At 43.4% G+C, this 72,089-nt stretch overlaps 2 protein-coding genes and 1 long non-coding RNA gene across 3 annotated transcripts in view; 2 read left to right on the forward strand and 1 right to left on the reverse strand.

Moving 5' to 3' along the window:
• Positions 1-32,345: 32,345 nt before the first annotated feature.
• Positions 32,346-38,264, reverse strand: LOC311137269. The gene is made up of 2 exons (XR_014613928.1): positions 38,175-38,264; positions 32,346-32,989 (listed from the first exon to the last, which is right to left on the reverse strand). It is a non-coding gene; the product is annotated as an uncharacterized lncRNA (long non-coding RNA).
• LOC311136836 (caveolin-2-like) lies at positions 37,638-48,672 on the forward strand. Its single transcript, XM_084171125.1, has 3 exons — positions 37,638-37,884; positions 38,202-38,389; positions 46,914-48,672. The coding sequence occupies exons 1-3, from the start codon at positions 37,735-37,737 to the stop codon at positions 47,062-47,064; spliced, it is 489 nt and encodes a 162-aa protein (XP_084027251.1). The 5' UTR covers positions 37,638-37,734; the 3' UTR covers positions 47,065-48,672.
• Positions 48,673-59,198: 10,526 nt separating this feature from the next.
• Positions 59,199-72,089, forward strand: part of LOC311137623 (caveolin-1-like) — a 15,396-nt gene continuing 2,505 nt past the window's right edge. The window contains exons 1-2 of the mRNA XM_084172127.1: positions 59,199-59,426; positions 60,396-60,566. Of these exons, the coding sequence (XP_084028253.1) occupies positions 59,391-59,426; positions 60,396-60,566 (207 nt within the window). The 5' untranslated portion in view covers positions 59,199-59,390. The remainder of the gene's footprint in view (positions 59,427-60,395; positions 60,567-72,089) is intronic.

Genomic DNA, 72,089 nt, shown 5'->3' on the forward strand with positions numbered 1-72,089 from the left:
TTAACCTTCTTCCGTCACTAGGGTCTCCGGATCAGCCAGAGTCCCTCTCAATCTATCGACATCGGTCTGCGAAGAGTGTCCTATCAGCCTACCCATAGGGAAGCTCTGAGTTACTGCTGCAAGGATACACAAGCACAGACACACACAAAAGACAACAATGCTACCCAATGGTGGGGCCATCTTCCTCTCCTGGGGTTGGAACACTCCTATAGTGGGAAACATGGATCTAAGTATCTGTCTCTGCCACTTTTTACCATCATTGAGGTAGCCAACACCACCTGGTATGGGCCCCTCCACATAGGGTCTTTCCAACTCTTTCTTCCGTAGACTTTGACCATCACACAGTCTCCAGGGCGCAGAAAATACTCAGATTATCCTACTCCGTTGGCCAGAGTTATCTTCACCCATGAAAATAAAATCTTAAGAACATTGTTAGGTTAGGTGAGACACAGTATGCTACTTATGTCCTTTCATCCGTCAGGAGAAGCCTTGAGATTATGAAGCGCACCTCCTTCCAGCTTGTTGTAGTCCACTCATTTCATAGACAGACCCCCTCTACACCCTGCCTCCTATCACAAAAACAAAAAAGATTTAACCTAACCCATAACACATTATTACTACTGCTCATATCCTTAATACAATTTGCATATTTTACCACAAAAACATTAAAAACATTAAAACCCCTGTAAGCCCAAAAACCATTAAAACCATTAAACCCCCTGTAAAACCCCTGTAAGCCCCCCAAAAAATACATTAAAATCGTTAACAACTTCCCCCCCCCTTTGGACACATGCATCACATCGTGATTCATGTGTTCAAAACACAAAACAACAACAATATTGCTTGTTAAACCAAAAATAATAACTGAACTTAAAATGATGATATCTTAACCCAATTACATTCCATAACATTATTCAAGGATATCTCTCCTTCAAGACTAACTCTCTCACTTCATCATTGTCCTGTTTGAAATGATATATAGGATTAATGCCAAATTATATACTTCTTCACAATTCCTTATTATAACCAACCCCCAATTCAGCATGCCTCTAGGATTTACAGTGCGGGTGATCAAGCCACACTATAAAGCCAGGACAGATTGCAAAGGTCATTGAAATCATTCAATGAATTGTTCCATCCAATGGTATACTACTCATTAACAACCGTCAAAACATTTCATAAATGTTGTACCCCAAGTGTACAGTAAGTACAGCTCTTTTCAAAATAAATCACACGTATTTACTTATCCCTCAGTAAATAAAAGCCCAAATTACATGTGTTTGCCCCTTTAAGACATATCACTTCTACCCCGTGAAAAGAAACCCCAAAATAAAAAAAATATTTGAACACCATCTAGTAAAACAATAAACAACCAAAAAATTGCCTTATTTATAGTCTATGAAAATATTTCAAAGAAAATAGAAAATCACTCCCCCCCCCTTTTTCCTGGAAGAAAAAGTACACATTTAGTTAGTTTCCATTTTGATACCTCTTAATCAGTCCACACAATCGAAATTCGAAATTCTCACTCTCTATTCCCACATCTCCTGATGCCCCCTTTCAGACAACCCCCAAGAACATCACTTGTGACTGCTCCCTTCCCCGGTGAATTCCACAATCCAGTGCACATAAAACGAAATAAAATCCCATAAGATTTAAACCCCTAGGCTTTTCCCTAGCCGCACTGCTACCACTCAATCACCCCCAACATGCTTCGTGACGTCGAAAACTCAAAAATGTTATCTCTTGCCTCGTTGGTTGTACTTTCCCACATGCCCTGTGGCCCCCCTTCTACCAAAATAGTTTACTAATGTGATGGTTTCGCCTATTAGTGTCCTCGTACTTCGACGCCCCTAACACTTTACTACAATCCACAACACTCAAATTCAACCCCTCCAGCGATTGTTTAAATGCAGCATGATACACCATTTGACTATTTGTAATCCTCATTCATGCTGTCACCCATACATACTGTCAATTTACATTTCACCTTTCAGCATCCATTATCTTTGACCCTCGGACGGATTCTTTAACCCCACTGAATGTAATTATTTTCCCTGTCACAAATACAGTCAATTCTTCAGTGTAAGGAATCAGTGATATTTGATCCCAAGTATCTATTAAAATGTTGTTTGAGACGTGGGTCTCCTACATCTCCCTCATCATTCATACTGTATGGGATTTCCATCAATCCCAGAAAAAAAGACTGCTAATCAAGACACATGTTATATACCTATAACATAAAACCCATAACCACTTTCCAGTATTCTAATGATTTCGACCTGCTGCATTGATTTTAGTAAAAACATAAATTGTTGTGCAATCAATCCAGAACCTACAAAAAGTTAGTCCTGTCCCCTAGTCCAAAATAAATGCTCCTCTAGCTACCCTGATTTGGCCTTTCGCTCTCCCTCCATATTATATAGTCCCCTATTCAGTTTTCCCGCTCTTTTATTGCTCCGCCCACTTCCTTTGTCTCTGTGAGCAGCTAAACTCGACTTTCATTAAGTTCAGAGTACTACAATCAATCAATCCTTATCTTGCAAAAACACTCATGTTTAGTTTAAACTCTGTTCAACCCCGTCTCTTTTCACTGTGTTTGAAGACAGAAACAAAAGGCCCAAGCCAGTTTCAGTCTTTGATATGATAAGACAACCATGTATCTAAGTAAGAGCAAGCAATCTGACCCTAGGTCAGATTCCCTCTTTACCACCACACACACAATGAAATGACCCAATTACATTCCTGGCCCAGTAACAAATAATTCTAACTCTATGTTCGTGATTAACCCAGTTTTATCTGATAATCCATTAAAAAATACACATCACTGCCAATGTTTGTCTATGGAGATTGAATTGCTGTGTGCTTGATTTTATACACCTGTCAGCAACGGGTGTGGCTGAAATAGCCGATTCCACTAATTTGAAGGGGTGTCCACATACTTTTGTATATATAGTGTATCTCTAGCTTAAACTGACAGATTTTTATGGGGATTTTTTTATTATGCTAAATAGATTTCCATAGACTACACTATGGATGCAAGGACTGACCATCCATGACAACAAAATTATAGTTTTAACCATGTTTTTAGGCTATACAGTGGTTGTTTACATTTACTTTGTTTAAAAACATTGTAATAAAACAAGCTTATATTTTGGGTTCTGATGTGGTATGACAATTTAACTAAGCTCATGATGAAAAATGTGTTATATTCTTCAAGAATCAATGGGTACATATCATTAATTTATAAGTCAAATAATGTATGTAGAAACTAAGGATTGCCTCTTTAATTTTCAGTGACTTTCATATAGCAGAACTATGTTGCATTTGAACATGATCCCTTAACCTGCCACCAAAACATTTATTCTGTCAACTGTCCTGCGAATGTACCACAAAATCGTTCCCTTGTCCCGCATTTGGACTTTTTGGATGTGGTCATCCTAATTCCACCGGTGGAAACATTGCTACTGCAACATGTTAACACCATATTTTCATATGTGAGGAGAATAACATTATTTCACCCCCACCTGTGAAAATCCAATTCCACATGTGAAAGGGAGATTTTCACATGTGAAACTGCAAATCCAATTTTCACATGTGAAAGTTTTTAACATGTGAAACTGCAATTCACCTGTGAGGTGAAAACATGTTATTCTCCTCACATGTGAAAAGGGGGTGTTAACATGTGAACTGTTGATTTAATACATGTGAAAATATGGTTTTACACGTGAAACTGCAAATTTGACATGTTTTCTTGTAAGGGTGGCCACAATTATTTATCTCACTGTAAAAGCTGTGTGTGTATCCTCTCTCAGGTTACGTTGCCGTGGGAGATGGCTGGGCGGGCGTGGCCCAGGTGTGTTTTGACTCTTTGAACAGCGGTGGTGTAAGGGTAATATCCACAGCCTCAATGAAGAGATTTCACTCGACAGGTTTACATCTTTCTGTGACTAGGAGAAACAGACTACGTTCTCTCTTAAAAAATTAATAATGGAGTGGAATTGAAGCAGAATCTTTGTCAATGCTATAATCACACAGAGTATGTATATTCTACACTTCAATGTAGCACACACTGATTCATAAGAGGCCCTGTTATGCTTTAGTTGAGGTCCTTTTCTCTATCGAAAGGCCTTATTTTAACTAGAGCCAGTCTGTGCCATAAAGCCACACTCATTATTACTGGAAATAATGTTTAATGCGTCAGTCCCAGAGAGTTAGAGAGAGAACAGAAAATGTCCATCTGACGTGCCATGGTGCCAGACTAGGAGCTAGGAGCTATCCCACCACGTCAGGCCAGCTCTGCTGCCAACCATGCAAAGAACTACTGGAAAACTGCAGAGACTATTAACATACTGTATGTAAACACACACACACAAACATACACTCAAACAACCACACAAACATGTCATGAAAATACACAAGCAAGGCCTCCCTGGTATCTGTACCCCGCTATGTAAACCACCATCCACAAACATACATGCATACATGAACATAAACAAGCTTACACACAGAACGAACACAAATAAACATACCCTTAAATACACACACACATACATATACAAACACCCACACAGACACACATGATAGTCCATGAACATAAGCAAACATACACTCAAGCACACACACACTCAAGCACACACACGCTCAAGCACACACACAAAGAGAGACACACACACACACACAGAGAGAGAGAGAGACACACACACACCTCAGGCAGATAAAAACTGTCACCGAAAGTTCAAGTGCAGTGGTCCTGGAATGCACTCTCTCCTCCGTAGAGGGAATGTAAACTAGGAGAGGTATGTGACAAAAGCCCTAGGTGTTTCTCATAATCACGCTAGGGATCACTCTGCTCTATGCTCAGGTGAAGGTCATGACAGAGTGGAACGATAGGGTTTGCATCACAAATGGCACCCTATTCCCTATTTTGTGCACTATTTTTGACCAGAGCCCTATAAATTGTACACTATATTGGGAATAGGGTGCCATTTGAGACAAACCATGGGAGAGGCGGTCCTCTCCTCTGGGGTCCGTCTCAATCCAACAGGATGTCCCCCATCCACAGTGAGTGCGCTGATATCATTGTTCCCCCTTCCCCCTGTCCCGTAATTTGTTACTCATTAAACCAGAGGAAGCCCTCAACACCGTTCCAGCGGTTCCACATTAGGACACTGGTCCTCTGGGGACCACTGGAAGTCCTGGAATGCGGTGGCTTGGTGAATTCATTGAGCGTTCACAGAAAGGAGCAACCAAATATAATGCAAGCCACAGGAAGGTCAGCGATGATGCTTGTTGTGGAGCCTTACAGCGATCGTCATCCCAGGCATTCATCTGTTGGTCACATTAGCAATACAAAGGAATGGAATAATATGCATGGAAAAACAATAGCTGTGATGTTGTTAGTAGCAGGTGTATGTCCACTTAGGTCTATGAAAAACAATGACCACATACCTTGTCATTTAGGCCCATAACTTCGTACTATGCCAGTGGGACAGCGTTTGTGGTTAGACCCTGTTTGTCCATTTGGTTGGTCACAGGACATTTTTAAACATACAAATACACATTTGGGCACAAAACTGCTTTTTTCACTTCAAAGAGATATTTATTCCCTTGTCGAAACACTTTTATCATGATGACACTAGTGCATGGAGACTGTAGGGTGCATATTTGAACATGCAAATATGTGAACATGCAGTCTTACAGGTTTCAGTTGTTCTCTAAAAGATATTGTGTATTACAGTATGTCACCAAAGGGAACCAACACATGTATTTCTCCCAGGAAGAGGTGTCATACTACTGTATAGTAAGGGCCCAGGGCCTTGAGAGGTATGCTACAGTAGCGCTGTCAGGTATTGATGAGGTGTTAATACCTGGGGTTATGCCTAAATGGGGACCAATGTGGCTAATTGGCTAAACAGCAAAACTTTTCCCTGAAAATTTACATTGTTATCTGGAGGTAGAGTTGCCAGTTAAATACTGTAATTTTGCTTTACAGCAGGGATGCTGTAAAATGTTTTACAGTAAGAAAATAAGTGCTGTATTATACAATTGTAATGACTGAATGAATGAATGGATCAATTAATGAATTACAGTTTGTTTTAATCACTTTGGTGCAATTCTTACAGAACTCTAATCAGATCATTAAAAATAAATCTTGAAATACATGTCTCACATTGCAATACATGTTCATGTAAAACATTTTCCTTTCACAATGTAATGCTCACATTACTTTTGATATGATTCTCTTCTATTTTGTTAAAATAAATGTTACTATTACTTAATCCGATTGCTCTTAATTGATTATCACTTAAACTTTTGGTAAACCTATAGATTTGACATGTAAACTGGTTTGTCTACTACAGATTTAGAGAACTACATAATGAAAATGTGTTCACACTGCTTTACTAAAATTACATTGGCCAATACAGTACTGTAATACCATTAGAATGGCTCTGGAGTTAGAATGGCGCCGGAGGGGGTGGCTGCCATTTTACGGGCTCCTGACCAATTGTGCTATTTTGTGTATTGTGTTTTTGAGCTATTTTTAACTTTTCTTGTACATAATGTTTCCACCATAGATTCATTTGACCGAAAAGAGCTTCTGGGCATCAGAACAGCAATAATTACTCACCTCGAACTGGGCGAGGATTTTTTCTGTAACGGGTCGGATGCGAAGGATATACTGCTCTTCCCGGACCAGGCTCAAATTCCCGTTATTCATATGAAGCGGAGACACTGTTTCAGAGGTCGAAGAACCGGATGCCTGGCGAAACTGCATCGACGAGTGGATAATCCACCTTTACCCTCTGTTCTACTGGTGAACATGCAATCACTGGAGAATAAACTGGATGAGTCTCTTTGTCAACAACAGCTGGTGCGCAATCTCTAATATTAAGGAAATCTCAAGGTTTTGCTCGCCTTTTTATTTATTTTATTTTATTTAACCAGGTAAGCCAGTTGAGAACAAGTTCTCATTTACAACTGCGACCTGGCCAAGATAAAGCAAAGCAGTGCGATAAAAACAACAACAACACAGAGTTACATATGGAATAAACAAAACGTACAGTCAATAACACAATAGAAAATCTATATACAGTGTGTGCAAATGTAGTAAGTTATGGAGGTAAGGCAATAAATAGGCCATAGTGCAAAATAATTACAATTTAGTATTAACACTGGAGTGATAGATGTGCAGAAGATGATGTGCAAATAGAGATACTGGGGTGCAAATTAGCAAAATAAATAACAATGTAAATAACAATATGGGGATGAGGTAGTTGGGTGGGCTAATTACAGATGGGCTGTGTACAGGTGCAGTGATCGGTAAGCTGCTCTGACAACTGATGCTTAAAGTTAGTGAGGGAGATAAGTGTCTCCAGCTTCAGAGATTTTTGCAGTTCCTTCCAGTCATTTGCAGCAGAGAACTGGAAGGAATGGCGGCCAAAGGATGTGTTGGCTTTGGGGATGACCAGTGAGATATACCTGCTGGAATGCATACTACGGGTGGGTGTTGCTATGGTGACCAAAGATCTAAGATAAGGCAGGGATTTGCCTAGAAGTGATTTATAGATGACCTGGAGCCAGTGGGTTTGGCGCCGAATATGTAGTGAGGGCCAGCCAACGAGAGCGTACAGGTTACAATTGTGGGTAGTATATGGGGCTTTGGTGACAAAACGGATGGCACTGTGATAGACTACATCCAATTTGCTGAGTAGAGTGTTGGAGGCTATTTTGTAAATGACATCGCCAAAGTCAAGGATCGGTAGGATAGTCCATTTTACGAGGTTATGTTTGGCAGCATGAGTGAAGGAGGCTTTGTTGCGAAATAGGAGTCTGGAAGGAGAGTTTACGGTCTATCCAGACACCTAGGTATTTGTAGTTGTCCACATATTCTAAGTCAGTCCCGCCGAGAGTAGTGATTCTAATCGGGCGGGAGGGTACAAGCAGCGTTCGATTGAAGAGCATGTATTTAGTTTTACTAGCGTTTAAGAGCAGTTGGAGGCCACGGAAGGAGTGTTGTACGGCATTGAAGCTCGTTTGGAGGTTTGTTAACACAGTGTCCAATGAAGGGCCAGATGTATACAAAATGGTGTTGTCTGCGTAGAGGTGGATCTGAGAGTCACCAACAGCAAGAGCGACATCATTGATATACACAGAGAATAGAGTCGGCCTGAGAATTGAACCCTGTGGCACCCCCATAGAGACTGCCAGAGGTCCAGACAACAGGCCCTCCGATTTGACACATTGAACTCTATCTGAGAAGTAGTTGGTGAACCAGGCGAGGCAGTCATTTGAGAAACCAAGGCTATTTAGTCTGCTATTTAGTTTGGGCTGAGGCTAAACAGATAAACAGGATGGGGTACCGTGTAAAGGAACAGTCCAGCAGGCATTAGCTGTGTAGCTGAGTGATCATAAGGTCCAGTGAACAGCACTAAGTAAGTCCGGGAGCAGATCGTAGGCTGCTAAAGCACAGGCGAGCAGGAGGCACGGCTGTTGATTGCGCATGCTAGCGGGCCGGTGCTAGCAGATTGATCTTCGTGGTCATCACAACGGGAAGCCTGTTGAAACCACCTCAGACGATTACGTCGGCACACCTGTATTTGGGGAGTTTCTCCCATTCTTCTCTGCAGATCCTCTCAAGCTCTGTCAGGTTGGATGGGGAGCGTTGCTGCACAGCTATTTTCAGGTCTCTCCAGAGATGTTCAATCGGGTTTAAGTCTGGGCTCTGGCTGGGCCACTCAAGGACATTCAGAGACTTGTCCCGAAGACACTCCTGCGTTGTCTTTGCTGTGTGTTTAGGGTCGTTGTCCTGTTAGAAGGTGAACCTTCGGCCCAGTCTGAGGTCCTGAGTGCTCTGGTGCAGGTTTTCATTAAGGATCTCTCTGTACTTTGCTCCGTTCATCTTTCCCTCGATCCCAGTCCCTGCCACTGAAAAACATCCCCACAGCATGATGCTGGCACCACCATGCTTCAACGTAGAGATGGTGCCAGGTTTCCTCCAAACGTGACGTTTGGCATTCAGGCCAAAGAGTTCAATCTTGGTTTCATCAGACCAGAGAATCTTGTTTCTCATGGTCTGAGAGTCCTTTAGGTGCCTTTTGACAAACTCTGTCGCAGAAATGTTTGACTCAAAAGTAGTCAACTCAAAAATATCTCTCAAGAAACTGGAGCTTGTGGATCCGGAAATTAGACTTTATTATCGCGTAACAAAGCCGAGCTGCTCCATGGAACAACTACCTCTCCTTGACTTAAAGATCTCCTTTTATACACATACAAACACCATACAGACATTCAGGATTCCCAAATGGACAATCCGTTGGTCCTCCTTTAACATTACAAGATTTCCCATATTCATTAACATACTGTCCTGGAGCTCCCTGAACTGGGTGTAGTTCTTTGGCTGAACTAGTAACAATGGTCTGTACAGTCATTTGTTTTACTGTGGTTTGAATCAAAGTGATTTTAACAGAGGTAGTATACAACAAAACACAATTCCCATCACTACGAATGATATACCTATCATTATTGCCATTTTTGTAAGCATTGCACCCCACTTTCCCAAAGTTAAGTCCATCCAGTCCCAAACATGAGCATCATGCCCAGCATTGTCCTTAACCTCTTTTCGTAGTCCTTTGAGCTTAGTCATTGCTTCAGTGAATGAACCATCCGGGGCAGTGTTATTGGGGATAAAAGTACAACATTAATCTCCAAACATAACACAAACTCCACCTTTCTCCGCTAATAGCCAGTTTAAAGCCTGCCTATTCTGCCATGTCATTCTACTAGTAGCCTGTAGTTGCTCTCCTAATGCTGATAATGCAGAATGTGTAATTAATAAACCTTTGTTTGTTGATTATAATAAATATAATTGATCCATTCTACGTTTTTGTTGGGTGAAATCCAGACAAATATTGATTCAAATCTTGATTTAATTCCATCCCTCGCCTTATATTCATTTGGAATTCCTCTGGGTTGACCTATTGCATCTAAATGTACATTGGGGTCATGTTAATATGCTATTTTTACCCTTTTATTACTATTCTGTGCATCCCTATTTGTTGTTTTGTCTACCTCCCACTCTGATATAACCACCTCCTGAAGCATTTGTTCTCTAGCACATACTCCCTTCCATCCTTTAGGCAAAGTAGCTCTAATCTTTTGTTCTCCACATACCCAAAATAAATCTGCCACTGCCACCGATTGATCCTCATAAGGAGAAATCAATGGCATTGCCAGTGTTTGCCTCTCACATTCCCCAGGGTCACCAGGCCCTCCATTAGTAACTATTACTCCAGTACTTGATCCTGCTGCCTGGTAAACTGCTCTGTGGGGGGTATCTGCATTCCAGGACATGTTATCACTACTTAGGTGCCATGTGATCTCACACTTCCCCTTACATTTGCCCAAATCATGCTCCCCATCCGTTTTGTTGTAGCATTCATAATCTTGATTATAATCTATACAGTATTTTTCCGGTGCTTCCATATTTCTGGGTTCTATTCTGATATCTAATTTTTTACACCCCTTCCCCCATCCTGGTTGATTATAGAATCTGTAATGATAGGGATTTCCCAAAAATGATAAACACTCTGCAGGACAGTAGGACCTTTCTCCACTTTTAAGATGACAGTAGCTTCATTTAAAGTTACCACAGTCCTTGTAACTGTGTGGATTTGGTATTACTATCAATTATTTTAATGGAGAAGGAGCACATACTAAAAAATTTGTTTTTCTATTAATTGTTTTAGCTGAATATTGTGCCCATTTGTACCAATCATTTTGCATGGCTCCCTCCCATAGCCTTCCTAATGTTGTTGGTGCTTTCATTATTTTTGGTATTACTGTTGGGGCTGAGGTAGATTGTCTATTTTCCTGATTTCCCCAATTAGTTAAAGAATCCCATACAATTTGAAAAAAACCCAGTTGTTCCTATTTTTTCTAATCCTGTCTTTGTTGGTTCAACTGCTATAGTAATTAGTGGTCCTTGGGTAGTGGTCATAGTTACATTAACTATGTCAGGTTATTTTTCCTGTCTAGATTGATGTTTGGAAATAGGATCAATGTCCATTGTTGTTATACTATTCCCTTCTGACCCTTTAGTGCTAACTATTTCCAATATGTACTTTGCATTATTTTCTTGAGTCAATTCCTTTAAGGTAATTTCCCAACTAGTGTCTCCTTTGTTAATTTCTATTTGGCAGCCATATTCATCCCAGATTGCTTCTCCTCTTGTTTGATGATTGCCCACCCACAAAGTGATTTTTCTGGCAGAGGTTTTATCCTTCGTATTGAAAAGGATTTTTGAGTTTCCGTAGCTGTCAGTACTTGGGCTGGAATAGAAATACTGGTTTGAGCTATTTCCAAAGGTACCTGCTTTAGTATTCTATTTCTTATTTTAGCTTCAGGAACCAATTTATTAAGTACTGATGAAATCATGAGATGTTTGGCTTGTTTTATATACATTATTTTTCCATGTCCATTCCCTTTTAGCTCAACTTCTACACAATGATCTTTTAGGCATTTTATTTTAAACATTGCATATCCTTCAATCTGACATTTCCCCAATCTAGGCCATCCTGTGTACGATACTTGTTCTTTATTCAAAACATCAATTCTTCCTGGCTCAGTAAGGCTGTCTCTAGAATATTGTATAGTTGTAGGCAGACTCACCACCATCTCTCCTAGATTAACTGCTATTACCGTTAGAGCAATTTCACAGTTCTTAAGATGTCGGGGACATTGAGAGGGCAGAGAAGTCAATTGTGGGAAAGTCACTTTCCTCATTGACAGGGGAGTCTCTTTCTCAATGGTGGGGAAGTCACCTCTCTCAATGGTAGAAAATTCATTTTCCTCTCCATCACCTGTTGTTCCCCCATTACCTGGGTCTTTGCTTGTGCTTGGGGTATCTGCCAGGGCAGGTATCCTATCAGCAGTATTCCCCAAATCATCAGGCCCCACCTCCCTACTCTCCGGATTTTCAGGAGGGAGTGCCTGCTGTCCTTCGACGTTGGCACTTGGACTCGTGCTTGCTTCTTCTTCTTGGACTCCATCTGGTGCCTCGACATCCTCCGCTTCCTCATGGCTCGCTGACGGCAGACCGGTTCTCTTCGGGACCCTGGTGCAGTGATTCAAATGGTACCACGTCGTGCTTCCTTCCACCTGTATTGCTGTGGGCGTCGCTCGGATCACCTTGTATGGTCCTTCTCTCCTGGGCTCGTTCCACTTTCTGCGAAACACTCGGATGTAGACTCGGTATCCTGGAATCACTGGCCCTGGCTCCTCTGGTCCGGGTTCCGGTTCTCGCCTTTTTTCCTGGAGATAGATCACTTTATGTATAGCAGTTAGTTGTCTTAAATATGCTTTTAAGCTCCATCTCTAATTGTTCCAACGAGGGTCCTTTGTAGGGCCCTCTTAGAACTGGCACTGGCATGGGTCGACCCATAAGCATTTCATGTGGGGTTAGATGCGTATTTCTGTTAGTTTGCATGCGATAACTCATCAAAGCTAGTGGTAGTGCATCCACCCAAATAAGCTTTGCACTGGCACAGATTTTATTCAGTTTAGCCTTGAGGGTCGCATTAATCCTCTCAACAATCCCCTGAGATTGCGTATGATACACACACCCTAGTCTTTGCTTGATCCTTAACTGCTGTAGTACTTGCTTCACTGTTTTCTGAATAAATGCTGATCCATTGTCTGAACTGATTTATGTTGGTATTCCAAATCTGGGTATTACTTCTCTGGTTAGAAATTTGATTACTGTCCCTGATCCTAGATCTTCTGATGGTACCGCTTCTACCCATCTACTGAATCTATCTATGATCACTAGCATGTACCTTTTGCCATTCACCTTTTTTATCATATCTACATAGTCCATGACTAAATGTCGAAATGGTCCTTCAGGAACTGGTATGTGCCCTATAGGCGTTGTTATTCCTTTCCTTACATTGTTTTGTGCACACACCTTACATCTTGCTAATGCCTCATCTATTGTTGCCTGTAGGGATGGAGACCAGTATCCTTGTTTTTTAATCTTCCTTATTATCTCCCACCTTGCGCAATGGTCAAAACCATGCGCATCAGTTATCAGTAGGTTGAGCAACACACTAGGTTCTACTATGGTTCCTTCATGAGATCTCCATAATCCCTTCACATCTTTGGTGGCCCCTTTTGGTGCCACAAGGTCCTGCTCTTTCCTGCATCCTTATTATATCATCTGGCTGTGGTATAGATTCAATAATGACCATTGGTGCTGTTAACACTGGGACGGTGCATCTAGATGCCTTCCTTGCAGCTTCATCAGCTGCATTGTTTCCTTTGGTTATAAATCATTTTCCTTTCCTATGCGCCTGACATTTCACTATCGCCAATTTAGTGGGATACATTAACGCTGTCATTAATTCCACAATCTGCTCGTGGTGTTGTATGGGTGTACCATCGCTTTTCCTGAACTCTCGCTGCTTCCAGACTGCCCCAAATAAATGACACACACCATGTGCATTTGCTGAATCAGTTTAGACATTAACTGTTTTCCGTTTTCCCAGAATGCAAGCTGCAGTGAGTGCTTTTAGTTCAGCTAACTGGGCTGAGCATGGCTGTGGACAATATTCTGCTATTACCTCTTTAAAATCTTCTCCTTGCTTTTGTACTACTGCATAGCCTGCATGATTTCCCACATGATCCTTATAACAGGATCCATCCACAAAAAAATATTCTATGTACTCTTCCCCCACACTGGACAACGGGGTTGACTCCAAGTCTGGTCTTAATCGAGTAAATGTCAATGAGTCTGCTATACAGTCATGTGCTTGTCCCTCAAACTCCAAAGGGATTCTTTCAGCTGGATTTACTGTAGTGCATCGTTTAATGGAAACATCTGGATAGGTCAGTAGAGTCATGTATTCTAAAGTTCTAGCATTGGTAAGAACAAACTTCCCTTTTTCTATCAGTTCCACTATTTTATGGGGTGTATGTATTGTTACAGGGTATCCCATAGTAATTGTGGACGCTTTGTCATATGCATATTGTAATGCAGCTAAACCTTGATAACAGGGTGGATATCCCTGAGCAACGGAATCTAGTTTAGAACTATAATAAGCAATGGGTTGTTTCCGTCTTCCACTGCATGTCTCTTGCATAAGTACTGCCGTCGCATACCTATCACATCTGTTTGCCACATACAACAAGAATGGTTTTGTGTAATATGGGGCTGCTAGGAGCTGACTGCATTTCCTTCTTCATTGTTTCAAATGCAGCCAATGCATCACTGTTCCATTCCAGGCTTGCTCTAAGGTCTAGTTGTCCTGCTTCTTTCATGATTTCTCGCAGAGGAGCAGTTTTAACCGCATACTCCTCTATCCAGTCTGAGCTGAATCCAGTCATCCCTAGGAACGTCATCATCTGAGCAACTGTTTGAGGGAGCGGTGCCTTGCTGATTCCTTCCAGTTGTCCTGGGGCTATTGCCTTTGTCCCATGCGCAATTGTTCTTCCTAGATATTCGACTTGAGATTGGCAGTACTGAAGTTTCGTTTTTGACACCTTGTGTCCTCCTTCTGCCAATCGCTTTAAAACCTTCATAGAATCAGCATGACATTGTTCTAAGGAGGGAGCACAGATCAACAGATCATCCACATACTGGATCAATGTTCCATCAAGTATTAGATCTTCTAGGTCTGTTCTTAACACCTGATTAAACACATGCAGAGAATGCTTAAATCCCTGTGGCGTCCGACTATATGTGTACTGTTTACCTTTGTAGGTAAATGCAAACAAGTGTCTGCACTCTTCTGCCAGGGGCACACTACAAAATGCTCCACATAGGTCAATCACTGTGAAGTACTTGGCTTCTGGGGGAACATTGGTGAGTAGCGTATGAGGGTTTGGAACATCAGCAGGCCAATCTTGTACTATGTCATTTATGGCCCTTAAGTAATGTACCAGTCTCCACTTTTTCCCATCTGCTTTAAGGTCCGGCAACAAAGGTGTGTTACAACAACTTTGTATTTCTATAAGTACTCCTGCTTTTATCAGTCCTTTGATTGTGGCGTTGATACCCTCTTCTGCTTCAGGTTTCATATGGTATTGAGCCCTCCAAGGGGGCTTGACATCTGGCTTTGTTTTGACAAACACAGGACTTGCTGATTTTACCAATCCAACATCTGTATCATATTGTGACCATACCTCGTGAGGTATGTTTTTCTACATTTCCTGTCTGTGCTGGTTTTTTAATTATGTTGCTTCCCCTAGCTGTGCTAGCTGTTGGGATGTAACTTCCACTTCCCTTGGGTCCCCAGTCATTACTGCGGTATGGTGTATCTTGATGAAAGCTTTATCTTTTGAGTGATAAATCAATGGGTTATCTGTCTTGTTCCATTGAATTGTTTTTGCTCGCTTCATCATGGGGCCCAAATCCTTTGCCTCCATTTCCTTGTTCACCAGCAAGGTAAAGTGTGGGGCAGCTTCAGAAACATTGTACCATTTTGCCACAAAGTCTGAACCACCCATGTCCGTCACCTCCATTGCTGCTCCTTGTTTTCCTATAATGATGTACTGAGACATTATTGGTACCGATTTCCCATTTGTATTTAACAACCACAGTTGTTCTAAGAGATCATCACGATGAGGATCATATTGCATGGTGCAATGATATTCTGACTTTCCTCTTTCTGCCTCTGGTATCTGAGCCTGAATAAACCTACTCCATTTCCTGACTACCCTATCTACTTCTGTCTCAATATTCCCTAACCAATAAACATTTGCTGTATCCTGTTTCATTACCATTTGCAAGTTTAACCCTGCCTTGTCTATAATTACCCCTTCGGAGGAACATCGAATTTGTATACCCATTTTGCATAGGGCATCTCTTCCCAATAGATTGACAGGGGTGTGTTCCGATACAAGTATAGGAAGGGTTGCGGATTTGTCATCCGCTACCAGGCGAACTGGAGCTGTCATTGGAATTAACTGCGTTTGTCCCGAGAATCCTACAGTTTTGGCATATTTGCCAGACATGGGGAGGTGAGAGGCATAATTTGGACTTACACAGGTGTAAGTGGCTCCAGTGTCGACCATCATGGGTGTGCCTCTGTTCTCTATTTGAACCTGCAGCATAGGTTCTTGATCAGCTTGTGTAGTTAGTACTGGAAACTGACCCTCCCCTGTAGGATTCTCTGGGCACCCCTAGTACCCCTGATTAGGCCCTGCCCATGGGTTCAACGGACCTTTGTTGCTGATTTTGTTGCTAGCCGTCAGTTTGCTTCCAATTATTTTGATTTCTGTTCCCCTGCTGTTGCCAGCAAATTCCAGGTGGCCCTTCTGTTCCCCGATTTCCTCCTTTTTGATTGTTTTGCTGATATTTTTGCTGTTTATTGTTATTGTTCCATCGTCGGGGTTGTTGTGCATACACATTCACTACTGGTGATGTGGGTTGTACTTGGGCCTGTGGCGCGGGAGGCAGATATGGCCCTCCTGGAGTGACTGCAGCCACCATTCCTGTTTCAGTCATAGGTGCTGTTACCGGGGCCTGGATTTTCTTCTTCCCTCTGTTTGTCAGTTCTTCCAATTGGAGTTGAGTCAACTTCCTCTGAATGTCTCTCCCCTGCTCTGTGAGTCTCTGTTCATCCTTTCTGTGTTTTTCTACTGCATGTATCACATGGTCACAGAATTCATTGTGTGTCTTTGAGGTTAGTCCCACCACATCCTCCAGCCTGCTTCTCACTGGTTGGGGCATGGCCTCTATTATTGAGTTTCGGAATAGAGTTGTCATCAGTGGGTCCCCCTCTGGATCTCGTTCTGTCTCCAGTCTCCATCGTTTCATCTGTTCATGTAGATAGGCAGCTGGATTCTCAGTTTCTCCCAGTGTCCCCCCTTTCAGTGACTTGGGGTCAATTCTTGCCGGATATTCCAGTCTCAGTGCTCGCCAGACTTCAGGGCGGTGTGAATCAAAGTCCATCCCATCTCCTTGTGGGTCACTCACTTCTCTCCTCAGGTCACTGTTCCCCAGTATATCCTCCATTTTTGCCTTTCCAACCACCCTTGCCAACAGTGCCTTCAGATCCCCCATAGCCAGCAGTTTCCCCATGGTTTGTTCCTCAAAAATCCTTACCAATTTTCCTGCCCCATCATGCAAATCTGGCAGACGGGCAACCAATCCTTCCAGGTCCTGTGATCCCCATGGAACATAGTGAGCCTGTGTACCTTTTATTAGAATTGGATATTGTCCCTTGTATTTTTCAGGTCTTCTCAATGTTCTCCTATTCCGCAATCTTTCTTCCCTTACGCCTTGGTTGCAATCTCCCCATATTTCAGCTGCTGCTCCTTCTTCCTCCTCTAGCTCTGCCTGTCCGCTGTCTTACCACTACAATACATAAGTACATTTACATTGACATTTACATTTTAGTCATTTATCCAGAGTGAATAGTAATGCACGCTCAAGTTTTCTTTTTTTTTGGTCTTATTTACTGTTTGTTTCACAAATTTGGCATCTTCAAAGTGGTAGGCATGTTGTGTAAATCAAATGATACAAACCCCCAAAAACTAAATTTTAATTTGAGGTTGTAAGGCAACAAAATAGGAAAAATGCCAAGGGTGGTGAATACTTTGGCAAGCCACTGTATCTGTCAGTGCTGAACATCTCTCTCGTCCAGTGTGATGCAGAGTTTGGCGAAGTCGATCTATCCCACTTCTCGGAGCAGGTGACTTGTTCAACTTCACCACAGAGACTGGGTAGAGGTGGTTAGGCGGAAGAGCCCGAGGGAGTCACGACCTGGACGGTCCTTTCCTGACTTGGAGGATCTGCTCCGCCTGTCAAACAGCTTTGCACAGCTGGAGGTGGACTGTCCACCCCCAGGAGCCCGCTCTGGTCCTGGAGACCCCGATGCCAGGCAAGTGATTGCCAACATCAAACAACAGAGTGACAGCATCAGCCCCTCTACATTTACATGTACGTCATTTAGCAGACGCTCTTATCCAGAGCGACTTACAAATAGGTGCATTCACCTTATATCCAGTGGGATAACCACTTTACAAGTGGGGGGGTAGAAGGATTACTTTATCCTATCCCAGGTATTCCTTAAAGAGGTGGGGTTTCAAATGTCTCCGGAAGGTGGTGAGTGACTCCGCTGTCCTGGCGTCGTGAGGGAGCTTGTTCCACCATTGGGGTGCCAGAGCAGCGAACAGTTTTGACTGGGCTGAGCGGGAACTATGCTTCCGCAGAGGTAGGGGAGCCAGCAGGCCAGAGGTGGATGAACACAATGCCCTCGTTTGGGTGTAGGGACTGATCAGAGCCTGAAGGTACGGAGGTGCCGTTCCCCTCACAGCTCCGTAGGCAAGCACCATGGTCTTGTAGCAGATGCGAGCTTCAACTGGAAACCAGTGGAGTGTGCGGAGGAGCGGGGTGACGTGAGAGAACTTGGGAAGGTTGAACACCAGACGGGCTGCGGCATTCTGGATGAGTTGTAGGGGTTTAATGGCACAGGCAGGGAGCCCAGCCAACAGCGAGTTGCAGTAATCCAGACGGGAGATGACAAGTGCCTGGATTAGGACCTGTGCCGCTTCCTGTGTAAGGCAGGGTCGTACTCTCCGAATGTTGTAGAGCATGAACCTACAGGATCGGGTCACCGCCTTGATGTTAGCGGAGAACGACAGGGTGTTGTCCAGGGTCACGCCAAGGCTCTTCGCACTCTGGGAGGAGGACACAACGGAGTTGTCAACCGTGATGGCGAGATCATGGAACAGGCAGTCCTTCCCCGGGAGGAAGAGCAGCTCCGTCTTGCCAAGGTTCAGCTTGAGGTGGTGATCCGTCATCCATACTGATATGTCTGCCAGACATGCAGAGATGCGATTCGCCACCTGTTTATCAGAAGGGGGAAAGGAGAAGATTAGTTGTGTGTCGTCAGCATAGCAATGATAGGAGAGGCCATGTGAGGATATGACAGAGCCAAGTGACTTGGTGTATAGCGAGAATAGGAGAGGGCCTAGAACTGAGCCCTGGGGGACACCAGTGGTTAGAGCACGTGGTGCGGAGACAGCTTCTCGCCACGCCACTTGGTAGGAGCGACCGGTCAGGTAGGACGCAATCCAAGAGTGAGCCGCGCCGGAGCTGCCCAGCTCGGAGAGGGTGGAGAGGAGGATCTGATGGTTCACAGTATCAAAGGCAGCAGACAGGTCTAGAAGGACAAGAGCAGAGGAGAGAGAGTTAGCTTTAGCAGTGCGGAGAGCCTCCGTGACACAGAGAAGAGCAGTCTCAGTTGAATGACCAGTCTTGAAACCTGACTGGTTTGGATCAAGAAGGTCATTCTGAGAGAGATAGCAAGAGAGTTGGCTAAAGACAGCTACCCTTGTCCACCCGTCTGGTCCGCCTTCAGCTGGCAGCCAGACTGTGCCCCCTTTCCCCAAAAGGTGACTGCCTCACCGCCAGACTTCCGTGACTTCGGACCACCGAGCCAAAGGAGGAAATGCACCTGGAAATCCACAACCTCCCCCTCCCAAGATAGCCATTGTTGGGTGTTACATTGTAAGGAATGTGGTGGTTGATGGCGGTAAAGACATTCTGCTTCCCTGGTGCCAGAGTGCGTGACATCACTCGGGAGCTTATGGTCATTCTAGACCAAAACCCAGAACTGCACACGGTGGTTGTGCATGCTGGTACAAATGACATCAAGCTGTGGCAATGGGCTCAGTTGAGACAGGACTTAGAATACCTGAGAGACAGACTATTGTCTACGTACAAGCAGATTGTTTTTTCTGGCCCTATCCCAACACACTGTCATGGAATTGATCGCTTCTCCCAGCTATTTGCACAGGACACTCCAGTTCCTAAAAAGGGATAGCCTGCACCCGAACAGGAGAGGAGCTTGGATGCTTAGTGCTAACATTGAAAAGGTACTAAAAAGGTGATGGGATATCAGTCCTTGCCCGAAAGAGGTAACCCTCATTGAGTCTTGTATTAATCCAGGTTCTCGTTCGAGGCATAGACCAAATGGCACAGTTCTAAGCAATCTAGTATCTATACCTGTTACGGATACAGGTATCCTGTGTGTGTTTTTGTGTTTTTCCTCTCCTTCTGCCCTAATCACGGGTGTCCTTTGTGTTCCTGATTGGCGGTCGTTGGGGTGTCCCACCTGTCCGACATCCATTTGTCTGCTGATTGCTGAGGTGGACCAATCAGTGGACATTCCTCAGTATTGCACCACCTGTTTCTGGTTTTTCACTCACACCTCCCATTGTTTTAAAAGCCAGTCAGTTTCGTATGTGAGTGTGGATACTGTGGTGTCCTGTTTTTTTGTGTACTCACTCATTTGCTGGTTACTCTGTATGGTAACTATGTTGTGTGCTTCTGGGAAAAGGGGGATTTAGCAAGTTGCCCTTGGGCATACATTACCCGTAGGAAGAACATTGTCTAAAAACACTAGTTAGACCTGAGCGGACCACCCACTGTAATTTTTGTATGGTTAGCAGTAGCTTAGCGGTTCTTGAGGCAGGCAAGATCACTTTAGGTGTCACGCCCTGGCTCTGGGGACTCTTGTATGTTGAGCCAGGGTGTGAGTTTTCATTCGTTTATGTTCTAGTTGTTGTAGATCTATGTTGGCCAGGGTGGCTCCCAATCAGAGACGGCTGTAGCTCGTTGTCTCTGATTGGGAGTCATACTTAGGTAGCCGTTGGCATTCATTATTTGTGGTTTCTTGTTCCGTGTTGGTTCGTGTATGTAACCAGGGACGTTACGTTTTCGTTTTGTTGTTTTGATCGTGTGATCATTCTTATAATAAAATGTTCGCATTCAACGCTGCGCCTTGGTCCTCCTCAATTAATGACGATCGTGACAGAAGAAACCACCAAGATGTGACCAAGCAGCGTGTCCAGGAGCCATCGCCAGGGAGATCCCTAACAGATCTCCTTCGCCTCCTCGACTGGGTCAAGCCGAGTGAGGAAGAGAAGGGCTTGACATTGTGGCAGAAGGGCGAAAGGCTGGCGAGGGACATAGAGACCTGGTCCACGGGTAGGAGAAACGCCCAGAAAATCTTTAGGGGGGGGCTAACGCCGTGGACGACGGGCCAGCAGGAGACCGCGGCAGAGCGGCCCAGCGGATTGGCAGAGGAGGCCGCCAGGTTACGGGGGCCACTGGTCGAAGAGGGGGTGGAAGATGTAGAGGCACGGCGAGAGGTACTGGCGTGTGTTGCCAGTCCGGTCCGGCCTGTTCCTGATCCCCACGTAGATCCCCAGTGGTGTGTGTTCCCAGTACGGTCCGGCCTGTTCCTGCCACTCGCACCAAGTCTACGGTGCGCATCGCCAGCTCGGCCCGGCCCATTCCTGCTCCCCGCACCAAGTCAGTGGTGCGTTTCGTCAGCCCTGTCCGGCCCGTTCCTGCTCTCCGCACCAAGTCTGTGGTGCGCGTCGCCAGCCCAGTCCGGCCCATTCCTGCTCCCCGCACCAAGTCTGTGGTGCGTTTCGTCAGCCCTGTCCGGCCCGTTCCTGCTCTCCGCACCAAGTCTGTGGTGCGCGTCGCCAGCCCAGTCCGGCCCATTCCTGCTTCCCGCACCAAGTCAGTGGTGCGTTTTGTCAGCCCTGTCCGGCCCGTTCCTGCTCCCCGCACCAAGTCAGTGGTGCGCGTCGTCAGCCCGGCACGGCCCGTTCCTGCTCCCCGCACCAAGTCAGTGGTGCGCTTCGTCAGCCCGGTCCGGCCCGCTCCTGCTCCCCGCACCAAGTCAGTGGTGCGTTTCGTCAGCCCGGCTCGGCCCGCTCCTGCTCCCCACACCAAGCCAGTGGTGTGCGTCGTCAGTCCGGCACGGCCCGTGCCTGTTCCACCGGTGGCGGGTCCGGCACCGGTCAGGTGCTGCGTCACGCCGGAGCTAGAGCAATCCGCTCCACCAGTGTTCAGTTCAGCTCTGGTCAGCAGGGCCAGACCGGACCAGGGGTACTTTGGGGGGTTAGAGAAGGAGTGGGGGTCATGTCCGGAGCCGGATCCGCCGCCGAGGCGGAGTGCCCACCCGGTCCCTCCCCTGTTGTATTTGGTTGGCGCGGTCGGAGTCCGCGCCTTTAGGGGGGGGTACTGTCACGCCCTGGCTCTGGGGACTCTTGTATGTTGAGCCAGGGTGTGAGTTTTCATTTGTTTATGTTCTAGTTGTTGTAGATCTATGTTGGCCAGGGTGGCTCCCAATCAGAGACGGCTGTAGCTCGTTGTCTCTGATTGGGAGTCATACTTAGGTAGCCGTTGGCATTCATTATTTGTGGTTTCTTGTTCCGTGTTGGTTCGTGTATGTAACCAGGGATGTTACGTTTTCGTTTTGATGTTTTGATCGTGTGATCATTCTTATAATAAAATGTTCGCATTCAACGCTGCGCCTTGGTCCTCCTCAATTAATGACGATCGTGACATTAGGGTTTTTTGACATTATTGTTTCATTCCTTGGGTCCTGCTCAGCCCTTTTTCCCAAACCTTTACCGTGTGTTCAAAATAAACATTTTATGTTTGACGGTAGCTTATGGTTGTCAGTGTATTTTTTGTTCTCACTGTTTCCATGTCACAATTCTAATTTGCATGAATTATGTTACGGGTCTCTTTTCCGTCCACCCTAGACTTTTAAAGCCACGGGGTTCGTAACAATACCATTTCAAGCCAACCCCATGGCTATTTCATATAGAAGGTTACCTACTGATCAAAGCATGTGTGTGTTAGAGACTCCGTATGATCTGAAATCCTCCAGCTGTGGCCTTGGACTGGTTCATGTAAATGTCAGAAGTTTGATTTCGAAAATGGATCTTATTGTAATTCTGGCTTCTCAAACTAACACAGACATTTTGATAATTACTGAGACTTGGTTGAAAAAGTATGTGCCAGACTCTGATGTGTCTCTGAATGGATATAATGTCTATAGATCTGACAGAGCTGGCAGAGGTGGGGGTGTGACCATATTGATAAAGAACAACTTGAATGTTGCTCTGTGTATTACCACCTCTGTCCCCAAGCAATTTGAATGTCTTGTCCTTTGTAATAATGCCCAACTAATGTTAGTGGGAGTTTATCACCCTTGCTCTTAGCAAATTGTCTGACTTGCTGTGTAACTATGCTAAATCTGAATTATTAATACTGGGTGATCTTAACCTGGATTGGTTGATGCCATTATCAGTTAGAACGATTGATATTTGTACTGAGCTAAATATAACTCAACTGATAACTGAACCAACCCGCACTAACTTAAAACACCCTGAAAACTCGACTCTTTTTGATATCATTCTGACAAACACCCCTCATACAGTGAGGGAAAAAAGTATTTGATCCCCTGCTGATTTTGTACGTTTGCCCACTCACAAAGAAATTATCAGTCTATAATTTTAATGGTAGGTTTATTTGAACAGTGAGAGACAGAATAAGAACAAAAAAATCCAGAAAAACGCATGTCAAAAATGTTAGAAATTGATTTGCATTTTAATGAGGGAAATAACTATTTGACACCCTCTCAATCAGAAAGATTTCTGGCTCCCAGGTGTCTTTTATACAGGAAACGAGCTGAGATTAGGAGCACACTCTTAAAGGGAGTGCTCCTAATCTCAGCTTGTTACCTGTATAAAAGACACCTGTCCACAGAAGCAATCAATCAATCAGATTCCAAACTCTACACCATGACCAAGACCAAAGAGCTCTCCAAGGATGTCAGGGACAATATTGTAGACCTACATAAGGCTGGAATGGGTTACAAGACCATCACCAAGCAGCTTGGTGAGAAGGTGACAACAGTTGGTGCGATTATTCGCAAATGGAAGAAACACAAAATAACTGTCAATCTCCCTCGGCCTGGGGCTGCATGCAAGATCTCACCTCGTGGAGTTGCAATGATCATGAGAACGGTGAGGAATCAGCCCAGAACTACACAGGAGGATCTTGTCAATGATCTCAAGGCAGCTGGGACCATAGTCACCAAGAAAACAATTGGTAACACACTACGCCGTGAAGGACTGAAATCCTGCAGCACCCACAAGGTCCCCCTGCTCAAGAAAGCACATATACAGGCCTGTCTGAAGCTTGTCAATGAACATCTGAATGATTCAGAGGAGTACTGGGTGAAAGTGTTGTGGGCAGATGAGACCAAAATCGAGCTCTTTGGCATCAACTCAACTTGCCGTGTTTGGAGGAGGAATGCTGCCTATGACCCAAAGAACACCATCCCCACCGTCAAACATGGAGGTGAAAACATTATGCTTTGGGGGTGTTTTTCTGCTAAGGGGACAGGACAACTTCACCGCATCAAAGGGACGATGTCAAAAGCGTGCTGTAGGTGCAGTGGTGGAATCAAACGCAGGACGCAGACGGATAATCCAACAGACTTTAGTAATGCCAAAACACGGCAAACGGACAAACTTGTCCGAAGGCGAAATACGCACGAAGGCGAAACGAAACAACAGCGCACAAAACAGGTGCGTAATAACTCCAGCGCAGTGGAGAGAAGCTCAACCGAGCGAAATACACGACTGACAAAAATCAATAACACACAACACCTGACAAACACAACGAGAACTAAATAGGACACTAATGACACTAAATGAAAACAGGTGTGACAACAATCAGACAAAAGCAAACGAACATGAAACATACAACGGTGGCAGCTAGTATTCCGGAGACAACGAACGCCGAAGCCTGCCCGAACAAGGGAGAGAGGCAGCCTCGGCCGAAACCGTGACAGTACCCCCCCCTTGACGCGCGGCTCCAGACGTGCGCCGACTCCGGCCTCGGGGACGACCCGGAGGACGCGGAGCAGGGTGCGTCGGGTGCCCACGATGGAATTCCGTCAGGAGAGACGGGTCCAAAATGTCTCTCCTCGGCACCCAGCACCGCTCCTCCGGACCGTACCCCTCCCACTCCACTAGATACTGGAGACCCCCCATCCGACGTCTCGAATCCAAGATGGACCTCACGGAGTACGCCGGTGCCCCCTCGATGTCCAATGGGGGCGGAGGAGTCTCCCTGATCTCACTTTCTTGGAGTGGGCCAGCTACCACCGGCCTGAGAAGGGACACATGGAACGAGGGGTTAATACTCTTATATTCAACAGGTAGCTGTAATTTATAACACACCTCGTTCAACCTTCCCAGGACTTTAAATGGCCCTACAAACCGCCGACCCAGTTTCCGACAGGGCAGGCGGAGGGGCAGGTTTCTGGTAGAGAGCCAGACTCGATTACCAGGTGCGTACACCGGTCCCTCACTGCGGTGGAGATCGGCGCTCGCCTTATGACGTCGGAGGGCCCGCTGCAGGTGGACGTGTGCAGCGTTCCATGTCTCCTCCGAGCGCCTCGCCCACTCATCCACCGCAGGAGCCTCGATCTGGCTCTGCTGCCAGGGTGCCAGAACCGGCTGGTAACCTAACACACATTGGAAAGGGGTTAGGTTAGTGGAGGAATGGCGTAGGGAATTCTGGGCCATTTCGGCCCAGGGAACGTACCTTGCCCACTCCTCCGGCCGGTCCTGGCAGTATGTTCTAAGAAACCTGCCCACATCCTGGTTTACACGTTCCACCTGCCCATTACTCTCCGGGTGGTAACCCGAGGTGAGGCTCACCGAGACCCCCAACCGCTCCATAAAGGCCCTCCAGACTCTGGAGGTAAATTGGGGACCCCGATCAGACACAATATCCTCGGGTACCCCGTAGTGCCGGAACACATGGGTGAATAGGGCTTCGGCAGTTTGCAGGGCGGTAGGAAGGCCCGGCATGGGGAGTAAACGACAGGCCTTAGAAAACCGGTCCACAACGACCAGTATAGTGGTATTCCCCTGTGAAGGAGGAAGGTCAGTAAGGAAATCCACCGAGAGGTGGGACCATGGTCATTGTGGCACGGGCAGGGGTAGTAACTTACCCCTAGGCAGATGTCTAGGCGCCTTACACTGGGCGCACACCGAGCAGGAGGAAACATAAACCCTCACATCCCTTGCCAACGTGGGCCACCAGTACTTGGCACTAAGACAGTGCACTGTCCGGCCGATACCCGGATGTCCAGAGGAGGGTGACGTGTGAGCCCAATAGATCAATCGATCCCGAACCTCGAGCGGAACGTACTTCCGACCCTCCGGGCACTGTGGTGGACTAGGGTCGGTGCATAACGCCCGCTCGAGTTCAGCATCGACCTCCCACACTACCGGTGCCACCAGACACGACTCCGGCAGTATGGGAGTGGGCTCCACGGACCTCTCCTCCGTGTCATACCGCCGAGACAGCGCATCTGCCTTGCCGTTCTGTGACCCAGGGATGTACGTGATCTTAAAAGTAAACCTGGTCAAGAATCCATCTTGCCTGGCGAGGGTTCAGCCTCCTCGCTGCCCGGATGTACTCCAGGTTACGGTGGTCCGTCAAAATGAGGAAAGGGTGTTGAGCCCCCTCAAGCCAGTGCCTCCACACCTTTAGGGCCTGTACCACGGCTAACAGCTCCCTGTCCCCTACGTCATAGTTCCGCTCCGCCGGACTGAGCTTCTTAGAATAAAAAGCACAGGGGCGGAGTTTAGGTGGCGCGCCAGACCGTTGTGAAAGCACGGCTCCTAGACCGGCCTCTGACGCGTCCACCTCTACCTGGAACGGCAAAGAGGGATCCGGATGCGCCAGCACCGGGGCCGAGGTAAACAGGTCCTTCAGCCTCCCAAACGCCCTGTCCGCCTCGGCCGACCACTGCAGACGCACCGGACCCCCCTTCAAAAGAGACGTGATGGGAGCTGCCACCTGTCCAAAACCCCGGATAAACCTCCGGTAGTAATTCGCAAACCCCAAAAACTGCTGCACCTCCTTCACAGTGGTTGGTGTTTGCCAATTACGCACGGCCGACACCCGGTCTACCTCCATCTTCACCCCTGACGCAGACAACTGATACCCCAAAAAGGAGACCGACTCCTGGAAAAACAGACACTTCTCTGCCTTCACATACAGGTCGTGCTCCACCAGCCTCCGCAACACTCTACGCACCAGGGCCACATGCTCGACACGGGTAGGCGAGTACACGAGAATGTCATCTATGTACACAACCACCCCCTGCCCCTGCATGTCCCTGAAGATCTCATCCACGAATGATTGGAAAACTGACGGAGCGTTCATCAACCCGTATGGCATGACCAGATACTCGTAATGGCCCGAGGTGGTACTAAAGGCTGTCTTCCATTCATCGCCCTCCCTGATGCGCACCAAGTTGTACGCGCTCCTGAGATCTAATTTAGTGAAGAAACGCGCCCCATGCAACGACTCAGTCATGGTCGCAATCAGCGGGAGTGGATAACTGTACTTCACCGTAATCTGATTGAGACCACGGTAATCGATGCACGGGCGCAAACCACCATCCTTTTTCTTCACAAAAAAGAAACTCGAGGACGCAGGGGAAGTGGAAGGCCGTATGTATCCTTGTCTCAGAGATTCGTCTATGTAAGTCTCCATAGCTTTCTTCTCCTCTTGAGACAGAGGATACACATGGCTCCGTGGGAGCGCAGCTCCTGCCTGGAGGTCTATCGCACAATCTCCCTGCCTATGGGGCGGCAACTGCGTCGCCCTCGACTTACTAAACGCAATAGCCAAATCCCCATACTCAGGGGGAACGTGCAATGCGGGCACCTGGTTTGGACTCTCCACCGAGGTAGCCCCTACGGAAACGCCTAAACATCTACCCACACACTGGGCAGACCACTCCATCAGAGCCCTCTCCTGCCACGAAATGGATGGGTTATGGGTACTCAACCAGGGCATGCCCAGCACCACCGGATACGCAGGAGAGTCAATCAGAAATAGCTGAATCATCTCCTGATGACCCCCCTGCGCACACATCCTAAGTGGCGCAGTGACCTCCCTGATCAAGCCCGCACCCAACGGACGGCTATCTAGGGCATGAACGGGGAAAGGAACATCAACAGGAAGAAGGGGAATCCCTAAAGCTAAACAAAACTTATCAATAAAATTCCCAGCCGCGCCTGAATCTACCAGCGCCTTATGCTGGGAATGAGGTGCTACCTGTGGAAAACGCACAGGCATACAAAAATGTGCAACAGAGAGCTCTGGGTGAGTGGGGCGCCTACTCACCTGGAGGGAATCCCCAGTGCGGGACCTGTCGTCCTCTCCCCTAGGAGGCCATCCCCAGCACCTAGCCGCGGTGTGTCCTCCCCGACCACAGTTGGTGCAGGGGATGGACCCCCTAGTAAGCCGACCCCTCCTCTCTCGAGCGCCAGCGCCCCCGAGCTCCATGGGGCACGGCTCGGAAGCGCTGGAGGGTGAAATGGACGGACCCCCCTCGGAACGTCCGCGGGTAGCTAGCAGGTTATCCAGCCTGATGGACATGTCGACCAACTGGTCGAACGTGAGGCTGGTGTCCCTACAGGCCAGCTCCCGACGGACGTCCTCTCGTAGACTACACCTGTAGTGATCGACGAGGGCCCGATCATTCCACCCTGCATCTGCCGCTAGAGTACGGAATTCGAGGGCGAACTCCTGAGCACTCCTCCTCCCCTGCCGGAGGAAGACCAGACGCTCCCCCGCCGCTTTCCCCTCCGGGGGATGGTCAAACACCGCCTTGAAGCGGCGGGAGAACTCGTCGTAAGTTATGGTGTCCGCGTCGATCCTCCTCCACTCCGCGTTGGCCCATTCCAACGCCTTCCCGGACAGGCAGGAGATCAGGGCGGACACGCTCTCATGTCCCGAGGGCGTCGGGTGCACGGTGGCCAGGTACAGCTCCACCTGGAGAAGGAAACCCTGGCACCCGGTCGCGGTCCCATCGTAAGCCCTCGGGAGCGAGAGTCGGACTCCTCTGGGTTCTGGTGCGGGAATAGGCTGACTGGCCGATGGTGCTGGCATGGAGGGTGGCGGTGGAGGCGTCCCCCAGCCTCGGATGGTGGTGATCACCTCCTGCAGTGCGGTCCCCATCTGCAGGGTCTGGTCACCTTGTTCCCGGACCCTGTCCTCCAGAGTCGCCTGGGCTGCTGCGGCTCCTGCTGATTCCATTGTGGTGTGTTATTCTGTCAAAAGCGTGCTGTAGGTGCAGTGGTGGAATCAAACGCAGGACGCAGACGGATAATCCAACAGACTTTAGTAATGCCAAAACACGGCAAACGGACAAACTTGCCCGAAGGCGAAATACGCACGAAGGCGAAACGAAACAACAGCGCACAAAACAGGTGCGTAATAACTCCAGCGCAGTGGAGAGAAGCTCAACCGAGCGAAATACACGACTGACAAAAATCAATAACACACAACACCTGACAAACACAACGAGAACTAAATAGGACACTAATGACACTAAATGAAAACAGGTGTGACAACAATCAGACAAAAGCAAACGAACATGAAACATACAACGGTGGCAGCTAGTATTCCGGAGACAACGAACGCCGAAGCCTGCCCGAACAAGGGAGAGAGGCAGCCTCGGCCGAAACCGTGACAGACGATGTACGGGGCCATGTACCGTCAAATCTTGGGTGAGAACCTCCTTCCCTCAGCCAGGGCATTGAAAATGGGTCATGGATGGGTATTCCAGCATGACAATGACCCAAAACACACGGTCAAGGCAACAAAGGAGTGGCTCAAGAAGAAGCACATTAAGGTCCTGGAGTGGCCTAGCCAGTCTCCAGACCTTAATCCCATAGAAAATCTGTAGAGGGAGCTGAAGGTTCGAGTTGCCAAACGTCAGGCTCGAAACCTTAATGACTTGGAGAAGATCTGCAAAGAGGAGTGGGACAAAATCCCTCCTGAGATGTGTGCAAACCTGGTGGCCAACTACAAGAAACGTCTGACCTCTGTGATTGCCAACAAGGGTTTTGCCAGCAAGTACTAAGTCATGTTTTGCAGAGGGGTCAAATACTTATTTCCCTCATTAAAATGCAAATCAATTTATAACATTTTTGAAAACATGCGTTTTTCTGGATTTTTTTGTTGTTATTCTGTCTCTCACTGTTCAAATAAACCTACCATTAAAATGATAGACTGATCATGTCTTTGTCAGTGGGCAAACGAACAAAATCAGCAGGGGATCAAATACTTTTTTCCCTCACTGTAAGTATACAGCCAATGGAATCTTTGCTCAGTGACCATTGTCCCATTACCTGCATTAGAGATACTAAGCCACCTAAATTGTGTCCACACATTATTACAAAGATACATTTTAGAACTTTCAATGAGCAACATTTCCTGTATGACCTGGGGTTGTATGATTGGGAGGGTGTGTTCTCTATCTCTGATTCAGATCAGGCCTCTAATGTTTTACCTCTCTGTTTACCTCTGTTGCAGATAAGCATGCTCCATATAAGATATTAAGGGTAAAGGACAGATCTAACCCATGTTTCACGCATGAATTGTCTGAAAGATTTTATGAAAGAAACTTAGCTTGGGCTAAGGCTAGAGTGACTGATTCTATCTCTGACTGGCAGTCCCTCAGACTTTGGTTAGAAAAGCAAAGTCAACATACTTCTTGAATTGTGTATCTGAGAGTGGTGGAAATCCAGCTAAATTCTGGAAAGTGGTCAAACCTTTGGAAAAAAACGACACGCCCCCATTGCCCCAGCAGGTTATGATCGCCTCAGCTGCCCATCTATTTGAGAGAATGGTTTCTGAAAATACTTAAAGTTCCACTAAAGGGAGTCCTTTATTCACCGCTAAACAGACAGCAAAGAATGATGCACTTCCAGGCACTCACTCTTTATTTTCATTTGAATCAAATCAAATGAAACTTTATTTATACAAAACCTGTAACATTCTATTATGTACGCTATTGCCCCTACGGCTGACCAGGCGTTGTTGGAGCTGCAATCTGATTTTGTCGCCTTGCAGAAAGTCCTTGTTGAATTAAAATTGTTACTTAGTGCAGGAAAGACTAAACGTATGCTGTTTTCTAATTCTCTTAGAAATATTTCAGATGGCTTACACATTTATGCATTGGATGGTTCTTTCATCGAGCAGGTTCCCACCTATAAATATCAGGGCTTTTGGACTGACAATAATTTGACGTTTAACAAACATATGGATGAGCTAGTTAAGAAGCTGAGATTTAAACTAGGCTTATTTTATATAAATAAATCATGCCTTTCCCTAAACAGCAGGAAGCAGATTGTACAGTCAACTTTTCTGCAAGTTCTTGACTATGGTGACACCATTTATCACAATGTAGCAGCCACTACTCTTAAACTTTTGGATACCGTCTACCATAGTGCCCTTCCTTCGCTTTATCACAGGTAACAGTTTTAATTCGCATTGATGCACCCTGTATCAAAAGATCGTCTGGTCCTCATTCAAGTAATGTAGATCACTTCATTACTCAATTTTTGTTTACAAAACTCTACTACTCAAACTTCTGACCCACTTGACTTCACAGTTAAAATAAAAAATATGAGACAACAAACCCGTTCACGGTGATGATTAACTCTCAAGGTTCCACTAGTACATGGTTTCCCAAACTCAGTCCTCGGGACCCCAAGGGGTGCATGTTTTGGTTTTTGCCCTAGCACCACACAGCTGATTCAAATAATCAACTAATTATCAAGCTTTTATCATTTGTATCAGGACCGAGTTTGGGAAACGCTGCACTAGTACATACTGATCTAGGTCTTCAGTTTTAGTGCCCAACATTATTGGAATAGCCTAGAAAACTCCCTACATCTTGACTCTCTGGTGCTTCTAGGGCAGTTTAGGACTTTAATGTTAAATGAATTTAATGAGAATTGCAACTGTTTGAATTTAATGTAAATAATTGTATTTGTGGTGTTTGAAACTGTAGTGTTGGTTCTGTAATTTATATTTTATTTTATTTATCATTTTGCATTTGTTGTATTATTGTCCTCAGGGCACCATTGTAAATGAGACCCTGGTCTCAATGGGTTTTCCTGAATAAATCAAAGTTAAATAAAATAAAAAATAAAACTCTCACTCAAACTCAACTCTGTGCAAAGCTGTCATCAAGGCAAAGGGTGGCTACTTTGAAGAATCTCAAATATAAAATATATTTTGATTTGTTTAACACTTTTTTGGTTACTACATGATTCCATATGTGTTATTTCACAGTTGTGATGTCTTCACTACTATTCTACAATGTAGAAAATAGTAAAAATAAAGAAAAACCTGTGAATGAGTAGGTGTTCTAAAACTTTTGACCGGTAGTGTCGATAAACAGTGTGTGAGTTTAGCTATTCTCTGCTTGAGATGACAGATCCCCATAAGGCCAGTAATACAATCATACTGTAGGCCTATAGCTGCATTGGCGATGCATACCATATGATAAGCAGCGAAATGGATTCAGATAGCTGATATACTGAGACAGAGTGACAATCCAATAAAACAGATTGGAGATCTTACAACTAGACAAAAAGGAAATGTTCATTTGAGAATACAACACAGAAACACAGACATATTAGAGACAGAACAAAACCCCTTCCCTCTTTATTGCAGGATTGTGATATGTGATTAATCAACATTGACCCTAGTTAATTTTGAATAATGGTTTAACAATTAAATCAAGTTTAAACACCACTTCAAAGAATCAACCCTTCATCACTACAAAATGTACAAATAAGCTAACTCGTATGTAAAAGAATAGACATCTTAGTCTAAACAACGTTAGGTCATTGAGTAGTAACATTTAGGCAATTATTACTAAAGCATAATTTCAGGTGAAACAAAAAAAACTCCATATTAGGGGTGGCCAACCTTGCTCCACTGATCCCTGATCTACTGGCTGAGGTGTTCCAGTTAGCGTTGTATACAAAAATACTGCTGGCATACACAGTTGCTTTGTGAAAAGGTGTTAAAGTTCACAGCTAGCCATTGTTATGTAAATGAAAGCGCTACCAGTGGCCTGGCTTTGATCCCAAATGAGAGCAGGTCCACCGGAGCCATGGCCCAGTGAGACACGGGTGCCGGTCCGCGTAAATGGAAACAGAAAAGACTGAGCCTTTTGGGTAAAACACTGGGGTATATCGTGTATGGAAATGCTCTATTAGTCTCTTGTGACCTGTCTCTTCATCTGCAAACACAGTCTTTCACAGCTTTCCATATCTGAGGACAGAAAACATCACAAAGAAACAGGCTTTATTATACTCAAATTAGGCAGCATTGAATATTATGTTGCTATTATCTCTCTGTCCTCAAAGTTTTCCCCTCTAGGGACTGGAACTGGAGAATCTTTTCATAATGTCCTCCCACAAAATTGCCTGCCCTATCCAGTAGCTAGCCTAGGCTGCCAATTGTGCAGATCTAGCGCCCATGCAATATCAGCTGCCTAGGCTATCCAGTAGCCTACACTCTCCCTTTACTGGCAGATGGAGCTGCAATTTCCACCTCTTCCATGGCTGTTATCTACAAATGCATTTGCAGACTGTGTTTTTAATTTACAATGATTACATCAAGATAGCTAGCTAAAAGAAAGTTAGCTAGCTATTGACATTTAATTAACTTAGCTAAACAGTGTGTAAAATTATCTAGCTAGCAGCTCAGTTGAGTTAGCCTACAAAGTGGCCTACTAGTACTGTAATACATAATTATTTTAACATTTTCCAAATGTATTTACTTAGTTGAACAGCTTTTTGGGTCCTTACAAAAACCAAATAATATGCAATCTTCAAGATTTTTCCGGTGATAGCAAAGCGCATTCAACAGCCTTGTGGACAAATGGAGACAAGGCCCAAAGTGTGTTTGTCACCAGAGCAGTTTAGAGCGTGTTGTGACGTTTGACTTTACCAGCGTAATCCACTTTCAGTTTCAATAAATTTAAACCGCAGACTGTCGACCACACTTGATAACTTAATAACTAGAACTTAAAACTAGCATAGGCAACAACTACCTGAATGGAAAACAGTGACGCACATAACACGCAGCACCCCTTCTAAGGGGGAAGGGTTCTTGAAATGTAACATCCAATCAAAATCTTGACCATTCAGCTGACCATTCAAACCATTTTTGCAATAGAAAATTATCCAGACCTCCAAGGGAGGCGTGACAACGACATGATTTTGGAGGTACGGCAATGCGAGACTAATTACGAGAATACACACTGTCATGCAACCGGCCCTCACCACACTATCACTGGCCGGCTACCCTCCACCCCTACCCCAGCCAACCAGCCAGCCGGGCCTCCCTCGTTGAATGCTTGGCTGTCAGAAAAGCCCTGTGTGTTTAATCCTGGGGATTGTGGGTTTGTATTGTTGCACCACGCTGGGGGCAGAACTCCTCTCTGTTGTCCCTGCTGACTGGATTCCTGCCTTGCTGTCACAAACACACACACACAAACACAATCAAAACACACACACTCACAAACACACACTAAGCTACCTGCCGACGCACACAGCCCTGGCCTACAAAGCAGGGTTGTGCTCAATTTAGAATTTAATTCAGAATGCCTTCTAAATTCCAATTCAATTCTTGAATTTGAATTGAATTTGAAATGAAATAGTAAACAGGATACAGAATTGAAATTTGAATTCGAATTAAAGGAAACATAATTTCATTTCATTTAAATTCAAATGCGTCTATTCTATATTAGGTGTAGTCTCTACCAATATGCATCTTGTAGGCTACATAAAACTTCAAACATGTCATTATATACACTACTGTTCAAAAGTTTGGGGTCACTTAGAAATGTCCTTGTTTTCGAAAGAAAAGCTATTTTTTTGTCCATTAAAATAACATCAAATTGATTCGAAATGCAGTGTAGACATTGTTAATGTTGTAAATGGCTATTGTAGCTGGAAACGGCAGATTTTTTATGTAATATCTACATAGCCGTACAGAGGCCCATTATCAGCATCCATCAGTCCTGTGTTCCAATGGCACGTTGTGTTTGCTAATCCAAGTTGATCATTTTAAAAGGCTAATTGATCATTAGAAAACCTTTTTGCAATTATGTTAGCACAGCTGAAAACTGTTGTGCTGATTAAAGAAGCAATAAAACTGGCCTTCTTGAGACTAGTTGAGTATGGAGCATCAGCAATTGTGGGTTCGATTACAGGCTCAAAATGGCCAGAAACAAATAACTTTCTTCTGAAACTCATCAGTCTATTCTTATTCTGAGAAATGAAGGCTATTCCATGTGAGAAATTGCCAAGAAACTGAAGATGGCGTACAACGCTGTGTACTACTCCCTTCACAGAACAGCACAAACTGGCTCTAACCAGAGAAAGAGGAGTGGGAGGCCCCGGTGAACAACTGAGCAAGAGGACAAATACATTAGAGTGTCTAGTTTGAGAAACAGACGCCTCACAGGTCCTCAACTGGCAGCTTCATTAAATAGTACCCGCAAAACACCAGTCTCAATGTCAACAGTGAAGAGGCGACTCCGGGATGCTGACCTTCTAGGCAGAGTTGCAAAGAAAAAGCCATATCTCAGACTGGCCAATAAAAAGAAAAGATTAAGATGGGCAAAAGAACACAGACTCTGGACAGAGGAAGATTGGAAGTGTTATGGACAGACAAATCGAAGTTTGAGGTGTTCAGATCACAAAGAAGAACATTTATGAGACACAGACCAAATGAAAAGATGCTGGAGGAGTGCTTGATGCCATCTGTCAAGCATGGTGGAGGCAAGTGATGGTCTGGGGGTGCTTTGGTGGTGGTAAAGTGGGAGATTTGTACAGGGTAAAAGGGATCTTGAAGAAGGAAGGCTATCACTCCATTTTGCAACGGCATGCCATACTCCGTGGACGGCGCTTGATTGGAGCCAATTTCCTCTTACAACAGGACAATGACCCAAAGCACAGCTCCAAACTATGCAATAACTATTTAGGGAAGAAGCAGTCAGCTGGTATTCTGTCTATAATGGAGTGGCCAGCACAGTCACTGGATCTCAACCCTATTGAGCTGTTGTGGGAGCAGCTTGACCGTATGGTACATAAGAAGTGCCCATGAAACCAATCCAATTTGTGGGAGGTGCTTCAGGAAGCATGGGGGGAAATCTCTTCAGATTACCTCAACAAATTGACAACTAGAATGCCAAAGGTCTGCAAGGCTGTAATTGCTGCAAATGGAGGATTCTTTGACGAAAGCGAAGTTTGAAGGACACAATTATTATTTCTATTAAAAATCATTATTTCTAACCTTGTCAATGACTACATTTCCTATTCATTTTGTTATATTTCCTATTCAAACTAATTTCATGTATGTTTTTCTTGGAAAACAAGGACATTTCTAAGTGACCCCAAACTTTTGAACGGTAGTGTACATGCATATAAAATCTTGATGAAACAATTGATTTTTCAAACTCTTGAAATGAATGATCAAGGAAAACAAAACTGTATGCAAATATTCTAAGTTGTTATATTTCATACATTTTGTTCAATATGGGGAAAATGCTACATTTCCAGAATGCATTAGTTTAATCCTAAAGCCTTCAGAAAGAAGCCAAACAAATGCAATGGTTGGTGGGAATATAGTTGGCTATTCTAAGCACTAAGGTTGAAAGAGTATATGAACATTGTTTCCAGAGAAAAGTGATTTTTCTTTGTTATAAACTGGGTGGTTTGACCCCTGAATGCTGATTGGCTGACAGAGGTTTTATATCAAATAAACCACGGGTATGACAAAACATTTCTATATACTGGTCTAATTACATTGGTAATAGCAATAAGCCACCTTGGGGGTTTGTGGTATATGGCCAATATACCACGGCTAAGGGCTGTATCCAGGCAATCCAAGTTGCTTTGCAGATATTAGCAAATATTTATAAAATCCTGTTTTTGCTTTGTCATTATGGGGTATTGTGTGTAGATTGATGAGTGGGAAAAAAAACAATTTAATACATTTTAGAATAAGGCTGTAACCTAACAAAATGTGGAAAAAGTCAAGGGGTCTGAATACTTTTCGAAGGCACTGTATATATGATTATTAGAAATGCATTTGGGTCAGTGTGACAATAATCCCAACACTTGAAAAATATGTCTATATTCTATGTAAGTATATCCTGGCTTCACAGGAGGTAGCTGTCACCTTAATTAGGGGGAACGGGCTCGTGGTAATATCTTCAATGGAATGGAAACAAATACATCAAACACATATTTTCAAAGGTGTTCGACGCCATTCAATTTGCTCCGTTCCGCCCATTATTATGAGCAGCCTCCTGTGCCTGGCTTTAAAAATATGAAGACTGAGAGGGATTCTAAAATTGCTCCAAAGTATGTTCAGTATCGGCAGAAAGAAAGGTCACTGAACTCAATAAATAAGTGCAATAAATCTGCAAGAACCTCATGAAACATGCACAAAATGTACTCAATGTTCCTTTACACACACACGCACACGCACGCACACACACACGTTTCCCAAACTCACATACACATCACTCTTATTTCATCCTCCTCTCATCTCTCTCCTCCACATCCCAGCTGACTAGGTGAAACATTTGTCGATGAGCCCTTGAGCAAGGGAGTTAACCCGACTTACACCTGTAAATCGCTCTGGATAAGAGCGTCTGCTAAATGACTAAAATGTATAAAATAATGACTAGGGTGTAGAGCCTATACAAATGTTAGGATATAAACAAATAATGTCCAATGGTTAACTAACGTCAATTACAATTTTGCAAAATATAGCCGAGTTCATATTATTTTATAAATCTGACCAATTCTTCAACAAATACAGAGTCAAACAGTGCAAATAGCATGGGGACGTAACTTTGCTTGTTGTGTCTCCCCTACGCTGCGCGGCTTTCCGCACTGGGCGTGGGTCCGTTTCATGCGCGCAGGCACAGTCCCAAATGCAGAGAGTGCTACCAACGAGAGCTCTCCACTGCACACCGCGCCGCCTGTGAAGTGAAAATGGGTCTCGAAAAGGAGAATTACGAGACGAGTATTATCATGGACGAGGACGAGTTCAACAGATCAATAGAACCGATTTTGTCGAAAAAAGACAAAGTCTACGCGGAGATCCCAGACCGAGATCCCAATGACATAAACGCGCACTTAAAGGTAAGCTACAATATCAGTGTATCAGCGCACGGTGCGCTCCGGTTTTCACAAAGTAAACACCAGTGTACTGATAAGCGTTTGTCAAGCTGTAGATCAATACTTTCGTTATTGTCGCTTTGCCATATGTAATAAACTAATCATAGCAATACTTTTATTCATGCATAATAGCTGCAGATTTCATGCGGTATTGCCTGTGGGTTTAGTTTCCAAGTTGGCTGTAAACTCCTGATTATATGTTTGTTTGGACAGAATATGACAAATGGGTATGTGAGCGAGTCCATGACTGATACCTGACAAGTGCTTGTCTCCTTCCCCAGGTTGGTTTTGAAGATGTGATCGCAGAGCCCAGTTCCAGCCACAGCTTCGACAGAGTATGGATAGGAAGCCACGCCGTCTTCGAACTGGTCAAATATGTATTCTACCGAATACTGACCACAATCCTCGCTGTTCCCATGGCATTTATCATCGGGATAGTCTTTGGGGTCCTCAGCTGTATTCATATTTGGTAGGAACACATCACATGCTATCTTGTTGTTTCAGAGCTTGGCCAAGGGCCACATTTTCCATTGCCTGCTCTGCTGCCTATTTGTTTTGACCCATTGTAGACAGTTTGCACAGAAAGACTGGTAGGCATACTGACATATCTATTTATACCATTAATGTCATATGTAGGGTACAACTATGAATGTGTTGTCATTGTTTTTACTTTAGTTAGGCAATTATGTCATAGCTTTTCCATATATAGGCCTATTTTCCAATATGTACGGTATGCATGCCAGTGGACACAGTGGTTAGGTTGAAGGCAAACCATGCAACTCCTGACATTCACAAATTCCACCTAAGAGTCACTTAGCTAAGGGGCTGCTTGCTAAAAGAACACCAGATCTGTGTACAAAAGTGAGGCACTTTATGGAAAGTTAAGAGGAATGCACTGTTCAGCTGGTAGTGGAAAAAAGCCCCCTAACCCCTGCCAGATAGTTGGCATTCTAGTCTGCCTTGCACCACCGTAGGCCTATTTTCATAGGAGAGTGGGACATTCCACTAGAATAGATAGGCTACAGATTGCTTGTGGGCATGTTTTGTGGGCATGTCACGAAGTAACTCTAATACGACCTTTAGTATAGTTTATGGACTAGTGTCTCAATGTCTCAGTCTCTCTGCAGAATTGATTTTGCCAAAAATCAATGCTGTATCTCAAATGGCACCCTGTTCCCTACATAGTGCACTACTTTTGACCAGTGCCCATTGGGCTTTAATAATGTTTACATACTGTTTTACCCACGTCATATGTATATACTGTATTCTAGTCAAGGCCATCCTTTTGAACCATTACTGTACCAGTGGAGGACAGTGCAGTTTATGATGAGGGAGGACAATTTTTTTAAATGAGCATGGCCTTATTTCTATTACAGCATGTTGGATGACTGTCGTTCCTATTCTATTCACCCAGTTCAATGTAACATCGATAGGTTTAGACTACTACATGATACTCAAATTTTCCCTATACCCATCATGAGGTTGCTACCTAGCCTATGAATTAAAGTTTACAACGTAGGTGCACACAGGTCCAGAGAAATATTTGAGATGACAGACAGTGACACATGGACATACAGTGACACATTCAATACTGCCTTGCACACTTCAGGTATTTTTATCCCCATTTTCGTTTGCTTCCGTTTAAGAAACATTTTTCAACAGAATCGGCGGAATGAATACACCCCTGATCATGCATAAACAGAGTTCACTTTCATAACAGCCATGTTGTATTCATTCTAGCCTCTATGCACTCTCCTCCTCTCACCTTTTCCCTTCGTTTGTGGACTTCAATGAACAACACATCAGCTGTATGTGACCAGGCGAAAAAACCTTCCCAAGCCAAACCATGTCATAACCTCTACACACAGCCTACATCGTTGTCCCCATATTAGCTTAAGTAACGTCCTAGTCAACATAGCTAATATAACTAATGCGTTAGTAAACCTGCTACGATCATGAAGTAATGTTACAGTGTATAGTCAGTAAGCAGTTAGACTGGCGGGCCCCGGTGGCAATAAATTAAGAAAACCAAAAGCTTACCTTGACTTGGAAGAGTTCCAATGTTGTGTTGGATAGCCATAGCCTTCTAGCTAACATAGCATCCCTCTGTTTGAGCCGGGTGTTTGAGTAACTAAACTAGCCAGCTGCATTTGCTAGCTAAGTAAGTGAAACTGAAAGTGAAAAAAAATGATGAAATCTCTCTCTCTCTTGCTTCTCCTTCATTTTTGAAGAAATTAATTTGTTGAAAACTGTTCAACTATTGTCTTTCTTTCTCTTTGAGTCAACTACTCACCACATTTCATGCACTGCAGTGCTATCTAGCTGTAGCTTATGCTTTCAGTCCTAGAGTCATTCTCTGATCCTTTGTTTGGGTGGACAACGTGTCAGTTCATGCTGCAAGAGCTCTGATAGGTTGGAGGACGTCCTCCGGAAGTTGTCATAATTACTGAGTAAGTTCATGGAAGGGGATGAGAACCAAGAGCCACCTAGGTTTTGTATTGAAGTCAATGTACCAAGAGTAGGATGGAAGCTAGCTGTCCTCCAGCTACACCATGGTGCTACCCTACAGAGTGCTGTTGAGGCTACTGTAGACCTTCATTGCAAAACAGTGTGTTTTAATCAATTATTTGGTGACGTGAATATATTTAGTATAGTTTTATCTCAAAAGGATAACTTTTTCAATGTTGTAAAACATTTTTTAAAATGAAATTCACTGAGGAGGATGGTCCTACCCTTCCTCCTCTGAGGAGCCTCCACTGTGCTGTAAATATACTATTCTTCAGAAATACTACATATTCTATCCAAATACTGCCCATATTGTCTACACATCCCATCAAATATATATGTACAGTACCAGTCAAAAGTTTGGACACACCTACTCATTCAAGGGTTTTTCTTTATTTTTACTATTTTCTACATTGTAGAATAATAGTGAAGACATCAAAACTATGAAATAACACATATGGAATCATGTAGTAACCAAAAAATAGTTAAACAAATCAAAATATATTTTATATTTGAGATTCTTCAAATAGCCACCCTTTGCCTTGATGACAGCTTTGCACACTCTTGGCATTCTCTCAACCAGCTTCACCTGGAATGCTTTTCCAACAGTCTTGAAGGAGTTCCCACATATGCTGTGCCCTTGTTGGCTGCTTTTCCTTCACTCTGCCGTCCGACTCATCCCAAACCATCTCATTCGGTTTGAGGTCGGGGGATTGTGGAGGCCAGGTCATTTGATGCAGCACTACATCACTCTCCTTCTTGGAAAAATATCCCTTACACAGCCTGGAGGTGTGTTGGGTCATTTTCCTGTTGAAAAACAAATGATAGTCCCACTAAGCCCAAACCAGATGGGATGGTGTATCGCTGCAGAATGCTGTGGTAGCCATGCTTGTTAAGTGTGCCTTGAATTATGAATAAATCACAGTGTCACCAGCAAAGCACCCCCACACCATAACACCTCCTCCTCCATGCTTTACGGTGGGAACTACACATGCGGAGATCACACTATTTACCAAGAGAGTTTTCATCTATATTTTTCATAGCTGTCTATTTACCACCACAAACCAATGCTGGCATTAAGATTGCACTGAATGAGTTGTACAAGGCCATAAATCAACAGGAAAACGCTCATCCAGATGCAGCGCTCCTAGTGGCCGGGGACTTTAATGCAGGGAAACTTAAATCCGTTCTACCTAATTTCTACCAGCATGTTAAATGTGCAACCAGAGGAAAAAAAAATCTAGACCACCTTTACTCCACACACAGAGACGCATACAAAGCTCTCCCTCGCCCTCCATTTGGCAAATCTGACCATAACTCTATCCTCCTGATTCCTGCTTATAAGCAAAAACTAAAGCAGGAAGCACCAGTGACTCGGTTAATAAAAAAGTGGTCAGATGACGCAGATGCTAAGCTACAGGACTGTTTTGCTAGCACAGACTGGAACATGTTCCGGGATTCTTCAGACAGCATTGAGGAGTACACCACATCAGTCACTGGCTTCATCAATAAGTGCATCGATGATGTCGTCCCCACAGTGACCGTACGTACATACCCCAACCAGAAGCCATGGATTACAGGAAACATCCGCACTGAGCTAAAGGGTAGAGCTGCCGCTTTCAAGGAACGGGACTCTAACCCGGACGCTTATAAGAAATCCCGCTATGACCTCCGACGAACCATCAAACAGGCAAAGAGTCAATACAGGACTAAGATTGAATCGTACTACACTGGCTCTGACGCTCGTCGGATGTGGCAGGGCTTGAAAACTATTACAGACTACAAAGGGAAGCACAGCCGCGAGCTGCCCAGTGACAAAAGCCTACCAGACGAGCTAAACCACTTCTATGCTCGCTTCGAGGCAAGCAACACTGACGCATGCATGAGAGCACCAGCTGTTCCGGATGACTATGTGATCACGCTCTCCGTAGCCGATGTGAGTAAGACTTTTAAGCAGGTCAACATTCACAAGGCCGCAGGGCCAGACGGATTACCAGGACGTGTACTCCGAGCATGTGCTGACCAACTGGCAAGTGTCTTCACTGACATTTTCAACATGTCCCTGACTGAGTCTGTAATACCAACATGTTTCAAGCAGACCACCATAGTCCCCGTGCCGAAGGACACTAAGATAACCTGCCTAAATGACTTCCGACCCGTAGCACTGACGTCTGTAGCCATGAAGTGCTTTGAAAGGCTGGTCAAGGCTCACATCAACAGCATTATCCCAGAAACCCTAGACCCACTCGAATTTGCATACTGCCCCAACAGATCCACAGATGATGCAATCTCTATTGCACTCCACACTGCCCTTTCCCACCTGGACAAGAGGAACACCTACGTGAGAATGCTATTCATTGACTACAGCTCAGCATTCAACACCATAGTGCCCTCTAAGCTCATCACTAAGCTAAGGATCCTGGGACTAAACACCTCCCTCTGCAACTGGATCCTGGACTTCCTGACGGGCCGCCCCCAGGTGGTAAGGGTAGGTAACAACACATCTGCCACACTTATCCTCAACACGGGGGCCCCTCAGGGGTGCGTGCTCAGTCCCCTTCTGTACTCTCTGTTCACCCATGACTGCATGGCTAGGCACGACTCTAACACCATCATTAAGTTTGTCGACGACACAACAGTGGTAGGCCTGATCACCGACAACGATGAGACAGCCTATAGGGAGGAGGTCAGAGACCTGGCCGTGTGGTGCCAGGACAACAACCTCTCCCTCAACGTGACCAAGACAAAGGAGATGAATGTGGACTACAGGGAAAAAAAGAGGACTGAGCACGCCCCCATTCTCATCGACGGGGCTGTAGTGGAACAGGTTGAGAGCTTCAAGTTCCTTGGTGTCCACATCACCAACGAACTATCATGGTCCAAACACACCAAGACAGTCGTGAAGAGGGCACGACAAAGCCTATTCCCCATCAGGAGACTGAAAAGATTTGGCATGGGTCCTCAGATCCTCAAAGAATTCTACAGCTGCACCATCGAGAGCATCCTGACTGGTTGCATCACCGCCTGGTATGGCAACTGCTTGGCCTCCGACCGCAAGGCACTACAGAGGGTAGTGCGTACGGCCCAGTACATCACTGGGGCCAAGCTTCCTGCCATCCAGGACCTCTATACCAGGCGGTGTCAGAGGAAGGCCCTCAAAATTGTCAAAGACACCAGCCACCCTAGTCATAGACTGTTCTCTCTGCTACCGCACGGCAAGCGGTACCGGAGTGCCAAGTCTAGGTCCAAAAGACTTCTCAACAGCTTCTACCCCCAAGCCATAAGACTCCTGAACAGCTAATCATGGCTACCCGGACTATTTGCACTGCCCCCCCACCCCATCCTTTTTACGCTGCTGCTACTCTGTTAATTATTTATGCATAGTCACTTTAACTCTACCCACATGTACATATTACCTCAACTACCTCAACTAGCCGGTGCCCCCGCACATTGACTCTGTAACGGTACCCCCCTGTATATATAGCCCCCCTACTGTCACTTTATTTTACTTCTGCTCTTTTTTTTTTCTCAACACTTTTTTTTGTTGTTGTTTTATTTTATTTTTATTAAAAATAAATGCATTGTTGGTTAAGGGCTGTAAGTAAGCATTTCACTGTAATGTCTGCACCTATTGTATTCGGCGCATGTGACCAATACAATTTTATTTTATTTTATTTGATCATCCATTCACCTGTTTCTTGGCCCAAGCAGGTTTCTTCTTATTATTCATGTCCTTTAGTAGTGGTTTCTTTGCAGCAATTCGACCATGAAAGCCTGATTCACACAGTCCCCTCTGAACAGTTGATATTGAGATGTGTCTGTTACTTGAACTCTGTGAAGCATTAATTTGGGCTGCAATTTCTGAGGCTGCAGCAGAGGTAACTCTGGGTCTTCCATTCCTGTGGCGGTCCTCATGAGAGCCAGTTTCATCATAGCGCTTTATGGTTTTTGTGAATGCACTTGAAGAAACTTTAAAAGTTCTTTACATTTTACATATTGACTGACCTTCATGTCTTAAAGTAATGATAGACTGTCATTTCTCTTTGCTTATTTGAGCTGTTCTTGCCATAATAAGGGCTTGGTCTTTTACCAAATAGGGCTATCTTCTGTATACCCCCCCTACCTTGTCACAACACAACTGATTGGCTCAATCGCATTAAGAAGCAAAGAAATTCCACAAATTAACTTTTAAGAAGGCACACTTGTTAATTGAAATGCGTTCCAGGTGACTACCTCATGAAGCTGGTTGAGAGAATGAGAGAATATATATACAGTGCATTTGGAAAGTATTCAGACCCCTTGACCTTTTCAAAATTGTGTTATGTTACAGCCTTATTCTAAATGGATTAAATTGTTATTTTTTCAATCTACACATAATACCCCATAATGACAAACAAAAACAGGTTTTTAGAAATGTTAGCAATGTATTAAAAATAAAATATTTAAATATCTTTGTTGAAGCATCTTTGGCAGCGATTACAGCCTCAAGTTTTCTTGGGTATGACACTACAAGCTTGGCACACCTGTATTTGGGGAGTTTCTCCCCTTCTTCTCTGCAGATCCTAACAAGCTCTGTCAGGTTGGATTGGGAACGTCGCTGCACAGCTATTTTCAGGTCTCTCCTGAGAAGTCCAGGCTCTGGCTGGGCCACTCAAGGACATTCAGAGACTTGTCCCGAAGCCACTCCTGCGTTGTCTTGGCTGTGTGCTTAGGGTCGTTGTCCTATTGGAAGGTGAACCTTCACCCCAGTCTGAGGTCCTGAGCGCTCTGGAGCAGGTTTTCATCAAGGATCTCTCTGTACTTTGCTCCGTTCAACTTTCCCTCGATCCTGACTAGTCTCCCAGTCCCTGCCTCTGAAAAATATCCCCACAGCATGATGTTGCCACCACCATGCTTCACCATAGGGATGGTGCCAGATTTCCTCCAGATGTGATGCTTGTCATTCAGGCATAAGAGTACAATCTTGGTTTCATCAGACCAGAGAATCTTGTTTCCTTTAAGTGGGCTGTCATGTGCCTTTTACTGAGAAGTGGTTTCCGTCTGGCCCTCTACCATAAAGGCCTGATTGGTAGAGTGCTGCAGAGATGGTTGTATTTCTGGAAGGTTCTCCCATCTCCACAAAGGACCTCTGGAGCTCTGTCAAAGTGATCATCAACCCTCCCTGACCAAGGCCCTTTTTCCCGATTGCTAAGTTTGGCAGGGGGGTACCCTTTTTGGTACCCTTCCCCAGATCTCTGCCTCGACACAATTCTGTCTCGGAGCTCTACATATGTAAATAAGGATGTTCTGTTTTTTATTCTATTTGTTTAAAAAAATCTAAAAACCTGTTTCGCTTTGTCATTATGAGGTATTGTGTGTAGATTGATGAGGAAATGTTTTGATTTGATCCATTAAGGAAAAGTTGTTATTTAATAAATTTTAGAATAAGGCTGTAACGTAACAAAATGTGGAAAAAGTGAAGGGGTCTGAATACTTTCCGAATACACTGTATACTCCGGATTCCGACATTGCTCGTCCAAATATTTTAATATTTCGTGTGTATTGTTGTGTATTGTTAGATATTACTGCATTGTTGGAGCTAGGAACACAAGCATTTCACTACACCCGCAATAACATCTGCTAAATATGTGTTTGCGACCAATAAAATGTGATTTGATTTTATTTGAAAAGTAGTGCTTTATATAGGGAATAGGGTGCCATTTGTGTAGAGGAATAATCATTGTGTAGAGGAAGAGTCAGTCTGCACTGTTTGTCACAGCTTTTATGTAGGATAAGCAATTTAAATATGGCTTTGGTGACATAGGCAGAGATCAGTAGAGGATGAAATGGTAGCTATGAGAAACAGTTGACCCTGTGGTTGGTCAAAAGACATCTGGGATGTGTCTGGTAGATAGTATCACAAGATGTAGTGGCAAAAAGAAGGCACTCTTATAAAAACACATTCCGTAGCCTTATACAGTTAAATCAAAAATACAATTTCACCAGATAGGTGCAGTGAAATGTGTTGTTTTACAGGGTCAGCCATAGTAGTATGGCGCCTCTGGAGCAAATTAGGGTTAAGTGCCTTGCAGAAGCGCACATCGACACATTTTTAACCTTGCCGGCTCGTGTATTCAAACCAGTGACCTTTCGGTTACAGGTCAACAGCTCTAACTGCTAGGCTTCCTGCCGCCTTTTGTACATACTGCAGGCTCCAAGCATTCATAAAGTCAGCATTAACTGTTTATGCGTATCCCAAATGGACAAAGTAAGAGGATCAAGAAGGCTGTGTTAGAATTCATGTTACAAGGTACTCTGGACTCTGCAGCAAACGCAACTTGTTAGGAACACCTCATGCAACTGATATTACACCCAACACAAGGCTATATGTTCCTCGTAATGTAATATGTATGCAGGTAATACTTATGCCTACACATTCTGTGCATTTGAAGAATACTGTATGTGTGCGATGCGAAGTTGAACCTGCTTTTGTCGTCCTCTCCTTCCAGGGTGTTGATGCCGGTGGTGCGGAGCTGTCTGATGGCCCTGCCCTCTGTTCAGGTGGTCTGGAGCAGCCTTACAGACATTTTTGTCACCCCCCTCTTCCACAGTATGGGCCGGTGTCTGTCCTCTGTCCACGTCAAGGCCATGGACAACTGATAGGGGCTTTCCTTCCCTGTTATGGGGGGGGGGGGGGGTGTGGGGGGTTAAGAAGTTAAAGGATATCTTCACTTTTTGACCTATATCTAAGTGGAAAAATTAGTAAATAATTTGAGGTAAGTCTAAAAGAAAGTGACGATATCCTTTACTCATGTTTGCGTTGAAATATATAAGCTCTTTATATGATGTAATTATGGGAGAACATATAAGTGTAACTGATAAGATACGAGCGCTCATAAAGGATGATTAGGGTCAACTTCCCTTTGACAACACCACAGCACCATCTGGGTAATAAGATGATCCAACATGATCATTTATGTCATTTGGAATTTCAAGATTCACAAGATAAATCATAACGTCCATGTTTATAGAAGTGGTTGTGTAGCGTTTATAAACAGCTTTGAATTATTCTACCAAAAGGAAAATTGTGAAGTGACCAAAATAAATCATTGTCATTCCATTATTCTGATGCTAAAATAACAGTTTTAATCATATTTGATCAGATCAGGGCAACAGTATATTGGCCGATTAGGCATCATACCATTCCTGGCATCAGACATGTAATGTTTGTGTAGTTTCTGCTTTTTATGTGATGTGTATATATAGCAGAGGATTCAGATGGAAGTTGAATTAATGAATTACTTCATATGTTTTCTGTAATAGAATGTAGACAGATCCTAGATGCTGAGATGCAGCTTATTGCATACTTCTGCAGCCTTATTTTGCTACTGCTGTGTTTATCTCAGCGCTTTGGATACATTTTGGGCATTTGCTTTTATACAAAGACAACCTACCTAGTAAAAACCTGAGACTGTTGTATACATTTTGAACAGAAGCTGGACTTTTACATTTCTAATATAATAAACAAAAAGGGTGGGTTGTCTGAGTATTGGCTTTCTAATTAATTATTTATGCACAATTGCCATGTTTCTGTGAGTCGTGAAAAAACTGGACAGAACTTGTATGTTAAGTATCTAAGATGAGTTGACTACTCTGGTTTATTCTATACAGTCAGGTACATGGTTGTAGGCCTAGGTGCTGCTGAGCTTGCTATAAAAGCCATAGAGCAGCTAGCTTGATTTATTGTTTGACGTCAGAACCCAAATGTGGAGAGAATCTGGCAGACAGTGCCACCAGTTCTTCACAACGAATCATATAATACGTCACACAAGACCTTGGCTTCATCCAAAAGGGCACCCTATTCCCTAAAAAGTAGTGTACTATATAGGGAATAGGGTGTCAATTCAGACGCATCCTTGTGCTTTGTTTTAATGGACAACCAAGCGCAGCGATTCTGTCTGTGACTTCTAATCCTTTGGCTAAGCGAGGCGGTTGACAGCCTGCCAGCCAATAGACCATGTCTGTACTTGGCTGAGTTATCTCTTCGGTGCAGAGATGAAATTGGAGGTGTAATTGTGCAATAGAACACGCAGGTATGGCGTTTGGGCTGGAGTTTCTTTTTCTTTCCCAAATGTATGTAGCAGAAATGGTAGATGGCATGATGTGATTCTAATTCAGCTCAACAAACAAGACTTATTCTTGGATTTGTAATAAGTACCAAAAGTGTTCCTATTCTGCACCAAATAAAGATTATTATTTCTAAAATGATCTGAGTATTGCTGTGTGTTTCTCTGTCATAGAAAATTATGAGAACTGTGATAGGGAGGCGGGGATATATTTCTCAGTCTCAGTAAGAGAGAAAAGTTGTAAATCACTAATTGAGCTGGTCTGATTGCATAAGACACTTTCCTATACAGAGAGAAGAAGAACTGCCTCTGCCTGGCCCTGTGGGTCTATAGGAACATGACCTGGGGCTCTGCTGATAATCTACAGGTTTACACAGCGCAATACTGATTTGGTATAATATGGAAGAATATTCCATACTGATAATAACCTACAGGGTTACACACATACAGCATTCTACTGACTTGGTAGAATATAAAGAATATTCCATACTGATATTTAGGGACAGTTTGAAATGTACTGGGGTGGGGGGGTTGGTCCAAAATAGGGGAGGGTTGTGTGGTTTTTTATTGGGTACAGGGGAGGATAGTGTGTTTTTTCCCAGGTTTACATTCACCATTTTGCAGGTTTTACGATATAATTTATTCCATCCTAGCCTAATTTCCTCATCTGCTTGCCCACGCCTCCCATATCAAGGTGATTTGGTACTTCCCTTATGCACTACGCTTTTCCGCTCGCTTACTATACCACAGGTCGATATAGTCTACCAGTCTAAGAGTCCATCCTGCCCTCTATCCACCATTCATAGTGACAATAGTGGTGGGTGGATCGTTTGTCCAGATCTGCAATATGCTAAATAGAAATTATAACACACATAAAATCATTAAAGGTTGCAACTATTTTCAACATAAATCCACAAGAACATAGAGGAATAGCTGATAGGCAGCGGAGAGGTTAGGTGTGTCATTGAACATGAAAGAACATTGAAGACATGAGACACGCAGCTCAAAAAGCTCCCCCATTGATCTTGGTTAGGGACAATAAAAAGATCATACCTATAAACTAGCCTACAACACCACAATGCAATGAATAATAGCATTATTGTTTCCAAGTGAGTACAAAATTCTACTCTAGACTGTAAACTCCAGTTAAAATGTCATTTGAATAACGGCACAAAATCCCTGTGATTTGAATGCTTCATTCCATTTGGATCGGTTGTGAGTCTACTCTAGACAGTTTATAAGGTCTAGAAAGGCACAGTAGCAGGCCAGCCTGTCTGTATTTTTACTTTAATACTGAATGCCTATTGCGGATCGTCCTTCTCCCAGGTAGTCGTATAATAATGTGGCCACATACAGTGCCTTCAGAAAGTATTCACACCCCTTGACTCTTTCCACATTTTGTTGTGTTAAAGCCTGAGTTTAAAATTGATAAAATTTAGATTTTCGGTCACTGGCCTACACACAATACCCCATAATGTCAAAGTGGAATAAAAAAAATACAAAATTAATTAAAAATAAAAATATGAAATGTCTTGAGTGAAGAAGTATTCAACCCCTATGGCAGGCCTAAATAAGTTCAGGAGTTAAACATTGCTTAAAAAGTCACAGAATAGGTTGCATGAAATCTGTGTGCAATAATAGTGTTAAACATGATTTTTGAATGACTACCTCATCTATGTACCCCACACATACAATTATATGTAAGGTCCCTCAGTCGAGCAATGAATTTCAGACACAGATTCAACCACAAAGACCAAGGAGGTTTTCCGATGCCTTGCAAATAAGGGCACCTATTGGTAGATTGGTAAAAATAAAAAAGATCAGACACTGAATATCCCTTTGAGCATGGTGAAGTTTTTAATTACACATTGGATGGTGTATCAATACACCCAGTCACTACAAAGATACAGGCGTCCTTCCTAACTAAGTTCCCAGAGAGGATGTAAACAACTAAGGGATTTCACCATGAGGCCAATGGTGACTTTAAAACAGTTACAGAGTTTAATGGTGGTGATAGGAGAAAACTGAGGATGGATCAACAACTTTGTAGTTACTCCACAATACTAACCTAATTGACAGAGTGAAAAGAAGGAAGCCTATACATAATACAAATATTCCAAAACATGCATCCTGTTTGCAACAAGGCACTAAAGTAATACAAAGTGTTATGTTTGGGGCAAATCCAATATATCACATTTAACTGAGTACCACTCTCCATATTTTCAAGCATAGTGGTGGCTGCATCATGTTATGGGTATGATTGTAATCGTTAAGGACTGGGGAGTTTTTTAGGATAAAAAAGGAATGGAATGGAGCTAAGCACAGGCAAAATCCTAGAGGAAACCCTGGTTCAGTCTGCTTTCTACCAGACACTGGGATATGAATTCACCTTTCAGCATAACCCAAAACACAAGGCCAAATCTACACTGGAGTTGCCTACCAAGAAGACAGTGAATGTTCCTGGCCGAGTTACAGTTTTAACTTAAATCTGCTTGAAAATCTATGGCAAGACTTGAAAATGGTTGTCTAGCAATGATCAACAACCAATTTGACAGAGCTTGAAGAATTCTGAAAAGAATAATGGGCAAATATTGTGCAATCCAAGTGTGCAAAGCTCTTAGAGACTTACCCAGAACGACTAACAACTGTAATCACTGCCAAAGGTATTGACTCAGGGGTTTGAATAATTATGTAAATGAGATATTTATGTATTTCGTTGTCAATAAATTAGCAAACATTTGTAAAAACCTATTTTGAAAAATTATCTATTTAATCCATTTCACTTTCTGAAAGCACTGTATGCTCACAGCAGTCCCAGTTATTCAGGAAAGCTTAGGCACATTCTGCCTCCTTTCTGATCCAACCTGCTATTCCCCGCGCACCTAGAACCTAAAATAGCCTACATATTTGTCATTTAACTTTTTTAATGTATTGCCATTTACCTGTGGCATAAACACAACCAGTCACAATGTTTTAATCTGAATAGGCTACCTGTGCACGTTAGTCCACTCCACTCTAATATAATTCCAGCATCCATTTGATGAATGGATAGAGACATCTAATACAAAACACCAAAACGTTGAATGACAATCAGAGATTGTCAAGCCAAGCCTTCGATACTGGGTACAAGTTTGGGAGGGATGTATTTTCTGTTTGTCGAGATTGATTGTCAGACAATCAGACATGGTGGCATAGCAGGAAGACCAGGTGAGGACTAATAAAATATATAAATGAACATGCACAATGTAATCATGTATATCAACATGTGTCAAATACGTAAGTTGAAAACATTGTCAAAAGCACTGTGTGTGTGTAACTACACTGAAGAAAAATTTCAAAGATTTTACTGAGTTACAGTTCATAAATCAGCCAATTGAAATGAATTCATTAGGCCCTAATCTATGGATGTCACATGACTGGGAATACAGATATGCATCTGTTGATCACAGATAGCTTTAAAAAAAAAAAGGTAGGGGCGTGAATCAGAAAACTAGTCAGTATCTGGTTCGATCACAATTTGCCTCATGCAGCGCGACACATCACTGTTGAACAGAGTTGATCAGGCTGTTGATTGTGACCTGTGGAATGTTGTCCCACTCCTCTTCAATGGCTGTGCGAAGTTGCTGGATACAGTGGCTTGCAAAAGTATTCATCCCACTTGCCGTTTTTCCTATTTTGTTGCATTGCAACCTGTAATTTAAATTGATTTTTATTTGGATTTCATGTAATAGACATACACAAAATAGTCCAAATTGGTGAAGTGAAATGAAAAAAATGATTTGTTTTAGAAAATGCCCAAAAATAAATAACGGAAAAGTGGTGTATGCATACGTATTCATCCCCTTTACTATGAAGCCCCTAAATAAGATCTGGTACAACCAATTACCTTCAGAAGTCACATAATTAGTTAAATAAAGTCCACCTGTGTGCAATCTAAGTGTGACATGATCTCAGTATATATACACCTGTTCTGAAAGGCCCCAGAGTTTGCAACACCACTAAGCAAGGGGCACCACCAAGCAAGCGGCACCATGAAGACCAAGGAGCTCTCCAAACAGGTCAGGGACAAAGTTGTGGAGAAGTACAGATCAGGGTTGGGTTATAAAATATAGCAGAAACTTCGAACATCCCACGGAGCACCATTAAATCCATTATTAAAAAATGGAAAGAATATGGCGCCACAACAAACCTGCCAAGAGAGGGCCACCCACCAAAACTCACAGACCAGCCAAGGAGGGCATTAATCAGAGAAGCAACAAAGAGACCAAAGAAAACCCTGAAGGAGCTACAAAGCTCCACAGCAGAGATTGGAGTATCTGTCCATAGGACCACTTTTAGCCGTACACTCCACAGAGCTGTGTTTATGGAAGAGTGACCAGAAAAAAGCCATTGCTTAAAGAAAAAAATAAGCAAACACGTTTGGTGTTCACCAAAACGCATTTGGGAGACTCCCCAAACATATGGAAGAAGGTACTCTGGTCAGATGAGACTAACATTGAGCTTTTTGGCCATCAAGGAAAATGCTATGTCTGGCGCAAACCCAACACCTCTCATCACCCCGAGAACATGGTGGTGGCAGCATCACGCTGTGGGGATCTTTTTTAATCTGAAACCTGAAATGGCCCACCTACACAGAAATTGTGAGGTGAAGAAGGCGCAACAATGCCTCTTCAACTTCAGAAGGCTGAAGAAATTCGGCTTCGCCCCTAAGACCCTCACAAACTTTTACAGATACACAATTGAGAGCATGCTGTCGGGCTGTATCAGCGCCTGGTACGGAAACTGCACCGCCCGTAACCGAAGGGCTCTCCAGAAGGTGGTGCGGTCAGCCCAACGCATCACCGGGGGCACACTGCCTGCCTTCCACCCACGGCCTGTTCACCCCGTTATCATCCAGAAGGCACGGTCAGTACAGGTGCATCAAAGCTGGGACCGAGAGATTGAAAAACAGCTTCTATCTCAAGGCCATCAGACTGTTAAATAGACATCAATAGCCGGCTACCAGCCCGGTTACTCAACCCTGCACCTTAGAGGCTGCTGCCCTATGTACATAGACATGGACTCACTGGTCACTTTAACAATGGAACACTAGTCACTTTAATCATGTTTACATGCATTCGGAAAGTATTCAGACCCCTTGACATTTCCATATTTTGTTTCATTACAGCCTTATTCTAAAGTTGATACAATTATTTTTTACCTCATCAATCTACACAGAATACCCCATAATGACAAAGCAAAAACAGGTTTAAAAATAAAAAACTGGAATATAACATTTACATAACTATTCAGACCCTTTACTCAGTACTTTGTTGAAGCGCCTTTGGCAGCGATTACAGCCTCAAGTCTTCTTGGGTATGATGCTACAAGCTTGGCACATCTGTATTTGGGGAGTTCTCCCATTCTTCTCTGCAGATCTTCTCAAGCTCTGTCAGGTTGGATGGGGAGCGTTGCTGCACAGCTATTTTCAGGTCTCTCCAGAGATGTTCGATCAGGTTCAAGTCTGGACTCTGGCTGGCCCACTCAAGGACATTCAGAGACTTGTCCCGAAGCCACTCCTGCGTTGTCTTGGCTGTGTGCTTAGGGTTGTTGTCCTGTTGGAAGGTGAACCTTCATCCTAGTCTGAGGTCCTGAGCGCTCAAGGATCTCTCTGTACTTTGCTCCGTTCATCTTTCCCTCGATCCTGACAAGTCTCCCAGTCCCTGCCGCTGAAACACATCCCCACAGCATGATGCTGCCACCACCATGCTTCACCGTAGGAATGGTGCCAGGTCTCCAGGCGCTTGGCATTCAGGCCAAAGAGTTCAATCTTGGTTTCATCAGACCAGAGAATGTTGTTCCTCATGGTCTGAGGTGCCTTTTGGCAAACTCAAAGCGGACTGTCATGTGCCTTTTATTGAGGAGTGGCTTCCATCTGGCCACTCTACCATAAAGGCCTGATTGGTGGAGTGCTGCAGAGGTGGTTGTCCTCTGGAAGGTTCTCCCATCTCCACAGAGGAACTCTGGAACTCTGTCAGAGTGACCATCGGGTTCTTGGTCACCTCCCTGACAAAGGCCCTTCTCCCCTGATTGCTCAGTTTGGCCGGGTGGCCAGCTCTAGGAAGAGTCTTGGTGGTTCCAAACTTCTTCCATTTAAAAATGATGGAGGCCACTGTGTTATTGGGGACCTTCAATGCTGCAGAAATATTTTGGTACTCTTCCCCAGATCCGTGCCTCGACACAATCCTGTCTTGAAGCTCTATGGATAATTCCTTCGACCTCATGGCTTGGTTTTTGCTCTGACATGCACTGTCAACTGTGGGACCTTATGTAGACAGCTGTGTGCCTTTCCAAATCATGTCCAATCAATTGAATTTACCAGAGGTGGACTCCAATCAAGTTGTAGAAACATCTCAAGGATGATGACTGGAAACAGGATGTACCTGAGTCTGTAGCTCAGCTGGTAGAGCACGGCGCTTGTAACGCCAAGGTAGTGGGTTCGATCCCCGGGACCACCCATACACAAAAATGTATGCACGCATGACTGTAAGTCGCTTTGGATAAAAGCGTCTGCTAAATGGCATATTATTATTATTATAAAGGGTATGAATACTTATGTAAATAAGGTATTTCTGTTTTGATTTTTGTAATTTGCAAAAAAATCTGAAAACCTGTTTCGCTTTGTCATTATGGGGTGTTGCGTGTAGATTGATGAGGATTATTTTTTTTTTAAATCCATTTTAGAGTAAGGCTGTAACATAGCAAAAATTGGAAAAAGTCAAGGGGTCTGAATACTTTCTGAATGCGCTGTATATACTGTATTCTACTGTATTCTAGTAAATGCCACTCCGACATTGCTCGTACTAATATTTATATACGTCTTAAATCCATTCTTTTACTTTTAGATTTGTGTTTTGTTGTGAATTTTTAGATACTACTGCACTTTCGCTACACCCGCAATAACATCTGCTAAATATGTGTACGTGACCAATAACATTTTATTTGATTTTATTTGACATGTCTGGTGAGTATGCGGCCATGGAAGAACAGGGACATTTTCAGCTTCCAGTAATTGTGTACAGATCCTTGCAACATGGGGCAGTGCATTATCATGCTGAAACATGAGGTGATGGCGTTGGATGAATGACACGACAATAGGCCTCAGGATCTCGTCATGGTGTATCTGTGCATTAAAATAGCCATCGATAAAATGCAATTTTGTTCGTTGTCCATAGTGTATGCCTGCCCATACGATAACCCCACCGCAACCATGTGTCACTGTTCACAACGTTGACATCATCAAACCGTTCGCCCACACGACGCCATTTGCCCGGTACAGTTGAAACCGGGATTCATCCATGAAGAGCATACTTCTCTAGCGTGCCAGTGGCCATCGATGGTGAGCATTTGCCCACTGAAGTCGATTACGACGCCAAACTGCACTCAGGTCAAGACCCTGGTGAGGACGACGAGCATGCAGATGAGCTCTCCTGAGGCGGTTTCTGACAGTTTGTGCAGAAATTATTTGGTTGTGCAAACCCACAGTTTCATCAGCTGTCCGGGTGGCTGGTCTCAGATGATCCCGCAGGTGAAGAAGCCGGATGTGGAGGTTTATATTTTTGTTCAGTATACTGTAGTTCCACAGTCTTTATTATCGAAGATGCCCAAATAATAATTTCTAGTTGAACGAAAATATGATACAAGTTGAGCCAACTAAACATTTTAAGTTCAGGTAACACGTTGATCGAAAAGTTGAGTAAACTGAAAAAGGATGTGGAATCAGTTACTTAATAATAATGAGTTGGAACAATTAACAAATTCTTACAGTGCTTCTTGTGTCTGATTTACGATAATCCCCCGACAACCCCCCTGGTCACAGGTCTTCAGTCTAATGTGAAGTGTATTTATCTACTTCACTCTGTTCCTCTATGCCAAGCACAAGAGAAATGGTTGATTCTTCTACATCTGGGTATTCAGTGTGTGTTCTGGAGCCAGAATGCATATTTTTCAGAACCTCACACAAATTGCACTGATATAAACACTGATACAGTGGGGAAAAAAAGTATTTAGTCAGCCACCAATTGTGCAAGTTCTCCCACTTAAAAAGATGAGAGAGGCCTGTAATTTTCATCATAGGTACACGTCAACTATGACAGACAAAATGAGAAAAAAGAATCCAGAAAATCACATTGTAGGATTTTTAATGAATTTATTTGCAAATTATGGTGGAAAATAAGTATTTGGTCACCTACAAACAAGCAAGATTTCTGGCTCTCACAGACCTGTAACTTCTTCTTTAAGAGGCTCCTCTGTCCTCCACTCGTTCCCTGTATTAATGGCACCTGTTTGAACTTGTTATCAGCATAAAAGACCCCTGTCCACAACCTCAAACAGTCACACTCCAAACTCCACTATGGCCAAGACCAAAGAGCTGTCAAAGGACACCAGAAACAAAATTGTAGACCTGCACCAGGCTGGGAAGACTGAATCTGCAATAGGTAAGCAGCTTGGTTTGAAGAAATCAACTGTGGGAGCAATTATTAGGAAATGGAAGACATACAAGACCACTGATAATCTCCCTCGATCTGGGGCTCCACGCAAGATCTCACCCCGTGGGGTCAAAATGATCACAAGAATGGTGAGCAAAAATCCCAGAACCACACGGGGGGACCTAGTGAATGACCTGCAGAGAGCTGGGACCAAAGTAACGAAACCTACCATCAGTAACACACTACGCCGCCAGGGACTCAAATCCTGCAGTGCAGACGTGTCCCCCTGCTTAAGCCAGTACATGTCCAGGCCCGTCTGAAGTTTACTAGAGTGCATTTGGATGATCCAGAAGAGGATTGGGAGAATGTCATATGGTCAGATGAAACCAAAATATACCTTTTTGGTAAAAACTCAACTCGTCGTGTTTGGAGGACAAAGAATGCTGACTTGCATCCAAAGAACACCATACCTACTGTGAAGCATGGGGGTGGAAACATCATGCTTTGGGGCTGTTTTTCTGCAAAGGGACCAGGATGACTGATCCGTGTAAAGGAAAGAATGAATGGGGCCATGTATCGTGAGATTTTGAGTGAAAACCTCCTTCCATCAGTAAGGGCATTGAAGATGAAACGTGGCTGGGTCTTTCAGCATGACAATGATCCCAAACACACCGCCCGGGCAATGAAGGAGTGGCTTAAGAAGCATTTCAAGGTCCTGGAGTGGCCTAGCCAGTCTCCAGATCTCAACCCCATAGAAAATCTTTGGAGGGAGTTGAAAGTCTGTGTTGCCCAGCGATAGCCCCAAAACATCACTGCTCTAGAGGAGATCTGCATGTAGGAATGGGCCAAAATACCAGCAACAGTGTGTGAAAACCTTGTGAAGACTTACAGAAAACGTTTGACCTGGGTCATTGCCAACAAAGGTTATATAACAAAGTATTGAGAAACTTTTGTCATTGACCAAATACTTATTTTCCACCATAATTTGCTAATAAATTCATAAAAAATCCTACAATGTGACTTTCTGGATTTTTTTTCCTCATTTTGTCTGTCATAGTTGACGTGTACCTATGATGAAAATTACAGGCCTCTCTCATCTTTTGAAGTGGGAGAACTTGCACATTTGGTGGCTGACTAAATACTTTTTTTCCCCACTGTAAGAAAAAGCAAGCTGTCTCCCTCCTTTGTATACAGCAGTACAGTGTCTAAAGACAATTTTCTCCTTTGGGACATTAAAATATCTTAAAGACAGTGTTGTGATTGTGACTCATTTGCATGTATTTTGCATAGTCTCACACACCTCAGCTGACTCTGCAGTAGATTCCCACTGATCCGGTTCTCTTCCCTAGAGAATGGCTACTGTCAACTTCTAGGCAACTGGATGGTGCAATTTCTCTCTCTCTCTCTCACACACACACACACACTGATTTCCTAAAATCAAGAGGTGGAAATGCAATTAAGTTTTAGTGTCTTTAGTGGTGCCCCACCCATCAAACAATGAATGCAATGCATGAACACCCATACGAAAGACTATCTCCAGGCTGAAAACAACCCGGACAGGACTGTTGTGTCTCTGGGGCTTGTGTCATTTCTTAACCAAGGTGAGTTGTTGCCCTGGGCAGAGAATCAGACAAAGGAATGTAAACAGACTAGAGTGACCAGAGCCATAAGTGTGGTATTTTATATCACTTGCACTTCTAGAGGCCTAACAAAGGCTTCCAAACTGGTATTCACTGATTTGCTGTAATATGTAAACACAAATCCAAGCGGCCAACCTGCTGGCACCAATCCCATACAATTATGGTAAAATACTGTAAAATGCAAACCCCATCTCCTTAATTAATTTAATTAATTTATCCATCATTAATTAATTATTTACAATTACCATACAAATATTACAGTAATGCACTGTACTGTTGTTTTACAGTAACTTACAGGCAGACAGTTGCTTGTAAGCTACCATAAAAACGACAGCAAAAAAGATCACAGTAACATTATTGGATACTGTAAAATATGGTACAGTAACATACTGTACCTTTTTTTATGGTAACTTACAGGCAACTGGCTGCTTGTAAGTTACAGTAAAAACAACAGGAAAGGTTTTACAGTGTACACAGGTGACTGCTCAATGAATATGAAACACATTAATTCAGTCCATGCAGAGGCGCGCCGAGATTTACACTTAGGTCTCTACAGCGGCTTAACAAACTGTGCTTCCAATGTGCGCAACGTAAAGATAAGGCGACAGTATTTGGTAATATCCCCGGAGGAGCCCTCCAAGTCGTCACCATAGTCCATACGCCTCCTGTTGTTGCTTTACTTCCTCTGTTAAACTGATATTGTCTTGCTTCAACAACACACTGGTCTGTTCGCACTTCAGGCGCGGGACAGCATGACTGGCGGACTCAAGGACGGCGAAACTGACGAGGTATGGTTCTCGGTTCTCTTCTGGACACTGCTGTCCTATCATATTCGGTGTATAGCTGTTTTATTATGTATTTGTACGTTTTTAGAAGATATTTCATCATCTGTGAACAATAAAGTTTCTCTGGCTCATTCTCATTCTGACATTTATCGAAAATGCCCTTGGAAAATTGGGAAACATTTTAACTCCAAAGCATATTTGCCAATAGTTATCTTTTTTGGCACCTAGTTGTGAACGTTACTCCCGCTCCTACTGGGCGAATGTGCAAGCCCCCTCTCGTTTCATTAGCACTGGCATGAGACATTTACAGTTATTTATTAACCTGTATTTTGTATTGTTTTGTGAGTATTTTATATTGTGGCTGTGTAATTGCCCTTACCTGCCCTGGGACTATGGGTGCAAATTAGCTTTTAGCTAACACCGGCACATTTACATGGATGTTGCATTATTGTAATATTGATGTTGATTAATGTGCATTGTCCCCTATAAATAAATTAAATAAATAAACTACACTTCTTACATTCTGAGCGTTATTTCTTTTTTAATCCACATAGATAATTATCTATGTGCGCACAAAGTTTGTCAAAGTTGTGTTTTCTTAGAATGCTAATTCTATTAGACTAGCTAAGTCAATCGAAAAATTCACATTCCAGTAAAACTTGATGACAGTTTACATGAGTGAAAATATGCTTGCGATGCCTTATGTGAGACAGGTTCTCAGTGTACAGAGCATACAGCCATCCTAATAACCATCGTTAACACGTATTGTGTGAGCGCTTGGTGACGACCCCTTGCGGTGAGAGACGGATATCTGCTACTAAGGGGTGTGGTGCACTCCCGTACCCATTTAAAACCATCTCAGGCTGGGGTAGGCTGCTAACTCTGGTGCGCTCAGTCCTGCTATCCTCTGCTCTCTACCCGTCTCTCCACTAACTTATCCCCCGCTTCTCTTCTTTCCCTCCGGACTACAAGGGATTTCTGCATTCGCCGTTCATCAGGAAACAAGGGAACATATACAAACCTAATAACAAAGACATGGATAACGACAGTATGAGCGGGATGAAGACGATGCAGGACATCCACACGAAAGAGATCGACCTGGTGAACCGGGACCCCAAGTACTTAAACGACGACATTGTCAAGGTGAGTTCAAATCCGAACGAGTCCGTAGACGAGATTTTTACGCACTTTGGACATATTTATTTACTTTATTTTACTTAGTTTATTGGACTGGTCTGGTTGCATGATTATTTGACCAAATAGTGCGTCATGGAAATTATGGTGTAAACTAGAATAGTTCAGTTCCAATATTGCATGTGAGGCGGGTTTGTACTTGGACACATCAACTATTTGTTTTATTATGCATGGTACCATGTCACTTGCACGATTATTGGGTAGGAGCAGTCAAATGTGCACAGTAAGCTGCGTGCGTCAAGTGTGCACCAATGTAGCCTACTGCGTGTGTTCAAGTTCAAGTTTGTTTATTGGTCAGAAACACATGATGTAAGTGGAGTACACAGTGCAACAAAATGCTTACTTGCAGGTTCACCTCTCGACAATGCAACAACAATAGAAACGTAGCCTAATTAAGTGAATACAATAATTTCACAAAAACCCTAAATGATTAAAAAATAGCATAAACATTTAGCAGAAAATATGCGAAGTGGGTGGTGAGTCGCATAGCATTCTCGCGTGTAACCTATACTATATGTCAGTTTGAGCTTTTTCGGGGTTCATGACCCCTGTTTACAATGGTTTACAATAGGTTTGTGAAGGGGCTCAACACGTGCGTAAAAGTTGTGACTAAGCAGCAGAGCATATCCTAAATAAAATGTATTTGTCACATGCTTCATAAACAACAGTGAAATGCTTACTTATGGGTCCTTTACCAACAATGCAGAGTTAAAGATAAAGATGGAAAAAAAAACATGAGGAATAAATACACAGTGAATAGGGAATAACAATAACAAGTAAAAATAACATGACTATATACAGGGAGTACCAGTACCTAGTAGATGTGCAAGGGTATGAGGTAATTGAGGTAGCTATGTATACTGAACAAAAATATTACTTTTCTGAGTTACAGTTCATATAAGGAAATCAGTCAATTGAAATAAATTCATTAGGCCCTAATCTATGGATTTCACATGACTGGGCAGGGGCACAGCCATTGGTGGGCCTGGAAGGGCATAGGCCCACTCACGTGGGAGCCAAGCCGACCCACTGGGGAGCCAGGCCCAGTCAATCAGAATTCGTTTTCCCATCAAAAGGGCTTTATTACAGACAGAAATGCAATGCATGAAAGTATAAGAAAGTGTATGTGTGTGTTGAGGTGTGTATGTGTGTGTTGGGGTGTCAGTGTAAGTAGGTGTGAGTTTGTGGGTAGAGTCCAGTGTGTGTGCAGAGTCAGTGCAAGAGAGTTAGTGCAAAAAAGGGTCAATGCAGGTAGTGCAGGTAGCCATTTGATTAGCTATTTAGCAGTCTTGTTCAGCAGTCTTATGGCTTGGGGGTAGACTCTGTTCAGGGTCCTGTTGTTTCCAGACATGGTGCACTGGTACTGCTTGCCTTGCGGTAGCGAGAGAAAAGTCAATGGCTTGGGTGGCAGAAGTCTTTGACAATTTTCTGGGCCTTCTTCTGACACTGCTTGGTATAGAGGTCCTGGGTGGCAGGGAGCTCGGCCCCAGTGATGTACTGGGCTGCACTCATTACCCTCTGTAGTGCCTTGCTCTACAGCTGTATAACTTTTTGAGGATCTGAGGGCCGATGTTGCTGCGGCTGCTGTCATTAGAACAGAGTGGAACATCCTTGCTCCAGTGTTGGAATGGAGGAAATATTACTAATTTCCTGTTGTTGGAACAAAACATTTCTCACAGTCCTTGTTTAAAAGTTACACCGCATCTGTTATTAAATTAGTGAGTTATTAAAGAGAATAATTATTTCCAAAGTAGACACAAACCACACTGTGCCCATTTTGTGTGCTTATAGTGCCATCAGAAAGTATTCACACCCCTTGACTTTTTCCACATTTTGTTGTGTTACAACCTGATTTTAATGGATTAAATTGAGATTTTGTGTCACTGGCACACAATACCCCATAATGTCAAAGTGACATGACTACCTCATCTCTGTACCCCACACATACAATTATCTGTAAGGTCCTTCAGTCGGCAAGTGAATTTCAAACACAGATTCAACTACAAAGACCAGGGAGGTTTTCAAATGACTCGCAAAGGGCACCTATTGGATGGGTAAAAAAATAATATAAACACACATTGAATATCCCTTTGAGCATGGTTAAGTTGTTAATTGCACTTTGGATGATGTATCAAAACACCCAGTCACTACAAAGACACAGGTGTCCTTCCTAACTCAGTTGCCAGAGAGGAAGGAAACCCCTCAGGGATTTCACCATGAGGCCAATGGTGTCTTTAAAACAGTTACAGAGTTTAAGGGCTGTGATAGGAGAACTGAGGGTGGATGAACAACATTGTAGTTACTCCACAATACTAACCTAATTGACAGAGTGAAAAGAAGGAAGCCTGTACAGAATAAAATATTCTATAATATGCATCCTGTTTGCAACAAGGCACTAAAGGTATACTGCAATAAAATTGGCAAAGCACTTCACTTTTTGTCCTGAAAACAATGTGTTACGTTTGGGGCAAATCCAATACAACACATTACTGAGTACCACTCTCCATATTTTCAAGCATAGTGGTGGCTGCATCATGTTATGGGTATGATTGTAATCGTTATGGACTGGGGAGTTTTTCAGGATAAAAAAATAAAATAAAAATAGAGCTAAGCACAGGCAAAATCCTAGAGGAAAACCTGGTTAAGTCTACTTTCCACCAGACATTCTTGAGATTAATTCACCTTTCAGCAGGACAATAACCTAAAACACAAGGCCAAATCTACACTGGAGTTGCTTACTAAGAAGACCGTGAATGTTCCTGAGTGGCTGAGTTACAGTTTTGATTTAAATCTACTTGAAAATCTATGGTAAGACCTGAAAATGGTTGTCTAGCAATGATCAACAACCAATTTGACAGAGCTTGAAAATGTTTGAAAAGAATAATGGGCATATGTTGCACAATCCATGTGTGGAAAGCACTTAGAGATTTACCCAGAAAGAATCACAGCTATAATCGCTGCCAAATGTGCTTCTACAAAGTATTGACTAAGGGGTATGAATACTTATGTAAATTAGATATTTCTGCATTTCATTTTCAATAAATATTCAAAAATTTCTAAAAACATGTTTTCACTTTGTCATTATGGGGTATTGTATGTAGATGGGTGAGAGAAAACATATATTTAATCCATTTTGAATTCAGGCAGTAACACATCAAAATGTGGAATAAGTCAAGGGGTATAAATCCTTTCTGAAGGCACTGTATGTAAAAGATGAGTTTGTTGAGAGAAAGCTTGGCTGAAAGCGCGCTAATGTAGGCTATAGTGAAAACCACCTGTTGTATGTGGTGGGAACAGAACAGCTGCTGCCACAAAGACAGAGGCTGCTTCCCAAATGGCACCCTATTCCCTATGGCCCTGGTCAAAAGTAGTGCACTACATTTGAAGTAGTGAACTTTGCGTTCATAAAACATGGAAACACGAAAATAGCTGCAGGGGCAGTGGCAGGCCAAGGGATTCTCCGTAAACAAATTATCAACAGACTTTCAGCATGCTTATAGAGAAGGGAACTCAACATGTACTGCACTGACACAAATTACTGATGATTGGTTGAAAGAAATTAATAATAAGAAGATGGGAGCTGTTCTGTTAGATTTCAGTGCAACCTTTGACATTATTGACCATATCTTGTTGTTGAGAAATGTATGTGTTATGGCTTTTCAACCTCTGCCATATCATGGATTCAGAGCTATCTATCTAATAGAACTCAGAGGGTTTTCTTTAATGGAAGCTTCTCTAATGTTAAACATGTAAACGTGTGGTGTACCATAGGGCAGCTCTCTAGGCCTTCTACTCTTTTATATTTATACCAATGACCTGCCACTGGCATTAAACAAAGCATGATTCAACCATATATGCATCAGCAACCACAGCTAATGAAGTCACTGAAACCCTTAACAAAGAGTTGCAGTCTGTTTTGGAATGGGTGGCCAGTAATAAACTGGTCCTGAACATCTCTAAAACTAAGAGCATTGTATTTGGCACAAATCATTCCCTAAGTTCTAGACCTCAGCTGAATCTGGTAATGAATGGTGTGGCTGTTGAACAAGTTGAGGAGACTTGGTGTTACCTTAGATTGTAAACTGTCATGGTCAAAACATATAGATTAAATCATTGTAAAGATGGGGAGAGGCTCTAGTTTTATCTTTTTCTTGTTATTGTCCAGGCATATGGTCAAGTGCTGCAAAGAAAGACCTAGTTAAGCTGCAGCTGGTCCAGAACAAAGCAGCATGTCTTGCTCTTCATTGTAATCAGAGGGCTAATATTAATACTGTGCGTGCCAGTCTCTCTTGGTTAAGAGTTGAGGAAAGACTGACTGCATCACTTCTTGTTTTTATAAGAAACATTAATGTGTTGGAAATTCCCAATTGTTTGCATAGTCAACTTACACACAGCACTGACACACACACTTAACCCAGCAGACATGCCACCAGGGGTCTTTTCACAGTCCCTAGGTCCAGAACAAATTCAAGGAAACGTATAGTATTATACAGAGCCATGAGTGCATGGATCTCCCTTCCATCTTATATAGTGCAAGTGAACAACAAACCTGGTTTCAAAAAAATTATAAAGCAACACCTCACAGCACAACGCCTCTCCCCCATGTGACATACTTGTTGTGTGCAAGAACTGACATGTATGTGTAACTGATAGATGCACACACACACACACACACACACACACACACACACACTACATGTTAATGTATTAAAATGTATGTCAATTGTAAAGTATTTTGTCTGTAATGTATTTTTCGTTATGTGTCGGACCCCAGTAAGACTAGCTGTCGCCATTGGCGTCGGCTAATGGGGATCCTAATAAATCAAGTCAAAACCCTCTCTCCTACTAGCCTTTCCCCTTTCAATGGGTTCAGTCATATGAGAAGAGAACCATATGTAAATATTATAACAGGGAACCCAACTCATGTGAGGAGAATAACGTTATTCCAACCCCACATGTGAATCTCCAATTCCACATGTGAAAGTGAGATTTTCACGTGACTGTTTTTCATGTGTGAACTTGCAATTCCACAGGTGACAGTAAGATTTTCACATGAGGAGTTTTCTTACATGTGAAACGACAAATGTGATTTTCACATGTGAAAATGCAATTCCACATGTGAAAGTGAGATTTTCACATGTGATTGATTTTCACATGATTGATTTTCATGTAATTGATTTTCACATGTGAACTTGCAATTCCACAGGTGAAAGTGAGATTTTCACATGTGAAAGTGTTTCACATGTGAAAATGCATATCCGATTTTCACATGTGAAACCACACATTTTTGAAACTACCATTCACATGAGGTGAAAACATGTCATTCGTGAAAAGGTGATGTTAACATGTTAATTCTAAATGTAATACATGTGGAAAATATGGTTTCACATGTGAAAGTTAAGCTCAACATGTGAAAACAGCTATTTCACATGTTTTTTTTTTTGTAAGGGACACACACACACAACAGACCCGCATACATACAGACATACAGTCACACACACAAACACACACAAACACACACACACACACTACTCTCCTTCTGCAGAACCAGTAGACTGTTGACTTTCTTTAGCAGTGATCTTATAGTTAGAATGTCGGCAGCTGCACTCAACTGACCACATCAAAGAATCAACATCACTGGAATCCATGCAGAGTTTGCCCTGGGAATATAATATTTTCCTCTCATAAAGCTGAGTTCTTTATATAGCCCAGTCAATGGAGTGGAGTGGCTCTAGCAGTGGGCCTAAAGCCAGGCAGCCTTCTGTTAAACCATGATGGGGCTAAGCTGGGCAGAGCAGACACACCCAAAGCCACGCCGCACGGACATCACAGCAGTGATCGGCTCGCTAACCAGCCACCAGCTAACCCTGCCAAATTCTCCAGTATGCCGGGAGGTGGAAGGCACATTATAGTGGGAAATTAAGATGTTCAGGCTCAATGGAGTAGCTGAGTCAGGGATTCCCTTAGATTGTCCAGGCGGGGTGCAAACAAAGGCCCCAAATCAACATGATTTATTAAGCAACAATTTCAATTCAATCAATTAAAGACACATGAAACCCCTTTAGGTGGGAGGAAGCAGAGCTAGGCAGGGGTTGTCCGCTCCACCTACAGTGCCTTGCAAAATAATTCATCCCCTTGGAGTTTTTCCTACTTTGTTGCATTACAACCTGTAATTTAAATTGATTTTTATTTGGATTTCATGCAATGGACATACACAAAATAGTCCAAATTGGTGAAGTGAAATGAATAACAGAAAAGTGGTGCGTGCATATGTATTCACCCCCTTTGCTATGAAACCCCTAAATAAGATCTGGTGCAACCAATTACCTTCAGAATTCACATAATTAGTTAAATAAAGTCCACCTGTGTGCAATCTAAGTGTCACATGATCTGTCACATGATCTCAATATATATACACCTGTTCTGAAAGGCCCCAGAGTCTGCAACACCACTAAGCAAGGGGTACCACCAAGCAAGCGGCACCATGAAGACCAAGGAGCTCTCCAAACAGGTCAGGGACAAAGTTGTGGAGAAGTACAGATCAGGGTTGGGTTATAAAAAAATATCTGAAACTTTGAACATCCCACGGAGCACCATTAAATCCATTATTAAAAAATGGAAAGAATATGGCACCACAACAAACCTGTCAAGTGAGGGCCGCCCACCAAAACTCACGGACCAGGCAAGGAGGGCATTAATCAGAGGCAACAAAGAGACCAAAGATAACCCTGAAGGAGCTGCAAAGCTCCACAGCGGAGATTGGAGTATCTGTCCATAGGACCACTTTAAGCCGTACACTCCACAGAGCTGGGCTTTATGGAAGAGTGGCAAGAAAAAAGCCATTGCTTAAAGAAAAAAATAAGCAAACACGTTTGGTGTTCGCCAAAAGGCATGTGAGAGACTACCCAAACATATGGAAGAAGGTACTCTGGTCAGATGAGACTAAAATTGAGCTTTTTGGCCATCAAGGAAAATGCTATGTCTGGCGCAAACCCAACACCTCTCATCACCCCGAGAACACCATCCCCACAGTGACGCATGGTGGTGGCAGCATCATGCTGTTGGGATGTTTTTCATTGGCAGGGACTGGGAAACTGGTCAGAATTGAAGGAATGATGGATGGCGCTAAATACAGGGAAATTCTTGAGGGAAACCTGTTTGTCTTCCAGAGATTTGAGACTGGGACGGAGGTTCACCTTCCAGCAGGACAATGACCCTAAGCATACAGCTATAGCAACACTTGAGTGGTTTAAGGGGAAACATTTAAATGTCTTGGAATGGCCTAGTCAAAGCCCAGACCTCAATCCAATTGAGAATCTGTGGTATGACATAAAGATTGCTGTACACCAGCGGAACCCATCCAACTTGAAGGAACTGGAGCCGTTTTGCCTTGAAGAATGGGCAAAAATCCCAGTGGCTAGATGTGCCAAGCTTATAGAGACATACCCCAAGAGACTTGCAGCTGTAATTGCTGCAAAAGGTGGCTCTAGAAAGTATTGACTTTTGGGGGGGTGAATAGTTATGCACGCTCAAGTTTTCTGTTTTTTTGTCTTATTTCTTGTTTGTTTCACCCCAAAAAATATTTAGCATCTTCAAAGTGGTAGACATGTTGTGTAAATCAAATGATACAAACCCCCCCCAAAATCCATTTTAATTCCAGGTTGTAAGGCAACAAAATAGGAAAAATGCCAAGGGGGGTGAATACTTTAGCAAGCCACTGTGATAACAACCCTCTATTAATACCAAATATTTTCCATCTTGTGATCTTATGTTTATGTCTTTCTAAATTGGGCTTCAAAAAAACATAGGCACTCTCACTTACAATTAAAATATTCATATTTTATTACCCAAAATAATACATTTACATTAACATTCTGCACAGAGCTCTCATTTATTTTCCATTCAAAATTATGAAAACTCTGTGTCTGTGTCTTACCCTTACATAAAAAAAATACCTACAAAAATTACGTGAAAAAACGTGAGAAAAAATACTTCTGGTCTTCGGACCCGTTGACTTTTTCCACATTTTGTTACATTACAGCCTTATTCTAAAATTGATTAAATCGTTTTCCCCCCTCATCAATCTACACATAATACCCCATAATGACAAAGCAAAAACAGGTTTTTAGAAATGTTAGCAAAAAAAAAAAAAAAAAAGGAAATATGACATTTACATAAGTATTCAGACCCTTTACTCAATACTTTACTGAAGCACCTTTGGCAGCGATTACAGCTTCGAGTCTTCTTGGGTATGACGCTACAAGCTTTGCACACCTGTATTCGGGAGTTTCTCCCATTCTTCACTGCAGATCCTCTCAAGCTCTGTTGGATGGGGAGCGTTACTGCACAGATATTTTCAGGTCTCTCCAGAGATGATCGATCAGGTTCAAGTCTGGGCTCTGGGCTCTGGGCTCTGGCTGGGCCACTCAAGGACATTCAGAGACTTGTCCCGAAGCCACTCCTGCATTGTCTTGGCTGTGTGCTTAGGGTCGTTGTCCTGTTCATCTTTGCCTCAAACCTGACTAGTCTCCCAGTCCCTGACGCTGAAAAACATCCCCACAGCATGATGCTGCCACCACAATGCTTCACCGTAGGGATGGTGTCAGGTTTCCTCCGAACGTGACACTTGGCATTCAGGCCAAAGAGTTCAAATATTGGTTTCATCAGACCAGAGAATCTTGTTTCTCGTGGTCTGAGACTCTTTAGGTGCTTTTGGCAAACTCCAAGCGGGCTGTCATGTGCCTTTTACTGAGGAGTGGCTTCCGTCTGGCCACTCTACCATAAAGGCCTGATTGGTGGAGTGCTGCAGAGATGGTTGTCCTTCTGGAAGGTTCTCCCATCTCCACAGAGGAACTCTAGAGCTCTGTCAGAGTTACCATCGGGTTCTTGGTCACCTCCCTGACCAAGGCCCTTCTCCCCCGATTGCTCAGTTTGGTCGGGCGGCCAGCTCTAGGAAGAGTCTTGCTGGTTCCAAACTTCTTCCATTTATGAATGATGGAGGCCACTGTGTTCATTGGAGACCTTAAATGTTGCAGAAAGGTTTTGGTACCCTTCCCCAGATCTATGCCTCGACACAATGCTGTCTCGGAGTTCTACGGACAATTCCTTTGACCTCATGGCTTGGTTTTCACTCTGACATGCATGTCGTTATGGAGTATTGTGTGTATATTGCTGAGGAATTGTTGTTATTTAATCCATTTTAGAATAAGGCTGTAACGTAACAAAATGTGGGAAAATTCAAGGGGTCTTAATACTTTCCGTAGGCACTGTATAAACACACGTATGAACAAATCACGTGAAAAATGTCAAACGTTTAAAAATGTAATTGAGTTAATCACAAGATTTGGAATTTGCTCAAATTAAGCTGTCATTTAAGATTTGTTTTATATAAATGTTGTCCCGTGTAGCTCAGCTGGTAGAGCATGGCGCTTGCAACGCCAGGGTTGTGGGTTCGATTCCCACGGGGGCCAGTATGAAAATGTATGCACTCACTAACTGTAAGTCGCTCTGGATAAGAGCATCTGCTAAATATGTAAAATGTCCAAAGTAAAGGTTAGCAAAATCAGGTAAATTGATAAAGCACACTTTCTTTAACCTCAATGTCAACTTGTCTTGAGATCACATTGTTGTATAGGCAATGTTTTCAGTGTATTTCAAACCCTTTCAGACAATGCAAATAATTACGATAAAAAAGAAAGTGTGCACTAAAGTTACAAAAAGTTAACTCAAGTTAACTGATTAACTCTGACAGCTCTAATTAAAAATAATCTCTTTGTAGGAAAGCATCTGTTAACATTAATTCCAATAGCATACACATTCACAGATTTTCAAATACATTCAAATACTTTTTTGACGAAATGGTAGGCTAGCTATCGCCTATCATTGAGCTAGCTAGCGATTAGCAATTGGCATGTGAACATTAGATACACATTTCATTAAAAGTAACCTTCTAAAATACATATCATTAGTGTGGTTCATATGTACATGTAAATACACTCAATATGAGCCGTCGTTTGTAAAAATAAAACTATTTAATTGCCAAAACATTTATAACGGAAATAAAAAATCATCCAAAACGCCATCTTGTTCTCATTGACTTCTATACAAAGCTAGCTACTTAGCTTGGATGTAGTCGTGTAAATGGGAAAATCTTACTTGTTTTTCACTCAGTCAAAACATTTAAATTATACATTATAAAAAAACCAAAAAACAAAGTTTAGTTAAACATGTTATCTCTAGATTTTGAAAACGTAACCATGCGTACAAAGCGGAAAAAACTGTCACAGAGCGACATACAAAGAACTGAGGCACGCGTCTGCAGCAGTAACACACCGAATGCCTCCACCTAGTGGTAGCGCTAAGTATACATGTATATCAATGCAACACCATAATAATGGAGTGGATGGCTCAGAAATAATAAATAATTATTCTTAACGCACTTGTATTATTATACTCAGGTAGGCTAGGTAACCTTTTTGAAAACAACCATTTCACATGTAAAAACGCAATTTTCACATGTGAAACTGCAAATGTCACCTTTTTTTTGTAAGGGTACACACAGTACAGTACTCAAGTTGTACGCCTCTGGAAAATTAAATGGACGTTGCTGGGTTTTGTGGCTTAAAAGAATGATACAATTTATATTGCAGGGCTATACCACCAACTGTTATTTTATGCTATAAGTTTAGCCTGTTCAGTTTAGGAAGTCCCTTGTGTACACAGTAAGAACTGGTAGGAATGTCTCCTGAAAAAAACGTTCAATTTGATATCGAAAATGCACTTTTACTCTGCACTAGATACAGGTGATGCTAAACCCTCTGACAGCAACACTTCTCTCGCAGACAAAATACACGCAATTAAGTAACTGTAAAATAAATATTTGCTCTATCATGGGCCTGGTAGCGAAGGGGAGAGTGAAAGAGAAAGAGAGGTAGCGAGAGAGGGGTAGTGAGGTAGCGAGAGAGAGCAAGTGTGCTAGCATGCGTGTGTGTGTATAATATGCGTGTGTGTTTTTCCACTTTACAGTCTGCACTAAAACGTCTATGTGGTCATGGGTACTTGGGAGGCACGTAGCAAACCCGTCGACCACCTAAGAAGTATTTTTACACTGAAAATAAATACATTTCATGGTTTACCTGGGGCCCATCCGCCCACTCTTGACTAGAGTCTTCATGTACAGATGTGGGATCTTCATTTGATCACCCTGTTGTTGCAGAACATTTCTTGATTTGATTTGCCCTAACAAAAAAATTATCAACCCCTATAAAAATGTCCATGAATTATAATCCACACAATAATTCAAATGTCCTGTTGCTGCAGGATTATTATTTTCCTGCTGTGAGAAACTGGTTAGTGTTGCACCATCTTGGGAATATGGTGCTGTCTATTTGCCCTCTGACTCAGACAGTTCTGGCACTGTGGCTCTGTCTTTTGTATCAGCTCTGTCTGTCAGGAATTGTGAAAATATGTTTT

Source organism: Coregonus lavaretus, assembly GCF_964263955.1.
Source record: "Coregonus lavaretus genome assembly, chromosome: 11".
Classification (NCBI taxonomy): Eukaryota; Metazoa; Chordata; class Actinopteri; order Salmoniformes; family Salmonidae; genus Coregonus; species Coregonus lavaretus.

Coding starts and splice junctions, on each gene's coding strand:
- LOC311136836 (XM_084171125.1), top strand. CDS start 37,735: ATGGGTCTCGAAAAGGAGAATTACGAGACGAGTATTATCATGGACGAG. Junction 37,885..38,201: donor ACATAAACGCGCACTTAAAG/GTAAGCTACAAT, acceptor CTCCTTCCCCAG/GTTGGTTTTGAAGATGTGAT. Junction 38,390..46,913: donor CTCAGCTGTATTCATATTTG/GTAGGAACACAT, acceptor CTCTCCTTCCAG/GGTGTTGATGCCGGTGGTGC.